At 39.1% G+C, this 72,089-nt stretch overlaps 2 protein-coding genes across 3 annotated transcripts in view; both read right to left on the minus strand.

The window, feature by feature from the left end:
- Positions 1-468, minus strand: part of LOC147614385 (uncharacterized) — a 3,403-nt gene extending 2,935 nt beyond the window's left edge. Inside the window, exons 1-2 of one of the 2 annotated variants that reach the window (XM_086780936.1) lie at positions 118-468; positions 1-40 (exon numbers count right to left, since the gene is read on the minus strand). The exon at positions 1-40 is cut by the window's left edge and continues 46 nt beyond it. In XM_086780936.1, the coding sequence (XP_086637062.1) occupies positions 1-40; positions 118-328 (251 nt within the window). In that variant the 5' untranslated portion in view covers positions 329-468. The remainder of the gene's footprint in view (positions 41-117) is intronic. The other variant, XM_086780937.1, reaches the window with a different exon arrangement.
- A 20,515-nt stretch (positions 469-20,983) lies between these two features.
- On the minus strand, positions 20,984-56,381 carry LOC147614386 (citrate-binding protein-like). Its single transcript, XM_086780517.1, has 4 exons — positions 56,252-56,381; positions 54,631-54,726; positions 21,963-22,099; positions 20,984-21,663 (listed from the first exon to the last, which is right to left on the minus strand). The coding sequence occupies exons 1-4, from the start codon at positions 56,379-56,381 to the stop codon at positions 21,235-21,237; spliced, it is 792 nt and encodes a 263-aa protein (XP_086636643.1). The 3' UTR covers positions 20,984-21,234.
- Between the last annotated feature and the right edge of the window lie 15,708 nt (positions 56,382-72,089).

A 72,089-nucleotide genomic window follows, 5' to 3' on the forward strand; every position in this document is an offset into this window, starting at 1 on the left:
GCTTCCTGTATGCGTCGCAGCTGCTCTTCTGTGTATCTGACTGTGAGGCAGAGGCAGGCATTTTAGGGGGGAAAGAGAGTGGAAGCAATTAGATCCAGAGGAGGGAGGCAAGCAAACCTTTGAAGGGGAAATACGAGTTGCGCTGAAAGAAGCCAAGGACAGGCGTCGAGGAGGAGGAAAAGAAGTTTACGGGGCTGAGAAGCAGCTGCAAGACATAGAGAGCGGCGGCGATGTTGCAGGTACACACCAGAGCGGTGGCCGTCCGGTATGAGCAGCGCGCCCGCCCAGAAGACCCCTCGGAAGAGGAAGAAGAGGGGGGCGCCATCATCAGCACCCACAGAGGAGCAAAACCCACCACTACCCTTACATGGTCACCTGTGCTTATGGAGTCTGGAGACCTTTGGAGAGGAAGACAAGGACAAAAAAAATTTAAAAACAAGTATTTAATAATGCCACCACCTCTATTCTTGAAAATCTCACATTTAATGGAAATGCAAAAAAACATTTTGCATTTCCATTAAATACTTGGAAGATAAGGACAAAAAAAAAGTATTAAAACAAGTATTTAATAATGCCACCACCTCTCTCTATTCATCAAAATCTCACAATTTAATGGAAATGCAAAAAACATTTTGGTGCCATATTCTTTATTTCCTTTGAAATAGATTATTTATTATGGAGTATAGACCTCCATTAATTTTCCTTATTTTTGCTTTAGCATGTGCTATGGTGCTCCTAATGGAAGTACTCGATTAGAATCCTTTGTAGTGGCATGTAATTTCAGTACCCACTCTCACAATTGAAAAGTTAAAAACTAATAATTTCGTTGTAGCCTCGTGGTGGTAGCACCCATGCCTCTGTTGTCGTGACATGTAATTCCAGTACCCACTCTCACAATTGAAAAGGTAAAAACCAATAATTTCGTTGTGCCTCGCGGTAGCGCCCACGCCTCCTAATGAGAGTACTCGATTCGAATCTATCGGGGTGGCATGTTATTTCAATAGCCACTCTCACAATTCAAAACAAACCAAAAAAGAAGGCTTCAATGCTTAAATTTTATTTTCTCAACTTTAATCTTTAGTTTTAATTTATGAATTTTATTTTCTCAAATTTAATAAATTAGTTAAACTTTGGCTCAAAAATGTGTAAAATCTTCCTAAAAAATCAAGGGGAAAAAGTTATGAAATATTAAAAAACACCTTCAAAATTGTGACTCTTTTGTAAGCTTTATGATTAGTAGGTGGGCAGGTTGTTGTAAGTACCTCTTTCACATTTTAATACCATTTGTGACTCTTTTGTAAGCTTTATGATTAGTAGGTGGGCAGGTTGTTGTAAGTACCTCTTTCACATTTTAATACCATTTGTTGTGGCCTCCCAAGTCCCAACCACCTTACACACATGCAAGGGACCATTTGCGCATGCATGCAAAATAACTTGGCCATGAGGCAATTAAATGTGCCTTTTCACTGCCCCATGGCACTCCCATAATCGTGCCAAAAATTGACACAAATAGAAGTCTTGAGGATAGACTTTGGTCGACTCAGCCCGTGACAACTAATAACTTTCAGAGCAATCGAGCAACAAAGAGAGCTATAGCGAATGGCTAGCTCAATTGTGCCACGTATGGGAAGAGCATCTCTTAATCGAAAAGACATAGTCAAAGATAATGATGGCAACTAGGTTTGATTCTGAATTCTTCTATGCAATGCGAGTGTGAAGAAGCTCTTAAATTGAGCATCTCTCTTAATAGCTCCTTTTATATTCTCCTAATTAATTAGTTGGGTGACCTATTAATTGTCAAGGGTGCATCTAACTTAACTTTTCAAGTTCCTCAATTTTATTTATTTTTGTGGCAAGCAATTTCTAGCGAGCGATTTTCAAAAGTGGTAAGGGCTCTCTCTCTCTCTCTCTCTCTCTCTCTCTCTCTCTCTCTCTCTCTCTCTCTCTCTCTCTCTCTCTCTCTCTCTCTCTCTCTCTCTCTCTCTCTCTCTCTCTCTCATTAATAGTGGACCACATGGTATTCATATAATGAATTTTTGTAAAATGATATTAAAAAATGAAACTTTAAAAAAGAAATGAATGATTTCGATATAACTTTAGAACTAGAAAAGCAACATCATTAGAAGCCTAAAGTGACATCTTATAAGGGTGATTGTGCAACCTACTGCCCCCCACCCCCCTACTTGAAAGAACAAAAGTGGCACTAGTAGGATTTGAACCCTTGCCCGTGAGGTAAGCTGTCTCGAGCTCTAGCATCATTACTTTGGTGCCTTCACCTCTCTGTCACAACCCATAATCAACTTTTACTAGTAGTTTTATTACACAATGGCCAACTTAATTGATTGATATCTTGTGTCTTTATCATCAAGCAACTTTATTGGGTTTAAAATAAAATCTCACTAAACCTAAGAGGATTAGATCGACTAAGGTTCTTACCTTTCTTTTCTTTGTCAAATGTTGATTGCATCATTCAAGCAGAGGACTAGGTGGCTTAATAGGCTTTCATGAAGAGCACACCTCCCACTTCATCGAACCTCTTACACTCATTGAGAACTATAAAAATCCTTTGAGATTCTTTGTGTTTGTCTTGAATTCACACCATCCAAGCTTGGCCATCCCCTCTCACTTCATATAATCTCTTACACACTCTTTATTCATTGAGAACTATAAAAACCCTTTGAATTTCTTTATATTTGTCTTGAACACATAAATTCTATTCAAACCATCTCATTATTGATGAGATAACGGATGGGAGCATCTACATTATTGTGCCCTCACTTGTTTTAAATATCCCATATCACCTATATGCTAAGGGTAATAAAATAGGTCTAAGGTATATATTTATTTGAAAATATGTGTATCATCTTACATATAGCTATATAAAATAGATCTAAGGTATATATTTGTTTGAAAATATGTGTATCATCTTACATATAGCTATATGAGTAATTCTTAACACTCCTAGTATAAGTCAAATACATTGAAAGCTAAGATAAAATGTCTCTGAACATGTTAAATAGAGCTAATAAATATACCATTTCTATTTTTGTTTCTTTCCTAGCCTTGAACAAGGTAAATAGAGCTAATATATATACCATTTCTTTCTTAGCCTTGAACCAGATAAGTAGAGCTAATAAATTTACCATTTCTTTCTTTCTTTCTAGCATGCCATGCATAGGCATTAGCATTAGTTTCTCTTATAATAGGCAAAAGGAAGTTTAGCCATTAAAAAAAATTATCCAATTATTTAAATAAACATGGTGCTTTATATAATGATTAAGGCCTCCTTGATAGAAATGCAACAATAGTGTTTGAGGCTTGAGGGAAGCATAGTCCATGCGTTTTGTTACATGTGTTACAAAGATTCTAAGGTTATTTGTGAGTTTGGTGAAATGTAAATGGGTAAGAAAAGGTGAAGAGGTGAATGCAAATGGGTAAGAAAAGGTGAAGAGGTGCAATGAATCCATAGGTCGTAGATGATATATCTGAAATGATGTCATCAGCTCACATGGAAAGTGGAGTCACGTGTTTTGTGTTAGGGACATGGAGGCGTGTGCAAGTAATGCTTTTTTTCAGCTTTAATTTAATATATGTGGGCTCTCATTTCAAGAGCGTTTTTTGAAATGTACTTGGCTCTCATTTGAAGAACAGTTGATGTGATTGATGATCGTTTCTTTAAGGCTTTTTTTTTAATAAAGTTCTTAAATATCTTAATTATTTTGATCTTCTCTAGATACTATGATTTCCAACATTGTATCAAAGCCTAGGTTGTAGAGATAGGGTGGTATCAAAGCCTAGGTTGTAGAGCTAGGATAAGGTAAGGAGATGGTTTAGCTTAGCTCTTTGATTCTCTTTTACTTTGCTTGTCTTTTTCATTGATTCTCATAGTAAAGCATGAGAGAGAGAGAGAGAGAGAGAGAGAGAGTGTGTGTGTGTGTGTGTGTGTGCATGCGCACATGTATGACATGTACATGTGTGTGTGAGAGAAAAAGTGTGTGCACTCGCATGTGTGCGACACGTGTGTGTGTGTGTGTGTGTGTGTGTGTGTGTGTGTGTGTGTGTGAGAGAGAGAGAGAGAGAGAGAGAGAGTGTGTGTGTGTGTGTGTGTGTGTGTGTGTGTGTGTGTGCATGCATGTGTGATGTGTGTGTGTGAGAGAGAGAGGGGATAAATTGAAGGGCTCTGCGTGTGTCTGAGAGAGAGAGAAATTGAAGGGCTCTACATGTGTCTGAGAGAGAGAGAGAAGGGGGAGAGAGAGAGAGAGAGAGAGAGAGAGAGAGAGAGAGAGAGAGATTTGTGTGTGTGGATGTGTGTGTGTGTGTGTGTGTGTGAGAGAGAGAGAGAGAGAGAGAGAGAGAGAGAGGGAGAAATTGAAGGGATCTGCATGTGTCTGAGAGAGGGAGAAATTGAAGGGCTTTGCGTGTGTCTGAGAGAGAGGGGGGAGATTTGTGTGTGTGGATGTGTGTGTGTGTGTGTGTGTGTGTGTGTGTGTGTGTGTGTGAGAGAGAGAGAGAGAGAGAGAGAGAAAGAGAGAGAGAGAGGGAGGGGGGGGAGAGAGAGAGAGGTTAGTGTAGGTGTGTGCTTGTTCCTTCAAAGTCTCATGTCCATAGCTATATGAATTAGCACAACAGGTAAGTTGCTGCTCATCCCACGACGAAAGGCGCTCTCCTTCGCCTCCTTTATCCCTACAACTTGTATAACAACAATGCCAAACCTCATAGTAGGTAGCTTCCTCGCATTCCTCGAGTCGGCATAAGGTCGGCGTGTAGCACAACAGGAAGCTCTTTCCAATAGCTCTGCCAGTAGTATATCGTTGTGCAAGAGCTCGACTTCTTTCACGAGTGTGTCCCCTTCACAACTTCTCAATGTGGCGCACATCCCTACCTCTTTTCATGCAATTGTGGGGAACCTGATGTGTGTTGCAATGCATTGTTGGGACCTTCTTGTTAACAACATAAATGCTCCAAAGGAAATGTCCTAGTTTCTTCTCCAATGCGCACATTAACAACATTGCATGGTACGTGAGGCCTACATCACATGTAAACACTACAACAACATTGCAACACATATAAACACTACAACAACATTGCATGGTACGTGAGGCCTACATCACATGTAAACACTACAACAACATTGCATGGTATGTGAGACTATGTGAGACCTACATCACATATGAACACTACAACATTGCATGGTATGTGGGGCCTACATCACATATAAACACTACAACATTGCATGGTATGTGGGGCCTACATCACACTACAACATTGCATGGTATGTGAGGTCGACATCACATATAAACACTGCACCACTACATGGTATGTGATGCCTACATCACACATAAACATTACAACATTGCATGGCACGTGAGGGCTACATCACATCTATGTTAATTTTCCACATTTCAAGGATAAACACTACAACAAAACGGGGTCCTTATCAACGTTCTTCTTGAAATTTTAGGAGCCTTGCTAATACTCTCACTAGAAGTGTCTACAAAATGTGATGCAAACAACGCTAGTAATGTCATAATTAATATGTGTTTCAAAATTTTGGCGCCTCAAGGAGCTTCCTTTTCAAATCACACGCTTACCTAGCATGCAAGGGATTTTTGACTAGATATCTCAAGTATGGTGTTGTACCTCTCCTATTAGCCTCAATCATTATATGTCATGGATCGCATGCATGTTATTCTTGCTTTTGCTTTCACACTTAATAACGAGTATGGTTTAATAATTTGCCTTCTTTTTTGTGTTTCTTATTTTCATACAAAGCAAATTTTCAAGAGAAAATCCAAGCATCAAGCACACAAGCAAAGCCTACGTGCATGCATAATGTCTTTGATTTGAATTTTAGTCTTCATATATATATATCAAGGTTTTCTTACCTCTTGTGTTTTGTGTTTCTTTTTTGAAAGTACATCAATGGAGAAAAAGTTCAAGAAATTAATCACATCACACAAGCAAGGTAACTATTCAAGTCTAACTATGCAAAAAAAAAACATAACTTATTTTTATTCTTTTTGCGTTACTTCTACTCTCTAATTTTGTTAGGGCTTGCAAATACGATTTTATTTCTTTTTCTTTATTTTTATTCTTGTTTCCTTACTTCTACTCTCTACTCTTGTTAGGGTTTATAAATACCCTTTTTTCTCTATTGTTGTCAACTACAATTAATTGTTTGTAGATACCCTTTTTTCTCTATTGTTGGTAGCTAAAATTGATTGTTGTACTTATGTTACTTTTTACTTTGTGGTAGTTTTCTCTCCTCCCTTGTTTTAGAAGGTGTGCACTCCCACATAACAAGTAAGCAAACAAAGAAAAATGTCTAATCTATTCTTTATGCCTAATGTTCTACCATGCATTGTTTCTGGGTTCTATATATGTACATTATGAGGAGAAGAAGACGACATATTCTTGCTTCTTCTCTTCTACTCATAAAGTAAGAAGAAGAATAAGTGTCATTATGAGGAGAATAAGTAGACATCTTCTTCTCTTCTACTCACATAAGTGTTATGGGCTACTGCACCTCCCAAGAGGGAACTCCACACAACTGCACATGGGAGAAGCAATAGACACAACAATCGTTGGGTACTTACCAATGCTTCGAGCTAAGTAAGTCGAAACATTGTGCGAGCCTAGAGTTCGAGTGATGCTTTTGAGAAACGTTGTGTAAAACTCTATTTGCATATTGTCTTCACATAAACAAAAACATAAGATGATCATTGGTCCTTTCCATTCACTCATGGAAGTTTTGAATATGTATTTGATAAAGATTAATCCTCAAAATGAACAAAAGCAAGTCATTATGGGATAAACCATGTACTCTCTCTCTAGCCAACCAACTTTAGTTACAATAAAGAAATGCATTAGAAGATTGAATTTAACACAAACAATATTTTCAATGCAAAACAAAGATACCAAATACAAAGCACACCCTCTATAAGGAATATTTGCTAAAGGCATGTAATATATATTCCTCATGATGGCACTAGCCTCCAACAAAAAGAGATACTGAATTTTTTTCTCCACCTTAAGGGGAGCAAGTGCAATGCACTTAATTTTCTCTAAAGTGATGACCTTATCTACAGTCTCAAAATTCAAGGAAAATAATTTTGATTTCCAAACATCTCCAAGCTGTGGGTCAAGGCAATTTAAGACCTATACAACATTAATATTAGTGTTAAACATAGAACTAAGATCATTAATTCTAGTTTAATTGTCTGTTTGTTGTTGAAATTGTTTGAATTAGAGTGTTAATAAGCATTAGGAGTAGCATAATCTTTCAAAAAAATTCTTAAAACCATCAAAAAACCCTTGAATTTGACTAATTTCTCTTAATGGACTGGTTTTTGTCATTAAAGGTGATTAATCTTGCTCAAGAGACAAAAAATTTTATAAAATGTGTTAATTGGGGTCTAAATGGATCATATGAGTAGTTGAAATTGGTGTTTTTGAGTGTTTTAGGTGTATCTAGATGCATCAAAACACCTAATCACATCAATGTTTTCATCAAAATTGGAGAAATTTGACTCTTTTTGCTTAATTTTACCTTAAAAGAGGAGACCATGATTAAGAGTCTAATTAATCTTCTATTTTAGATTAATTTATACAATTATTGATTCACAAAGATTAGCATTCCCTTGCTCTATCCAATGATGTGCTCAATTATATGAATTAATTAGAGATTAGTGGTTAATTAAAATCCTTGATTCGTGTAAAAGAGAAAAAGATTAGTGAAAGGATTAATTTTAGATTAATTCTTAATCACTTTTTTACATAACTCATTAAGGCTAATGAGCATTCAATGAGTAGATGCTTATGAGTTGTCAAAATTGTCCATTTTGGGGGTGTCATTATTAAAAGGTTGACTTTTTTGGAGGTGTCATTAAAAGGTTGACTTTTTTGATTTCTACTTACCTCTTTGGAAAAATGCCCATACCTCTTTTATTTTAAATTCAAAAAATATTCTCCCCCAAAAAGAAAAATTCGTATTTCCCACTAGACTTTAAAAAAAAAGGCCGTGAAAGATATTCCCGCGAAGAAAATTTCGGTCGTGAAACAAATTTCGGCGAAGAAAATTCCGGCTGTGAAACAAATTTCGGCTATGAAACAAATTCTAGTCGTGAAACAAATTCTGGCGAAAAAAGTCCGGCAGTGAAAGTTCAGGCGTGAAAAAGTTCGGTTGTAAAAGTTCAAGCCGTGAAAAAGTCCGCCTGTGAAAGTTCAGGCATGAAAGAGTCAGGCCATGAAAGTTCAGGCGTGAAAAGTCTTGCCATAAAAGTGTAGGCGTGAAAAAGTCCGTCCGTGAAAGTTCGTGTGAAAGTCCGGCCATGAAAAGTAAGACGTGAAAATTTTTTGTTTCACGGCGTGAAAAAAAAATATCAAATTTAATATTCCGTGAAGTCCAGTTCACGGCGTGAACCATTTTCTGTTATAATTTCACGGAACTAGAGTTCACGTGCAAAAAAAAATCAAATTTATAAAACTCGTGAAGTCCGTCAACGTGAAAAGAGGTCCATAGACCAAAAAAAAAGAGGACACTAGAAAACACTCCTGTTTGGAGGCTCGTATTTTCTAAACCGTATATTCGATGAAGGCGGTCTAGGGCTCATCGGAAAGCTGACATCGAGCTCTTTGACTTTGGACCTAGCCGTTCGAAGTCAAAATCGACCATTTTGGCCTCCAACTAGCAACCTCATAATTCAACCCAGAAATCGAGGCAAAAAAGCCCAAAAACTAAAAATCGTTAAAAAAATAGCGCAAAAACAATGACGAGCCATATTTGGTTTACTTTTTAAGGGTCTAAACGACAAAATCACGGACGACTCATGGAAACAAAGTTGTAGTACTCCAAAAATACTACAACTCCCTCATACAGAGTTCAAAATTCCTTTTGGAATACCCTCAAAAACGTGCTGCAAAACAAGGAAAATTTTATTAGAAATTTTTTTCGTCTTGAGACAGTGATGGAAAATAGGTTTTAGGAGCTCCTCTTTCATCTAGGAAGTTCCTAGCATATGCTTTTTCTGGAAAAATATATCAGGTCGTTCACGTGCATATAGCGCCTAAGCTAATTAGGGTGAATGGACACCAGTTTGACCCAATGAAGAGTACGCTAAGCCTCTTGAGGCTGTAATGGGCTATAGGAGAATATAAAAAGCAAAAACAAAAAAAAAACTGTGATTGCTCATTAAGGAGCATTTAGGCACTCTGACAAAGCCACAATAGAGGGATTGCCAGGGATCACACAAGGACTGATAGTGTCTCAAGCACCTCAATCAAAGACTCGAGGTACACATCCATGTTTGCCACCTTATAATCTCCTGGTACAAACAAGGTGAGCAAGCATGATATGACCTTTCTTGATTGCCACCCATGGAGGGAGGTTGTAATTCACTAATAAAATAGGCTAAGTAGACCATGATGTGGACTTGAAGCCAAATGGGTTAACACCATCCATGCCCAAGCCAAGATGTAACGGGGCTCATCTTTAAACTCTAGCAATTGATGCTCCACATGTTGCCATGTCAGTGAGTTAACTATGATTCTCATGATGACATTGGTTGAGCGATGATTGAGTAGCATGCCATGTCATGAGTTCTACAATCCCCTTACATTTAAACATGTGTTGGATGCAAGGAATGATAGGGAAGTGTCTCAACACCTTCCGGGGAACTTTGTCTCCTTGCAAATCATCCCTATAGCGGCTCTCCCCACATTGTAGAAATTGTGTTGCATGCGATGAGTAGCATGCCATGTCATGAGTTCTACAATCCCCTTACATTTAAACATGTGTTGCAAGGAATGATAGGGAAGTGTCTCAACACCTTCTAGGGAACTTTGTCTCCTTGCAAATCATCCTTATAGCGGCTCTCCCCACATTGTAGAAATTGTGTTGCATCTTTATTAACCCCTCTAAATACCATGCAATCATTGGGACATGCATGTATTTTTGTAAGATTCCTCCCCCAACCCCTTTTTGATGTCTAGCATATTCCCCTGTAATCAATTCCTTTTCTGAAATATAAGAGATCTTATTTGTGGCTGTTTTAACCTAGAGAGAGAAAATATTCTAGAGAGAGAATATTCAGATTTTGAATATTTTCGGATAGAAAAATAACTCATCTTATTAAAATAAGTTCCCCTGAAACAGAAATTCAAAAAGAATTTTCCAATGTGCAATTGGAATTAATTGGAAATAGGTAGAAAGAACCTTAGTCTAAGGGTCTAGATTTTCAGAAATTTTTGGATTATGGTCCAATTAAGGTTCCTATGGGCCAATAGCATCAATCCATGTGTAGGGAGGAGATAAATCCAAATTGTAAAAGAAGATACCCAAAAATGAGTAAATGCTCACATAAGATGAAGAGTTGAAAATGTACAAGGTTTATTAGTAAAAAACTATGAGCAATATTAAAAATATGAGATATTTTGGGTATCCAAAAATGAGTAAATGCTCACATAAGATGAAGAGTTGAAAATGTACAAGGTTTATTAGTAAATAAACACATATGTAAGGAAGGGGAGTTCTTTAAAGGAGGTGCATATTTCACATAAGATGAAGAGTTGAAAATGTACAAGGTTTATTAGTAAAAAAACTATGACACATATGTAAGGAAGAGGAGTTCTTTAAAGGAGGTGCATATTTCACATAAGATGAAGAGTTGAAAATGTACAAGGAAACTATGAGCAATAAAATTTTGACACATATGTAAGGAAGGGGAATTCTTAAAAGGAGGTGCATATTTCACATGCTTGAATGAGTTTTAAACTCAAAAATAATGTGATATTTTTATCTCTCATCTCTCTTGAACCAAACCAAATCAAAATGGAACCAAACCGAATCAAAAAGTAACCAAACTAGGTCCAAATCTAGTCCAAATTCAACCAAACTGACTTGGAAAATTCTAGAATCAGTTTGTTTGGTTAGGAGCTCAATTTTTCCTATAAATAGAAGCCTCCCCTTGTTGAAAAAAATATAGTGTCTTATGCATTGTTACTCTACTCCACCTAAGCCAAGAACTATGAATTTTTTAATAATTCATTAGTTTTTGACACTTCTCTCTTTCTTCAATCCCCATTGGTGGCTCCATCAACATACTTAACCAATTGATTGGTTGGGGGTCTCTACCGTGAACAAAGAATCAAGCAAATTATAAGATAAGTATAGTGAATTTTGATCTTTCTATAATTTCTCAATGATTCTCTCTTCTCAACCCCTCTCAAGCTTGAGAAGCTTAATTGGTATGGTTTTTGAAATGCTATTGAAGTTAATTAAGTAATGATAGTAAAGAATTACATAAAATTCTATTTATATTTAATTCTAATGGCTTTTCTCTCTCTCTCACTTAAGAAATGGTCATACACATGACCCTTTTCAATCCAAATGAAGCTTTTCATAAGGCTTTTCCTTAATCCAAGATTAAGCTATGCTTGAGGCCAAATTAATGGCTTTTTTTTCTATGCTCTGAGTTTATGTATATTGATGATTGATGATCCAATTAGAGACCATTCTAATTATTTTCTTAATGATCCAATTAGAGACCATTATGGATTGATGATCCAATTAGAGACCATTCTAATTATTTTCTTAATGATCCAATTACAGACCATTATGGATTGATGATCCAATTAGAGACCATTCTAATTATTTTCTTAATGATCCAATTAGAGACCATTATGGATTGATGATCCAATTAGAGACCATTCTAATTATTTCTTTAATAATGAGTCTTATCCCTTAGAAAAAATTGAGATTTATCAGTCATAGTAGCGGAGCTATGGCAAAATTTTTATAGAAATTACGCATAAAATAATTTCATTCAAAGCATAAAAAGAGGACTTCCTACCATATTCTAGGAACTATCATCCTAGATTAATTAAAAGAATATTATTATGCATGGAGATATGGATGTTTGCATGTAGATGTAGAGGTATGGATGTGAGTGTGAATGTGGAGGTGGATGTATACATGGAGATGTGGATGTATGCATGTAGAAATAGATGTGTAGATGAGGATGTAAATGGAGATGTGGATGGATGCATGTAGATGTAGATGTATAGATGTAGATGTGAATGGAGATGTGGATGTATACATGTAGATGTAGATGTATAGATGTAGATGTGGATGTGGAGGTGGATGGATGCATGTAGATGTAGATGGAAATGGAGATATGGATGTTTGCATGTAGATGTAGAGGTATGGATGTGAGTGTGAATGTGGAGGTGGATGTATGCATGGAGATGTGGATGTATGCATGGAGATGTGGATGTATGCATGTAGAAATAGATGTGTAGATGAGGATGTAAATGGAGATGTGGATGGATGCATGTAGATGTAGATGTATAGATGTAGATGTGAATGGAGATGTGGATGTATACATGTAGATGTAGATGTATAGATGTAGATGTGGATGTGGAGGTGGATGGATGCATGTAGATGTAGATGTATAGATGTAGATGGGAATGGAGATATGGATGTATGCATATAGATGTAGATGTATAGATATAGATGTGAATGGAGATGTGGATGTATACATGTAGATGTAGATGTATAGATGTAGATGTGGATGTGGAGGTGGATGGATGCATGTAGATGTAGATGTATAGATGTAGATGGGAATGGAGATATGGATGTATGCATGTAGATGTAGATGTGAATGGAGATGTGGATGTATACATGTAGATGTAGATGTGGATGTGGATGTGGAGGTGGATGGATGCATGTAGATGTAGATGTATAGATGTAGATGGGAATGGAGATATGGATGTATGCATGTAGATGTAGATGTATAGATGTAGATGTGGATGTGGAGGTGGATGGATGCATGTAGATGTAGATTTGAATGGAGATGTGGATGTATGCATGTAGATGTAGGTGTATAGATGTAGATGTGGATGTAGAGGTGGATGTATGCATGTAGATGTAGATGTATAGATGTGGATGTGAATGTGGAGGTGGATGTATGCATGTAGATGTAGATGTATGGAGGTGAATGTGAATGTGGATGTGGATGTATGCATAGAGATGTAGATGTATGCATGTAGATGTGAATGTACGCATATAGATGTGGATGTATGGATGTGAATATACGATATGTGATGTGAGGGAATCTGAAGTGATGAGATGGAAATGATGTGATGGGATGAGTATACATATAAATGGAATATGGAATAAGTAATGTAGATTGATGAGGGATAATGTGGAAAAATGAAAGTTAAAATAGAAATTGTATTGTAAACTGTTTGTAAATGCTGTTTGTAAATGCTGTCTGTAAATGATTGTTTTATGTCAAGAATGCTGGGGGGAGCATTTTGACCGTCTTGTGATTAAAGTCGTGATGATAAAGTTGCAACTGCTGACGGGGAGTCAATGAAGGACGTCTCGCGTAGCAAGGTCGGCCGAGGTCTTGACCAACCTCGGTGCGATTAAAATGGTGAGCTTCCGGTACGGTGGATGAGGGGCCAAGGAAGCGGCCTATGAGTGAAGCGCTAGGTCACCTGCGAAGGATCCTAGAGGGTGCTGACCATACGGTGCTCGGGCTCTGGGTCGCCTAGGATACCCACGCGTGCGTCAAGGAAGAATTGGAACAAGAGTAGGAGTTGTTTTCTGAAATCGGGCATGGATCTGGTTGATTGACCTTGCTGGTCTTCAATGGATGAGTCCATGGCTCCTTATATGGATCTGTTGGTTGATCTTGCTGATCTTCAACGAGAGTCCATCTTGATAAGTGATTATATTGCCGAGTATTAAGGGCTAGGAACTATCGAAACGGCCCCTGAGCGTTCTAGTTGCCAATGATGCCATATATACTCTGATGAAGGAATGATGGAAAATTAAGAATCAATTGGATAAATTGGAAGATTGTGATCAGTGATACTATGGTTTTATTAAAGGATTGTTTTAAACTGGTTGAATCTGTGAAAAGGAAATTTCATATTGGGTGTGTGAGTGGTGTGACTAGTTTTATTTTTGCATGAACATCCGGCTAGGGGGCCTTGGAACTCTTTTCCTTGGTACCCGGGACAAAACCTAACCAAATTCTTAATTGGATCCCATCACTACAGTGGTTGGGCGGTTGGCTAACCCATGGGATCGGATGGGGTTAGGCTGGACTGATGGATCCGTAAATCGAGACTCAAACTTTTGTTTTTACGATAAATAAAATAAATCCCGGACAGTAACTGTTCTATGGATAGGAATCAACGGCGGCTGTGCCTCTTGAATGGGGAAAAAAGCGTTGATCCCAATGATCCAAGTGCAAGTTTCTTCCTTGATCTGACCAAGTATCTTATAGATGCAATTGGATCAGCTCGATCAGAAATGATCTTGACTACGTTAGAGTAAAAAGTTATCCTGGTGGAATCGCCCGTGCTTTCCGGTAAAGGAAGTTTTTCCAGGTTCGGTTTTGGAACAATCGACGGATTAGTCTCTTATCCGGATATCCGTGGGTGAGGCCTCGAATGTGGGACCTCTGTCCCGCGCGAGAAGTGCTACTTCCGCTGCCAGTATCCTGAATCCGTTGCTCGGTGGGAACAGGGATCTTACAATTTTTGTGTAATCTATACATAGCATAGAGAGCACTTTACGACACCCATCTCATGAGTTCGGTAATAGATTTTGAGGGGAAAGAATCTTCTTGAGAAGCCTACAACATACATAAGAAATCATATGTCAAAATATTAGCAAGGAGAGTATATAAAACATGAGACATTTTCAATTTAAGAGAATAGAGTGAGGCGGTCTTACGTAAGAAGACTTGTGACACTTGCATCACTCCATCCATAAGTTGTTTGCAAGTTTAATAGCTCCAAGTTTGCTTGTGGTGTGGATTATGAACATCCCTCATAAAAAGGGGTGCTTGCCTCTCTATGCAAGGTTTCCTCCTATTGCAAAATTTGAGCTTTCTCACTATCATCTATGACCTCCTGTCCAAAGAAGTCATTCACCATGTCATCCATGATGAGATTCTCTTCCTCCTCATGTGGCAATGGTGGAGGCACCTCATTCAAGCCATGCTTTCCATATGAAGCCTTGCCACCTTTCGCACTCTACCCGATGTCACCAAATGGTGTGGCATGTTTCCTAGCACTCTCATATGGTTCTCCTCCATGTTGTCATCCGCACTTGGTCATGCCAATGCCTCATAAAGCCCATATGTCTATACATGCTAAATTATTATACAAGTTGTCGTATATATTGGCCCTTGCATCGATCACACACACAAAAAATGTTTTCTCTCGGAACCAGCTTCCGGCCCTTGATCATTGTCATACATCTGAAACCTGGTCAAAATTGATGTAGGGTTAGTACAAAAACACTTGAGCTATCCAAAAATTATGACAGAAAATTACCCAAGATTTTCCTTATACATAGGCTTAGGCATAAACCCTTATGCATAGGCTTAGGGTTTAGGGTTAGGCTTATGCATAAGCCTTATGCATAGGCTTATGCAATATGCTTAGGGTTTAGGGTTTAGGATTCAGGCTTATACATAAGCCCTTATGCATTGCCTTACAACATGTTTTTCCTTTATTGCACCCTTGGGTGCTGGGTTTAGGTTTACCTCTATGCATAGGCTTTTGCAAGTTGTAGGCATATGTTGTATGCATAGGCTTTATGCATAAGGCTCTATGTGTAGAGCTTTATGCATAAGGCTCTATGCGTAGAGCTTTATGTATAAGGCTATACGGGTAGCTCTATGCATCAGGTTGTGTGGAAAAGTTGATATTTTGTATCAACTCGATGCAAAACATTAACTTTTTCACACAACTCAATGTTTTGCATCAAAGTTGATGCAAAACGTCAACTCTAACATAAAACTTGATGTTTTGCATCAAGTTTGAGATGCTTCGAAGAGAAGAAAGTTGGAGGATCGAAGATCAATTTTAAAAAACGGCATGTTTTAGCGATTCTGTCCGCGAGTGCATACTCAAACGACCTATTCCATAAATTTTAAGTACCAACATGACTATGTTTCGATGCGATGTGTAGACTCTGCCATGCCTATGTGCAGTAGTATACTCTCCAGCATAGGGGACCTTGAATCTACCATCATTTTTGTGAAAGCTTCAAGCTCTTCTCTACCACCATTCCAAAAGCCCTAAGCTCCTCTCTTTTCTCTTTGTACACAAAGACAATGTCGTGATGAGCGAAGATTGCATCTCTCAGCATCCTTCGCATGTCCTCCAAATAATTATAACCAGAGTCCATTCTAGACTACACTTAGACATACCATCTCTCAACATCCTTCACATGTACTCTAAATTCCTACACTACTCTTAGATATACCATCACCTACATTCATGATAATGGCTATCTAGATCAAACATCAACATATGCATACTATGAATTTTTGCCACCACCACATATGTACATGATATAGGCTACAATTTCTTCCCACCACCCTTATCCATATTGCATAACAAAAATTTTCTTTATGAAAACAAATGCCTATGTGGGTCGAAATTTACACCCATAGGCTATATGATGTCTGCCGCTAAGATTGTCCTGTCGAAAAAATATTTTAATTTTCTACTCTTTTAACATGCTTAGGTTTACTCAGAGCCTCCGTAGTTACCATATTCTAAATATATATATGAATAGAAGTCTACCTTTGCACACCTATAAGTTGACCTCTTTAAACTCTTAGCATTGGTTGTATACCCACTATCTGCTTATAAATAATAGAGCAAATAATTATGTCATGCAAACTGTCAAGGTAAGTATATACTAAAGGCTTTGCTATTTGGGTCTAGAAATAGACTCAAGGATGTTTGTAGAACTTTTCATAAATTATGGAGCTTATATTGTTATATATTCTAATATTTTTTGAGTGCTTGTCAAATAATGTCTATATTTATACATAGTAGTAGAATTTGTCCCAAGAAAGTACATTAAAAAAATTATCTTACATTCATGAAATTTATAAAATAAGTTTTTAATTTAAAAAAGATTGATATTTCTTTAAGTTATGTAGACTCCTATGTCATTTTGTAAGTCAAGTTTATTTTTATGTCACAAACAATAGCAATTTATAAATCTACGAAGGTCACACGTGTACTTAATCTTGAAAAAATAGCAAAATTCATGTAATTTTTAAATTTATACATGGAATTCTAGATGTGTTTTCAAAAAACTATGTTTTTAAGCCATTTTTGAGATTTCACACATTTTGGGAGGGAATCTTTTTAGGTAACCCTCGTCAGTTACCCATTTTGCTCACAATAGTGTTACAATTATAAATAACATAATTTGACTTATAAAAAAATCTTACAATGCGCTTGCAATAATGCGCTTGCAATGCAAATGCTAGATGTGCAAGTCTCTTCTCGTGTGTACACATGCATTTCTGCCTTCTACCCATCTTTAGAATCATAAAGAAAATAAATTAATTTATTAAAAAATCTTACAATGAGCTTGCAATGCACATGATGGAGTAGAAGGATGCATGTGCATGTCTCTTCTCATGTACACATGATGTACCTTTGCCTTCCACCCATCTTTAGCTATCTTGAATTCCAAGATACATCCCTTCCAATGGTATTGTAGTAAGTCTCTTCTTATCCTCTAAGGACCTTTGCATGATGGTTGCATAGTCACCCAATGATTTAGCTTAAAGTTTATGCCTTTCCACACACCTTGATCATCGTTAACGTTGCGAAGAATGCATGATGAAATGGCACTAGGATTACACCTCAGGTTTTATTTTTTTGTTGACCTTATTCGATGATGAATAGAGGAGAGGATTATGCACAAAGATGATGAGAAAGAGGTGAAACGATGGTAGACTAGGGAATTTAAAATGCATTTACTCGAATGTACCACTCATTTTGGGGACAACCTAAATTTTTATTTTTTTATTTTTTGAAGTACTATTGTTTGGTACGTGGGGCAAGCCTTAAAGTTGGAACCTCTAGAAATAGCCGTGTCGTATTACATTAAAGTAGTGATAACCCACTAAAATAGCCAAATCTAGTGAAGTTTATGAAAACTGGATATGACACCCAATGTCATATTTATGGTTGCATGTCACGTTTCTATTGGTCCAAAGCTTAATCCAAATCCGGTATAAGTGATTAAAATGCGGCCCTTTTCTAATGTTTTTGACCTTGATATTTCTAGGGCATTGTGTAAGTGACGCCCCTATTTTACTAACGTCATTTAAGCGATGCTTTATAGTTTGCAAGCGTCACTTTAGGCATCATTTATACAATGCATAATAACACGTCGCTCATGCGACCGGGTTTGCACACAACTTTCTTGCCTTTAAAATGCATCGCTTATGTGACATTTGTCATCGTTTAAATGATGTGTTTTGGAAAACGCGTCATTTTGGGCCTGTCGCTAAGGAGGGGTTTTGTTGTAGTGGTATTATGGCTAAAGGATGACTTGTACAAGAAGCTCTTGTTTACAATAATAGAATTTATAAGTACACCTGACCCAGAGATGCCTCGGCTATGGAGCCACGAAGATGAATATGATAGAGTAGTTTGGGAAAGTGCCACAAGGACAATGGGGATAACACTTTACAAGAGAAGATTAATAAATTTTTCATCTTAATTTAAATGCTATTTTTAAATGGATTCAAAGTTATGAGGAGGTCAAGGCACAACATATCATTGCTCGATAAAATTTTAGAAGAAGTTGAACAACAAGAAACCTACCATACCCTTTGGAGCTTGCACAAGTACCTTCCTTCCCTTCAAGTAGATGGCTTGATGCAATAATAACACAAGCAAAACATGATGGTGAGGCTATCTCACTGAGGAGTAGGAGGAGCTTGCAAAAGGTTTTGATTAGCATGTAAGTGATCGATCTCCTTGACTACTAACTCGTTAATAAATAAAAAAGTCTATTTATCATGCATCACCTTGCAAGCTAACTCTTGTTGTGCTTGCAGTATCGTAAATATGGTGCACTTTGGTCACATGGCCATCATTTCTGAGAGGAATGAATGGATCATAAAGGAAAAACTTTTAATAGTAGTGTCAAGGCTAACTTCATGCAAGAAATGAGATCAAGTGCAATTGACTTGAATGCAGAAATTGGCATGCTTGATTACGGTGGACCATTCAAAACATCATCAAGGTTGCTTTTAGAAGGTTCGACATATTTGTCTTTGATGTGAAGTGGTTCAAGGTAGTAACAAATAGACCAAATGCAACCAACCATACGGAAGGACATGAGTGGGTTTTTTCAAGTTGAATCCATGAAGTTTTGGTCTGACCAGAGGGACACCTTTGCTCTGCTAGAGCACTATGAGTAAGCCATCTTTAAAGCAAATTCGAAGGATCCAAGGTAGGTGTTTGTAGTCCAAGTCGCACCTCATAGTAGCAAACAAATTCTTGAAGGTGAGTAACTAGAAGAAGAACTATCTAGAGTCATAATGATGGTGTTGAAACTCTAGAGCCAAATGATAGAGTTGATGTTGAAATCCAAGAGCCAATTACAACAAATCTAGGCATGAGATAAAGGTCATCAAGTTTTGATGGAGCACCAACAAGGACATCCGACGAAGGGCAGTACATAGATGACCTTGATCCTATAGACGAGCAAGCCATTTACCAATTGGTTTAAAACTCCTTAGGTGACATTCAAGAGGATGCACATGCGTTCCTTGAAATTGATCTTTCTGGAGCCATAGATTTGCCCGAGCATGATAGAATAGATGATGATCTATGAGTTTGTAAGTATTGAATTTTAATAATTTTCTTGATTAATAGCTCTAAGAATTAATACATTTTACATAGAAAGAAGTATTAAATGGTTGTAGGTGCGAAATGATTACTCTTAAAATTTTGTAATTTCATCTAGAGTGATAATTAAGTGGCCATATATTATAAACACATCCATGATTATGCTAAAAACTTTGTAAAAGTGAAAAAAATACTATTTAGCATACGTATGTAAGGTTTCACCACTATCCTATCATTGATAGTTTTGCATAACATCATTTTTTGACAATAATTAGATCCTCCAAAGTACAAGAAAATTTAGAATCTAGTGATATTTTTTTTTCTACATTGAAAATTACACATTTTTAATATCATACTTGAGCTCAAAAAGATCAAATATGGTAATTTTGATTATAAATATGACCATACTTCAATATTTTTTAAGGTCTATAAAAAAGAAAGAATTTTGTTTTTTGTCCAATTACCGATGTGTTTACCGGTGCTTAAAGATGACCATACTTTAATATTTTTTAGGTCTATAAAAAAGCAAGAATTTTTATTTTTTTCCAATTACAAGTGCGTATATACTGGCACATATACCGATGCTATATGATATGCCTTTTCTCATGGTATATCATTGCTTATACCGGTGCTCGTAACTATCACCCCGATAATTGACCACCAGTAACCCATCATTCCCTTGTAGTGAGATTACAAGGGAATGAGTATTGCTTAATATCAATTAGTGACCATGCTTGTAAATAACCATAAACCAACATGATTATATGTATGATTTTCAAGACTTGCCACACCATACCATGTATGGTATAATGCCATGATAATTATGCATGGGAAATAATACGTGTCATATTAAAAACTATTCTAATTGAACTAAGTTGTAAATAGGTTGCTAACGTTGTATTGATTCGTATTTGGGAATCCATACAAATGGTTGGGATGAAATTGGCTATAATCTCTAATAGCCCACATCAGCACTTCACCACTTGCCAAGAAAGTTTTTCACCAAATTGGTGAGAAATATTTATCTCTAGAATTAAAAGGTAGCTCTTATTATAATATTCGAGAAATTTGAAGGCTAACCTTAAAAATAAGTGAACTTTGATTTAACTTAAGTGAACACTTTGTAACGATAATTGAAATTTTAGCATTGTAAATACGTCAAACCTCCATGAAATTTTAAGCACAAGCTTAAAATGTCATCATCAATTTTAGCATTGTAAATACGTCAAACCTCCATGAAATTTTAGCACAAGCTTAAAATGTCATCATCAATTTACACTTAACAAAGATCTAAAAGTTGTCATATTATTTTCAACATTTTTAGGACATATAAAACATTTCATGCAGTTAAGAGAAAGGTTTGTGTGGCTTTTGAACCACAAATTATTCTTGTAGAAACTCTTGGTTGATAATTATTGGCTCTTGGTGGCCTATTATAGCAACTTGTAGATCATCCACTTTGGCACACATGATCCACACATCTTCCCACCTTTCACTTGATGGCTCTTGGTGGGCTATTAGCAACCTGTAGATCCACTATGCCACACATGATCCAGACTCTGTCCCACCTTTTACTTGACTATTGGTTGTATAGAGGGCAAGGTTTCTCCACTTGGACTCCATGCAAGAGCTAGAATTGTTTTGTGTGTAGACACCACATTTGAAGTAATGAATTATGTTATCACCATAGTGGCCTTGGGAGGTGTACTTAGGAATGTTGTCAATGTAGATCTTGATGGTACCTGCATCTGCATCATGGATGGTATTGAGGGAGACCCATCGATTATAAATCCCTGTGGCAACTGTGACATCTCCACCATAATACACTAGGTTTCCTTTTATGACACGCAATTGCATCACAGCCCCATTCGCGCTAAGAATTTGCATAATAGCAACGCCTGTGGTAGAAGAATCAACATAAAATTGTCCTGCAAATTGCCAAACCCCAGTCGAATAGTCGTGGCCCTAATCATCATCATAAACAAAATTAACGAACCGGATTTAGGCCTTCTTACTTTATATAATTATAAGGAAGGCATTAATTAACTCTCACTAATCGACTCGGATCACTCTGAAGAACAAATAAGGATGATAAAGCTTAGAAAGCTGTCTTCATACTTACACGACTACCCTCATGCGATTAAGTAACTGTGGAATAATTAGGACTTTGATCTTGAGAATTATTGCATACGAGATTGGAGGAAGGGATTGGATGACTAGTAATTAGAGGGCAGATTAAGAAGAGGATCAGTCGTAATACTTACTTCAATTCGGAGCTCAGTGCGGGGCTTGGTGGGGCTGTTTTGGGCGAAGGAGTGATCGGAGCTGTAGACCCAGAAATCATAGACACCGTTGTCATAGCGGAAGCGTTGGGAGACGTCGAGATTGTAAGGCTTCTGGACTTCACAGGTGAAAGAAGCCGGCAGTTGGGTTATCGGCCGAAGCAAAGGAAAGGAAAGAGAAGGCGAATGCGATGAAAAACAACAGGAAATATGGGCGCTGCAGCTGAATATCGCGTGAATTCTCCATAGTGTATGTAGAAGAAGATGCAGGTGCTAATAGAAAAATCTCTCTGTGATCTGATCGATCTCTCTCTCTCTCTCTCCCTCTTCAATAGGCAGCATTAATGCCAGAATTACACGACTCTTTTCAGGAAGACAATCATGGCCGCGCGAGACTTCCGCGAAACTTTACGCGTTATTAAGAAATTAGTCATAATTACCCAGTAATCCGTAGGTCAGTTGGTTAAAGTGGATGAAGGTAATGCACTAAACCAGTAGCTGTGTGTGTTTGTAAGCAGGGTATGCGTGTAATATAAATCGTCCAACTTAAAAAATAAAAAATAAACAATTTAAAGAAATTAATCATAATTACGAGACTTATCTCATATATTTTAATTTATTCGAGGGAAGGTACGTCCTACACGATCACGTGGAAAAATAGCTGTATAACAATGTTTAGAAATAAACTTTTTTCCTAACCAATTTAAAAAAAAGGATGTCCTTCAAAGTCAATCTGTTTTTTATTGAAAAAATGCATACATTAGTTGCTTTTACAACTAAAATTTCAAAAATTTGACTTTTTAAATTCAAGGCTAGACAAAACTACAATCGGTGTGCAAAAAAGACTCTTCACCACAATGGGTGAAAAAACCTTAATTGGACATATTTCTTACTGATTTTAATACTTTGCCTAAGCACTAACGTCAACTACAAGGTACTTCAACTTAATTAATGTGAGCCTTCGTTCTTAATCAACTTCATTAAAATAAATAACCCACGATCATTTGTTTTTTTATCTTTTCACATTGTTATTTTTCCAACTTCAAAACAAATAATGTTATGTATAACTATCTTTCATTCTACTATTTGAGCAATAATCCTTCCACACACTTAACAAATAATATTAAAACTCCATGTTCGTCATTTTATATTGAGAACCATTAATGGAAAGAGTCCTATAGGATCAAAACTCTGGTTGCCCTTAAGTTGCAAGAACAAGGTGAACAAACCAATCCATGATACCCATATAGTCGGAGTTATAGATTCTATGTAGGGATAAGTCTAGGATCAAAGAGGAGATAGGGCCGCGCGGGGGGGGGGGGGGGGGGGGGGTGTTTGTGAAGGAGTAGGATCAAAGAGGAGATGGGTTTAGAAATATGATCTTGTTGTCCTAGGTGCAAAAAAGGAGAGGCATTGCTCCTTCCTATAAAATCATTCCTAAGTGGTGAAAGTCACTTGTAGCTACATGGAGGTCAACACATGGGTGTGTGAAAGTCACTTGTAGCTACATGGAGGTCAACACATGGGTGTGTGAAAGAGCCTTTTGGTGCCATAGTAAAAGAAAAAGTCCATAGAACCACTTTATATGAAAAAAAGTCCTTGTGTGGTGAAAGTCACTTGTATAGCTACATGAAGGTGAACACATGGTTGTGTAGGTGGCAATAAAAGAGCCTTTTAGTGGTGCAATAAAAGAAAAAGTCCATAGAACCAATCCATAAAACCACTTTGTATGAAAAAAAGTCCTTGAGTTCAAATAAGACTTGTGGTGGTTATGTGGTTATTAGTGATGAATGTAGATAAGACTTGGGGTGGGTATGTGGTTAGTGCTTAATGTAGATAAGACTTGGGGTGGGTATGTGGTTAGTGCTTAATGCAGATATCCCACACATAGGCTTGTTCAAATATTTATATGTGTGTACCTCAAGACATGAAACTCATAATTTTTAGTTGTGTGGGATGCACTAAGTGCATAGTAGTATATAAGGAGGAGAGGGAAAATAGCAACCCTTGTTTCTTGCATCCTAAAGGACTATTTTGCTTATGGTGCTAATTAACATTATGATTGTGGCGTTAACCTCCTGTGTGTGTGTGTGTGTGTGTGTGTGTGTGTGTGTGAGAGAGAGAGAGAGAGAGAGAGAGAGGAGACTCTCTGTCATAACAGGTGAATGTATTTTCCGCTTCCATGTGATCACGCGCACACGTAGTTTTTAGCAACTTTTTGCTATTTCAAGTTGTGGCAGCTTTTTCAAAAGCCTGAGAGCAATTCCAGTAGGTTGTACTAGGGTTTTACCCCTCTTTCGGAGCTGTTGGTGCTCTCATATTTGCAATCATAGCAGCATATCAAAAGCTGGTTGGAGCGGTGATCATCGACATGGATTATTTAGGCGAAATTATGTGCATAACGTTGTTATCTTGTTTTTTTCCTGGTAAAATGCCTTCTACAAAGGATGTTAGGCGATGGTTCAGATCTTTATTACAAGGACCTTTTGTTGAAGGAGTCTCCTTTGTAGCTCGAGGGTTTTATGAAGTCCTCTTTACATATCGCATGTACAAGGATTTTTTACTTGAGTATTCTCCTTTGGAATATGGCACACAAATGGTGCATGTGTTGCCATTGTCCCCAACGAAGGACTATCAAGGTTTGATTAGGCACAAATGCCTCGTCTGGGTTGAAGTTGTGGATTTCCCTAGGGCATGGCATCGTCAGTTACGTGGTATTGCCCCAACTTTGGGAAAGGTGGTTTGTCCCACCAAAGCCTTAAAGATATTGCAATTGAAACAGATAATGAGAAAGTAGGTATTCGACCTTTCAAGTTAAAATGGGGGATTTTTGCAGGTGCATGTTTTCACTGTCACAAATTCGGTCATATGCGGTCTGGATGTCCCGCTTTGTTGCATCAGCCACCTCCTACAACTATTGTACCCTAGGAAACATATGGACAATGGGATGATGTATCTCAATGACCAAAAGTAAAAGGAAGGGCAAGGATAAAAGGAGGTTGGCCCTTCTACTTTGGACAAAGGTAAGAACAAGGTGAATGTGACTAATGTTCATACACCCTTACAGATCAAATTTGATAAAGCTCGAGATGTTTCAGAGGGTTGGCAAGCCCCAAAAAAGACCGTTAAACAACCAAGGTCTCTAATCTCCTGGAATTGTAAAGAGAATGTTTCTTCTTTGTCCATCCAAATTGATCATACGGGTGTGGGTGAGATATGGGCTCATCATACTAAAGGAGGATTGCACTTTATGGATGGAGATGATAATAATGGTTATGAAATTGTAGGGAAAGTTGATGAAAATATTTCACAGCATGTAGAGGGCAATGAACCTGCACCCATGTAGGGTACTTAAACTTTGTTCTCTTATGTATCTACCTTTGAAATGTATGACCGACAATGTGCGAGTCAGTAAATGGCGTTTATTATGGGATTATATCCATCAGATGCAGCCTCATGTATTGTGGTTACAAGAACATAATTGGATGGCAAAAGTGGTCATTTTGCAGGTTATGACATATTTTATGCAGGTTCAAGTACTTTCTCTGGGGTAGTTGCATTGGTCAAGCATGACCTACAGCCATGTGTGGCACATAATGATCCCTAAGGGAGGTGGATGGTTGTTCAATGTTTGGTGCATGGGGAAATTTATGAGTTTGGTTCTATGTATGCAACACAAACCTCAATTGTAAGAGTTGATATGTGGAAAAGATTAAGTCGATACCCATGGTTAAAGAATGCTTTTTTGTGTGGGGATTTTAACAATGCTCCTCAGCATGATGATAATACAACACATAACTCGCATATGCTTGAATATAGAAAAGCATTAATGGTCGGCAATGTTACAAACCCTTCATGCCTATGATATATGGTCTAATATGATGCATGACAAAGGATATATGCTCCATCACAATGCAGTCACATAATATTACAAACCCTTCATGCTTATGGTCTAATATGATGCATGACAAAGGATATATGCTCCATCACAATGCAGTCACATAATATTGGGCCCAGTCTCGGCTCAATTGGATAGATGGTACATGCTAAATGCTACACAATATGATGACTTCACATGAAAAATGTGGCTAGATCATGGAATCTTACTCTCTGATCATGCGCCTGTATGGCTTGGTTTATATTTTGGTATGCAAATGCATTAGGAAACCTTTGGACATCTTTTGGGCCCTTCGTTAAAATGACCTTCATTAGCAATGGACCAATAGGAAGAGAGGAGTGTGCACATTTGGTCTCCTACAAAAGTAGGGGGCAACTAGGCTTGTCTCCCTCATTACTACATTTGTGGGGTTCAAAAAGTAGGGAGTGGCCTTCATAAATTAGGGAGGTGGAGTGCAAAAAGTAGGAGGGTGCCATAAAGCAAGGGGGTAGCTTCTAAAAAGTAGAGGGCTCCACCAATTTCAGCCCCATCAATCTCGTGGGTCAAAAAACCCCTAAAATAGGATTTTTTTTAAAAAAAATTCAAAAGTGCATTTTTCCCTCTCAAAACCCAACCCAAACCATATTATATCAAAAAACTTCTTTTTTCACTTCATTTCTCTCCCTACACATTATTCTTATGTCCAACATCATCCTCTTCACCCCAAACCTCAAATCTCCATAGCTCATTCTCTCTCTATTGTGCAACCCTCTCTCTCTCTCTCTCTCTCTCTCTCTCTCTCTCTCTCTCTCTCTCTCTCTCTCTCTCTATTGTGCTCAGATTTGCAGCCTTCTCTATCTCTATCATGCGTAGCGCACACATTCAAATCTCCTCACACCCACATCTACCTCCCTCTCCCTAACAACCTCTAGTCTGTAGTGTGCAACCTTCTTTCTTTCTCTCGGCCCCCTAAAACCTTTCTAGCAGAACACATTATGGAGGGTAGTGCATCTTTGTCGAGGAGAAGACCAAGGGACGAGGTTGGGGCTCTGCTCATGCATAATACCAGGGATGGACACGGTGCTTGGGTTGAAAAATAATTTCAAAAGGGAGATTGGGTGTATTTGCAGCCCAGTGCCATTGGACCGTATCAAATTCGGCATCGAGATGTGGTTGAGCACCATTGGAAGGGCATCTACTAGGATTCAAGGAAACAAGGCATGATGTATTTATTGGTGGCCCTAGTGTAACATGTGTACTCGGCATCAAAAATTTCTTTGAGCCCACATCATCATTTTGGGACAACACTTACACACGAATGCCAACAATGTAGATGTGCAAGATGGTAGGCTATGAAAAGATTATCAATTTGCTTGGCCAAGGGCGGTACACTGTGGAGGGGGATCACAAAGGAGAAAATTTTAGGTGCAATGTAGTGCATTCGAGTGTCTCCTTTCGATTCTTGTGCGAGCTCATACCACTTTGTGTACTCGTTTCTGTTAACAAGCGGTGGATGAGGAAGAAGGGTGCATAAATAACCTTACAAGCTCAAGAGAAGGTTGTAGAGCCTATATATCTCTCTATAGGTCTACCTAATGTGGGGATAGAGATTGTCCAAGCAAGTAAGCATTGGAGAATTTTGAACGTCTGTGATCACCTACACATTTTGGCATTTGAGGGAATCAATAATGCTTGCTTCAATGTGCAGGGTAGGAAGGTAACGATTATTTGACATTTAAACCTCTGTATTTGCTCACCCCTTTTTGTAGTCACTTATTGTGTTGGGTGTTTGGATAGGTTAGAGATTGATTAGATCTCCACACTCTGCCTCCATGAAGAATTATTTGTGGACACGTTGTTAGGCAAAATTTTGTAAAGGTGTTTTGGGCTTGTGTACATATGGGACGCATGGCATGCAAAAAAGCTTTGCCCTGAATGCCCTGGTAGGTGTGCAGAGTGGATGGTTTTGTAGTAGGCTAGTACATGCATGTTTTTTTAGGAGCAGGTGCTTGAGGTTTGAAGTTTCTTTTTATTGTAGCTGTGCGTATGGCCTTGAGGAAGGTTGGTCTCCAATGTGTGGAAAGCTTGCGGAAGGCCTTTGATGTCAGCCTTTGGGCTTTGATGTATGTATGTTGGAACAACAGGGTGGTTTTATGCTTTTTTTACGAGCTTTTGGTAATGCCTCCGCGTGGAAATATATGGGAACCCCAAATGTGATGATGGCTAGTCGATCGTGGGCTGATTTTGGATGTTATTATTTGGCGCCTATAGTGTGTAGATGTTGGCCATATTTAGTAAACACATGAAGATGGATCGCAACGCATGGGCAATAGCCATGTTTGGTAATTTACGGTGTAGCTAATGCAGAGTGTGTGGCGGCTCTGCAAGAAAGGATGATCGTGGCCATCGCAGCTCATGTACGAGGTTGCCACAGTAGGGGGATCGTGCTGATGTTGATGGACAGACGCCAGTTGGAGGTGTGCAAAAGAGGCTGTTATATGCACACAACAGATGGGTGGCACTAGAGCCAGCACAGGTAATAGCAGCAGTCGGGCTACTGTGAGAGGCAGCCAGTGATTAGTGGTTGGCGCAGCGGCATTCAGCAGAGCAATAGGTGTCTGAACAGAGGTGCGCCAGAATGTGGGCTGCACAGATGGCGGGGGTACAAGGCGATTGATGTGCTCAAGCTATTAAGAGGGTATAGGTGGTTGCGTAGCCATGTGGTGGTGATGTGCAGCCAGCAGGTGATACAGAGGGCAACACACATGGATAGAGTGTAGATGATGCGAGCTGAGGCATGGGCTTCTTCTCATGGTAGGGTCGACTACAGGATGGTGACAAGCAGGTGATGCTTGATGATGCCGACCACAGAGATGCAGCAGAGAGCGATGTTCCTTGTTGAGGGTGCCGCCTCTGAGCGCAGAGCTCATGTGTGTTTTGTTGGTTTGATGTCGCTGGTGTCCGAGGCCAGCTCATGGGGGCTGAGGAGATGATGTTCTAAGAAGAGGTGAGAGAGGGATCAATCATCATGTTTGGGTACAGCTCGTAGTAGCGAGCAGAGATGTGTTTTTGGAAGGTGTTATATATGTGAGATGGTGTGAAGCAAAAGCTCTTGTGTGTCGAAAGAAGCTTATATGGAAGTGTTGACTGGGAATTCTAAGATGAATGATACTGGTGATGTATCTGGCTATGGTTGTGTGTTGGTATCTTGCGTGTGTTGATTTGAAGGAGAAGGTGTGATTGACGTGTTTGGTGGTGTAGTCCACGAGTTTGCACTCTCACGGCGCACTTTGTGCCAGCCTTCGATTACCTCGTCATGCACATGGTGAGAGCATATGTGTTTGTTGGGTGATTACTTTGACTATGGTGCCCCTGTTTTGTGCTAGTGATTCCAAGGTTGGGGGAGTGGGAAGCTATAGAGGCCTGTTTCCTTGTACTTTTTTCCACTCCACAGCTTTTTGGTGCCCCCACTGAGGAGAGCCAAGCCAAGTGTTTTTCTTCGCCTACAAGGGTGTATGCCCCAAGAGTTGAAGGTTTCAGGGAAGGTGTGTTTCTTGTTTTTCTTGGGATTTGAGGTGAAGCTTGGGAATCAAAATGATGTCGTATCCAGAGTTTTTTGGTGGTCCTAATGAAGATGTAGCGAATTTTCTTGAAAGGATGGAGGTTGCGTGCATAAGAAACCACATCAACGAGCCGGTGTACAGGTATTGCGGTTGCTGAGTATATGTTTGAAGGGAGATGCGAGGACATGGTTCAGAACTTTTGAAGAGTCATTAAGAGATGCTGAGCCACGCATTCCAATGACCGAGGATGGATTCAAGATTGCACTTTTGAACAGGTTCAAGAAGGTTGAGGATCGAGACAGAGTCTGGCATGAAGTGCAGGGGTTGACACAGGGCGAATTGGAGCCAATTGATGATTATGTAAAGAAATTCTCCTTGCTGTGGGAGACTGTGCAGGGCTTTAGGGGAGGATCAAGTGCCTCCAGACATGATGAAGAAGGATCGTTTTGTTGCGGGATTGAAGGAGGGCATTCGCTGCTGGAAGGTTGAACTAAAGAAGCCCAAATCTTATGAGGATGCTGTGGAGATTGCCAAATCAAAGGATTGGAAGTTGCAGTGGATGAACCAGCTGGCAGTGGTAGTGAGGCTTGAAATTAGAAGGGTAGAAGCGGTACCGATGAGAACCGTGCTGGAAAGAGTGCAACCGACAGAAGCTCAAATGAATAATGCCACACCACAGGGGACAAAGGTGGCACCCACAGCTGTTACAGCTTCTAATGAAGGGCTTCAACTGGACATGAGGCAAATAGTGGATTGTATAAAGAATCTGAGTTTGAAAATGATAGGGAACACAAGTGGTGGATGTGGCCAAGGCAGAGGTTATAATCAGGAAGGGGTTGAAGGTCAGATAAGCTATGGAAGTGGCCGTGGTTTTGGCAGGGGTAGATGGTCAATTCCTACATGTTGGAATTGTGGTGAATTAGGGCATATAAGTCCTGACTATGATAAGCCGCCGCGAATGGGGGGTGATATGTATCCCTTACCCTCTCAGATTCCCAATAGGGCAAATGATTATGGAATTGAAATTAAAGGTGAAGCAGGGACCAGTGGGTTGACAAATGAGGAGAAGGGTAAAACTAAGGTGGTGAATGTGGTCACCCTTGAGAAGATAAAGGAAATGGAAGCTGATGTAATGCCTTTGGGGAAACGGACGCCACAGGAAAGGGAAGGCAGGGATGCTGCAGGGCCTAGCAAGAAGAAAGGTAAAGTGAAGGAAGGAGGGGATGTAAAGGTCAAGCGGAAGCGAAAGCCTCGTAGGAAGTTTAAAGTGACTGATTTTCCACTAGGAGTTGGGTAGGATAGCTACAATTTGCAGGAGGACATGGCTAGAAGGAAAGCTAATATTACTTTTGGGCAATTGATGGAGTTAGCTCCCAAATTGAAACGTCAGTGGAAAAGACTTGTGAACCCGAGAGAGAAAGAACCTACCAGAGGGACAGTGACTATTTTATCCGTTGAGGAGTTACCTGATATATGTCCTGTGGTAGATGTATGGCACAAAGGAAAGAATTTGGGAGAGGCATATATAGATGGTGGCGCACAAATTTGCGTAATCACACTAGCAACTGTGGAGAGGCTTGGTCTTTATATTACTGAAGTGTCTGGTTTCTGTATTTGGTTGGCCAATCACCAAAAGGTCAAATGCTTAGGTGTGGTCAAGGGATTAGAACTGCAGGCTTTTAATGTAAAGGTGCTTGTGGATTGTCATGTTATGCCAGCAGGAATGGGTGCGTTCCACATCATTTTGGGAAGACCATGGTTGAGAGCGGTGAAAGCTGTTCAAGATTGGAGGAAAGGGGTCATTACTCTATATGACAGGCGAGGGGATAAAAAGCACTTTAATATGGATAATCAGAAGCCTGTTTGATGATGAAGGGGAGAATGAAGCTGATTCGAGTGTTGATGACACAACTAGTAGCATTACTACTAGTGAGGGAACAGAGGACACTTCATCCAGTGAGGAGGATTCAGAGATGGCTACCCTGGTTATTGATGAGGAAGTTCTTAGTGATGAGGATGCCCAACAAGAAGAGGCCATACAGGAAGAATGCGAGGAAGTAGTGACTGATTTTATGACAGAGGATGCTGTTGCATGACAAATGAAGATCAATACAAGGATGCAACAAAAAAAGACACTTAGGGCTCTTGAAAAGAGTTCAAAGTTGTAGATGAATGTGGGAGGGGGCTTGACAATAATCCCACATGGGAACTTTTGGGAGTTCTAGAATTTTTGTATAAAAGGTGGCCCATTTGAGAGAGGGAGCACACTCTTTGGTCATTTGGTTGAGAGGCTCATAGAGAGAGCTTGCTCCATAGCTCCTTCTCAAGTGCTCTCCCAAGGCTCTCCATCTCCATTCATGCTTCAATCTTGTACTCTCTATTCTTTACATTTTCAATGATATGAGGTTTTGGTCTACACTCTTGCTAATCTAGATTTCTTAATGATGTTTTGATTTGTGAGTTGTAGAGTGCTTGTGATGAAGCTTGTGCTTGAAATAATGTGTAGTTGAGGCTTGTGTGATAGCTCTTTGCATATTAGGTTCCTTGCATAAGTTGCATTTGTGTGCTTAAGTGTAGCCTAATCTTGATGCTTTGATTATGTAAGATTGATTGCTTGAGTGTTGAGAAGGATTGAGTAGGACTAGAGGTCATTAGTGTGTGGTTAACTCTTCTTCTCCCATTCGGGATAGCCTCTATGCGCTAACCGGGTTGCATTCACGGATTGACAAGTGTGTGGGTTGGAGTGTAGCCTCCGCTATGCTATGATGTCCCTAACAATGGCGCCGCTGCCGGGGAACGCACACCTAAGTTAGTGAAGGGTGTTAACCATTACTTCTTACTAAGTGCTCCATTGATTCCAAAATCGTGGATTAGGGTAGATTAGAGTAGAGTTTGCAAGGGCATTGAGTGTGTGATCTCAAGGGCGCCTTGTGTGTTTTCATTTTTTTGATGAGAAGCAAGAAAAAAATTTAAACCCCATTGCGGTTGAGTAATCCCGCCATTAATCAGAATTTAAGTACTTTCTATTTTTGTATTTTTGCAAGTTGGCAAGAGGTAGGTTGAAAGCATAGGAGGCGGCCTTTCTTTTATTGTTTTGATTTGTTATTGTGAGGAGAGGCGTCTCCATAAGCGCAGCAAAGAAAAAAATAAATAGACATATATATATATATATATATATATATATATATGTCTATTTATTTTTATATATATATACGTGCATCTGTTGGGCGGCCAGCTGTAAGCTGTAGCAAGGCGGCTTTATATATATATATATATATATATATATATATATATATATTATACATTAATGTGAAAGAGCTCTGCATTGAGCACTGCAGGCAGCGTGGAGTCGAGGTGGCCGCAAGAAGAAAAAGGAGAGGCTGTGACCGGCCGGCTGGGAGTGCTGCGAAGAGAGGCAGACGAAGCCGTGTGGAGTGGAGGTGGCGGTCGCAAGGCCAACAAACGAAGGCGTGGGAAGGAAGCGTTGGTTGAAGCGGCTGAAGCGCCGGTAGCTGCAGTTGTGAGGGGCCAGAGATAAAAAGGCGGTGGTGGCGGGGAGTTGACTGGCCGGCTGCTGCTGCTGCTGTTGCAGGGCCGTTGAAGGGCAGTATAGGCGGGCTGCAGCAGGAGGCGACTGACTCGCGAAGAAGGCGTGGAGGTTGAAGCGCAGGCGCTGCAGTGTGAGGGGCCAGAGATAAGAAGGCGACCTGCAGAGAGCGAAGGCTGGCTGCTGGAAGCGAATGAAGCAGTAGGCGGCGGGCTGTGCGAGCTGGAGGGGGTCGTCTGCAGTGGGCGCAGCCTGCAGAGCGTTGGCCAGTGTGGAGCTGCAGCTAAGGGAGGCTGCGTAGAGGTTGGCTGCACAGCTGACGTGGCTGTAGGCGGTGGCGCAGCAGCAAAAGCGAGCAACAAAAAAAAAGAAGGCGGCTGTTGACTGGCCGACGACGCGCGAGAGAGGTGTGGAAAGCTGGCCGACGAAGGTTGGTGGCCGTTGAAGGCTGCTTTAAAAGAAGCCAAGGCGCCTACAGGCAGCAGCTGGCGAAGGCGAAGGTACAGAGGAAGACGAAAACGGTGTGCCGGCGGGAAATCCGGGAGGGAGCGGGCGAGCGGCGGATAAGGTTAGTGGATTTTCCAATTTTTTTATTTTTTATTTTTATTAATTTTTCATGTTTTTTTGTATTTTTAAATTAAAAAAACAAAAAAATAATATTCTTTTTATTATTAAAAAAAAGAAAAAAGAAAAAAAGAGATTTTAAAAAAAGAGAACAATTAAATATTAAAAAAATAGAGAAAAAAATTAATTAAAAAAATTAAATTATTTATTTTTTTAAGGAGTCCATATTATTTGCATAATTTTTATTTTTTTATTTCTGTAATTTTTAGCATAATTAGAGTAATTTGCATTGTTTTAAATTTTTGTAATTTAAAAAAAATAAAAATAAAAAAACAAAACAAAAGGAAAAAAGAAAAAGAAAAAGAAGAAAAAAATAATTTTTATTTTTTCCATTGTTCATTATTTAAATTTTTGCATAGTTAGCTTGCATTTTTTATTTTTTTAAAAAAATTTTGTAAATGATGCATAACTAGTAAATTCATATTTTTATATTTGGCACGAAATTTATTCATTTTATCAAAAAAAACACACAAAAACAAAAACAAAAACCAACAAGAGAAAAAAAAACAAAACAAAAAATAAAAAGAGAAAAAAAAATTGAGTATTTTTTAGGAGTCTACTTTTTTGCATAATTTGTAATTCTTCATTCTTTAATTTTTTGCATAATTAGTTTAACCTGCATTTTTTTAGTTTTTGTAACTTTGTGCATAATTAGTATTTTTTAGTGTGATTCAGAATTTTGTGTATATTATTTAAAAAAAAGTAAAAATCATAAAATCATAAAATCATTAAAAAAACATTTAAAAAACAAATAATAAAAAAATAGGGTAGATAGTACACTACACATATTCTTTTTAGTTGCCTTTAGTGGTTAGGTAGGGTGAAATATATATATATATATTTATCTATTAAAAAAAACACACAAAAACAAAAACAAAACAAAAACACATAAAACCAAAAAAAATTTTGACCTTATGCAATTACGGTCGGGACGTCTTGTAGAGTCTAGGGCACCTTCTAGAGTACCTACGCAGGAAAGTGGGACCCAATCGGTAGGAAATTTGGCAGATATTACTGAAACCCTGTCTGAATCCCAATCCGATACCCTTTCCTCTAGAACAACTAGTTCATTGTCCATGGACAATCTAGGGCCGACAAATAGTCATCCCGTAGCCCCAAATAGGACACCCTCAAGATCCTTTAATCCATTTGAAGCCGACACCATGGGGTTAACACTCAATGTGAGACTCCAATATGTCTACACAAATGCTCAAGGAGCTGAGATCTTTAGGGATCCACAACAACGGTATCTTGTTAAGATCGCCGACATATTCTCAGAACTTGATAGAGCACCTCTCGTCAATGACCAGGGTAACATGTACATGGGTGGAGATGGTGTTCGCTACGAAGTCACCTACCATCCAGAAAAGGTAGACAAATTAGGGGAGCTCTCTAAAACCGAGTTCTTAGACTTATCAGAACTTTCCAGAGCAAGGGAGTCTAGAGATGACTGGCTCATTGAGCCGGACATGCCTGGACCATCTAATGCCCAATCCTCAAAGCCATCCATAGATGATTTACTCCTTGTAGATCTAAATTTGGAAAGGGATAGGAAAGGCAAGTGTAAACTGGATCAGGGGGCTGAATACCAATGGAAGTTTGTACGACAAATTCCTGTGACAAAGGTCTTACAGGATGACCCACTTCAAGAGGTCTATAAGGACTCGTTAGAGGGATATTATGCCACGACTAAATTGCCACAGCTAGATCTTCCTCTAGCTCATGTGGTGGTAGTTGAGAAGCGTGCAGGACACATGAACAGAATAATTGATAAATGGGCCAATGAATACCGAACCTTAGATTGGAAATAGATTCGGGAACTCACGTGGAAAGGACAACCATTATTTATGGAAGTGTTCTCATCAAATACAGCCAAACCAAGAGAGACAGCCTTTCTTGGAGAAACTGTTGCTCCTCCCCTACGAGAGTTCACTAGAGAGGGACCTTCAACATCTAAGTGGACCAATGCTAGTAGCCCAACTATAGCACCAAGATATCGTCCTACACCAAATGTGCGACCACAGGTCACATCACACCAACATCTTTCTCACTATGACAATAGGAGGAGAGAGGAGCCAACTCGGCTTCCTATAAATGCGCCTCCTGAAATGAGGGTGACAAGATCTTTGGAGGGGTTTGGTGAGGCTGGTAATAGGGTACCCACACCAATTTTGGAAACATATGGACCATCTTTCCAAAGAGAGGAACAATTCCCACTGAGAGTAAGAGGCCGTAGGCCCTACGATGAGTATTCACGACAAGTAAGGCCATCAACTCTTCAGAAATTGGTTAAGAAGTATGAAGGGTCGGGAGATCCATATGACCATGTAGCAGCTTTTAGGCAAGCAGTTCGAGCTGAGCAAGTGGCTGATAAGCATACTCAAATTGAAGGCTTTGGACTCACTCTTGAGGGAAAAGCACTGGCTTGGTTTCAGGCATTAGAGGCTTCAGACAAAACTTCTTTACGAGTTTTGGAAAATAGATTCATTGCTGCTTTTTCCTTGATGGGAATTCAACATGACACGGTAGCACACATCTACTCTTTCAAGCAAGGCGAGAACGAGAGTGTTAGAGACTGTGTAAATAGAATGAAGCAGTACATTAATCGTTGCCCAGAGGATGAGAAGCCCGCCCAAAGTCGATTAATTTCTCTCTTCTTAAAAGGACTCAAAAATTCGACACTGCATACACATCTCTATGCAAAGAAGCATACAAGTTTCAATGAGTGTTGCCATGATGCTATGGATTTCACCGATAACTTCAAGTTCCAAGATGGTTCTGGCCCGGAGGTGAAACCTAGAGATCAGTGGGGTGATGACCAAAGATCAGGGTCTAGCGCGCTAGTAAATCCAGACCAGATAGCTAATCTAGTGCTAAGGAGATTAGGACAAACCTATCGTCCACCCATGCAGCCACAACAACAGCAGCAGAGAATGAGGAGTGTGCTTCCTACAGGTCCTCATCTTTGTGGAGCATGTGGCGGTGACCATAAAACAGAGGACTCTAATACCTTTTCTCCTCTAGTCACAAACCAACCCACAAAGAAGTGGTGCCAAGCCTGTGCTTGGAACTTTACTCATACCACACAGGAATGTACTCGCATTGCGAGAATGAGACAGGCACGTGAGCAGCCGAGGGGTGGAGTGGCTCCACAAATGTATCAACAGTATACTAGTTTTATGATGAAGTTATTGATACTAATGAGGACATGGCAAATGAGATGTGGGCTGCAGTTCATGAGAAAGTTAATGAGAACATGTCTTCTATTAGTTCGCCTCCATTCTCTGAGGTGGATTTTACCAGGGGCACGGAAAACAAATTTAGACACCTGAGCATCCAGGAGGAAGTTCAAACAATTGTTTCTCCTAGAAGTAAGCATACAATGAAAACCTTACCATCATATCTGGGAGAATATGAGAACTGTTCTCAAACCTTGAGGATACCCTCCATGCATAAAAAGTTGACAACGGAGAAAGATATGAGTATGGTGCAGGCTATTTTGTCAGCACCAGTGGCTTGTACCTTACCTTTGCTCGATTTGATAAAAATTCGACCTGAGTTGTGGAATGATATTGCCACATGTTTGTCAGAGCAGGTATTGCTACAAAAGGGTCACCATGAGTGTACTATACACCCTGAGACAAAGCATGTAATGCCAGTTCCTATCAACAAAGTAGGAAAATTTTGTGAGGATGATCACGGAAATGCTACCCTCCCATTAGAAGTGCGAAAAGTATCTTCAACTGCAATACTTGATAGTGGTGCAGGAGTGGGCATTGTAACACGGTCCATTTGGGAAAAGTGGGGCAAACCAGCTATTAGGAGTACCAGGATGCGCTTGCAGCTAGCAGATGGAAGCTTAGAACATCCCCTTGGGTTGCTTGAGAACATATTGGTCACCACATGTGGGATTGAATATGAGCACACCTTTGCAGTAGTAGATTTTGGACAACATCCAAACTATGAAGTGATATTGGGTAGACCATTCATGCGACAATTTCAAATGATTCAAGATTGGGGATACAATTATTTGTACCTCCGACATGATTCTGTTATCACAAGGGTCAACCTAAGGAATCACTCATATCGTGATATAACAAGGTCTCCAATAGATGAGTTTGATTCTGCTTCATCTGAGGGCTCAAGAGTTACATTATCAGAGGGGCGAGAAGATCTATGGATGTGCGGAGCCTCATGTAGGGATTTCAACACTGAGAGACTTAAGGGTAATCGAAGTGTATCAGACGAGGCATACATTCCACAACCCTTCCCTGAGCATTTAATTGATCCACTAGAATGGAGTCATGTCCTTGCAACATTATCGACATGTGCTTTACAGAAGCCAATTCAATTTTGTGACTCAGATGGATATGATATTATTCCTATACGAATGGTACAACCACGTGCCCTTCTAGATGATTTGTACTATAGGGATACATCCACAACAGCACTGCAAGTAGAGAAAGTCTCTGCTAATCCACGAGCTTTATCGTGTCAAAGGGGTAATGTTTCTACCTTACCCAACCCACAATCAAAATCTACTCTTGAAGCTCCAAAACAAATGATGTGGATAATTGATGAGTACTCAAGTGAGGGCCATGGTTGGCATGTTCCAACTACTCTAGTTGCTGCTCAAAGAAGGCCAGGTAAGAAGGAACTATCAATGTGGCTACCCAAAGCTGCGTACAAACTTGTACCATCTAGTCCAGTTGCTAAGCCTCTTAAGAAGCACATCATTTCCAAGCCTAAACCTCGAATTGTTACTCGATGGGTCCCGAAACATGTTCTCAAAGCACAAGGCTATTATGAGGGTGCAACAGCAATTTGGCTTCCAAAATGCCATGCTTTGACAGGGGTAAAAGAGTGTTTAAGAAAGATTCCAAAAGCCACCCTTGATTGTCCATATCAGTGGGTGCAAAAGAAATCAACGCAAACTCTTCAAGAAAGAAAAGGTGGTTGTGATAGCACCTATAAATCTACTTGTGTTGATCTTCCTAAAACAAGTATTGAAACACCTGTTGTCCCGATTTCTCCTTGTTACACAATTCAACCATCAACTTGTGTACCTACGACAAGTCCAAATGAGTCTCAATTGAGCATAGATTCTAGCATTTCAATGCCTAAATCCTCTTATCTTGCTCAAATTCCAAGACAATTGCTAAAGTTTCCACCGCTTCAAAAGGATATACCAAAAACTAAAGATAAGGCATTAACACTACAATTAAAGCTCTTTGGTAAATCAATGTTTGAATAATGTAGTTCCTTATGCCTTTAGAAGATGTGTTTTCTTTGAGATAATCTTGTTTTTGATTGGAATTGTCATGATGGATATGAGTGTTCTAAATTTCATTGTTCTACGTCCAGATAACTCCTGATGGATATTTGGCAAGATACATGTCCACCATGCATTGACCCTGATAGTACTCGACCAGATCATCGCGGGGGTTATAGTGCTCCTCCATTTCAAACACATTCTAGGTACTTCTATGCTCCCTTAGGTGAAAATTGCTGTGGGCATCACTTTGTCACATTATTCTATCAACAGCATCACCCATTTCCACATTGTCAAGAGTGTGCACGGCTTGTATTAGAAGAAGCTTCACATATTTGTTGGATATGCCGCTCTTACTTTAGACGATATGGCACGGGCTTAATGAAGCAAATTGTGGGAGTTACACCCCAACGCCATAATCTTCTTAATGTGAGAATACCAGAGAGAGGACCAAATCAACGTAGATTACCTGAGGAGGTACAAGCACAACAATGGAGGGATACAAGCCTAAATGACTTGCAACCACCGATCCTGCAAGCCCTCCTTCCCCAAGCCTCCACATGTCAATATTGGATCAATATGAGTACCTACATTGCGCAGTTCCAAAATCGAAACTGTCTGATTAACCTTCCCATAGAACTAATGCCATACTTTAGTGAGGAAGCACTCCTTCCTCTACCACCTTTTCCAGTGGCAGGTTTTTGTGAGGGGTTGTCTCTGCATCCTGAGGAAATTGATACCATCTTTCCAGCAGACGAGGACACGGATCCACCACCAGCGCAAGGGTAAGTTCAATGACTCCACAATAAGATCGACAAGCCAGGGCACTTTTCTCCCACTGGGTTTTTCCCCTCGGCTATATTCAGTGTTTGGCACCAATGGCAAATTTTATTATTTTCTTTTCTTTTCTTTTCTTGTGTGTTAATAAAAATTTTGCAGAGATCTTCGCTAAAACAAGAGCATCAAACACGCCCCAATAGTCCACCTACCTTGCAAACAAATTAGGAAGGGGGGAGACATGCTACTCTTACAAAGATCAAGGAGGAGCAATCTGCACAAAATCAGCAATGCATCAATGCAAACGAACAACATCAACAGGGCACTACAACAGGTGTATTCAAATCTTAATCTTTATTTCTTTAAGTGCCTTTATCTTTTGAATATATAGTTTGCATGTTCACACAATGTTGGCTGGTTTAAGTTTTTGATTAGTTGTTTAAATATGGTGAGTGAATTCTAGAGTCTTAGAAGACTTAGGAAAAGGATATTTCTATCTAAAGACAGTGTAGGATATATACCAAGGGAATATGCCAAGTTCTTATGCTTTCAAGGTATATTAGTTATCCCTAGTGGTAGCTACCTCTTAGATATGAGCTAGGTGCTAGGAGTAATAATAATTTATAAAAAAAAATTATACCCTAAAAAAAAAATATATGTACAAAGTAAATTGAGACATGAAGTGTCTACCGCCATGTGAAATGCTTGGTAGGACCTGAGGTTGTCTTAGCACCTTGGGGCCGATACCTTGGTTTCCATGGGGTGAACACTGATGTCTAAAAACTTCAGAAGAAGAACTTTGAGGAATCTATCGCCTTGATAGATGTTGGTAGGACTCTGGGGTACACTATGGCTCGAGACCGATGCCCTCATCTTCATGGGATACTCCTTAGGTCATAAAAGAAAGAAAAAGGGTCTGTCGCCCTTGAGATACTTAGCGGTCTTTAGATTCTCTTGGCGGAGGTCTCTTGGCCATTGCTTGGGTCTCTTTGGGATAGAACCTTAATCTTTATCACCTTCTACAAACATATATTTTTTAAAAAAAAAAGAGAGTTCCAATCACCTTTGCTCAAATTTAGGAGTAGGTTTGCCACTTAGGAATAACTTAAATACTTGTAGGACATTGAGACTGCGGTCATAACCGGCGGTGTACAAAGCACACTTGCCTTTGCATAGCATTATCTACCACTTAAGTCTCATTTGGACTAGTCTTTACTCACCTATTTTAGTACTCATTAAAACTTTAATCAGCCTTGCACTTGTATGCTCACGTGTGAAATTATTATTGCTGGTTTTTCTTTCCTTTTCTTTTTTTCAATAAAGGACTTTACTTGTATCCATTGTTTTTTTTTGTTGCAGCTCTTGCTACTACCGCGCTCGAGGACGTGCGCAAAATAGGAAGGGGGGAGTGTTGCATGACAAATGAAGATCAATACAAGGATGCAACAAAAAAAGACACTTAGGGCTCTTGAAAAGAGTTCAAAGTTGTAGATGAATGTGGGAGGGGGCTTGACAATAATCCCACATGGGAACTTTTGGGAGTTCTAGAATTTTTGTATAAAAGGTGGCCCATTTGAGAGAGGGAGCACACTCTTTGGCCATTTGGTTGAGAGGCTCATAGAGAGAGCTTGCTCCATAGCTCCTTCTCAAGTGCTCTCCCAAGGCTCTCCATCTCCATTCATGCTTCAATCTTGTACTCTCTATTCTTTACATTTTCAATGATATGAGGTTTTGGTCTACACTCTTGCTAATCTAGATTTCTTAATGATGTTTTGATTTGTGAGTTGTAGAGTGCTTGTGATGAAGCTTGTGCTTGAAATAATGTTTAGTTGAGGCTTGTGTGATAGCTCTTTGCATATTAGGTTCCTTGCATAAGTTGCATTTGTGTGCTTAAGTGTAGCCTAATCTTGATGCTTTGATTATGTAAGATTGATTGCTTGAGTGTTGAGAAGGATTGAGTAGGACTAGAGGTCATTAGTGTGTGGTTAACTCTTCTTCTCCCATTCGGGATAGCCTCTATGCGCTAACCGGGTTGCATTCACGGATTGACAAGTGTGTGGGTTGGAGTGTAGCCTCCGCTATGCTATGATGTCCCTAACAATGGCGCCGCTGCCGGGGAACGCACACCTAAGTTAGTGAAGGGTGTTAACCATTACTTCTTACTAAGTGCTCCATTGATTCCAAAATCGTGGATTAGGGTAGATTAGAGTAGAGTTTGCAAGGGCATTGAGTGTGTGATCTCAAGGGCGCCTTGTGTGTTTTCATTTTTTTGATGAGAAGCAAGAAAAAAATTTAAACCCCATTGCGGTTGAGTAATCCCGCCATTAATCAGAATTTAAGTACTTTCTATTTTTGTATTTTTGCAAGTTGGCAAGAGGTAGGTTGAAAGCATAGGAGGCGGCCTTTCTTTTATTGTTTTGATTTGTTATTGTGAGGAGAGGCGTCTCCATAAGCGCAGCAAAGAAAAAAATAAAGACATATATATATATATATATATATATATATATGTCTATTTATTTTTATATATATACGTGCATCTGTTGGGCGGCCAGCTGTAAGCTGTAGCAAGGTGGCTTTATATATATATATATATATATATATATATTATACATTAATGTGAAAGAGCTCTGCATTGAGCGCTGCAGGCAGCGTGGAGTCGAGGTGGCCGCAAGAAGAAAAAGGAGAGGCTGTGTGACCGGCCGGCTGGGAGTGCTGCGAAGAGAGGCAGACGAAGCCGTGTGGAGTGGAGGTGGCGGTCGCAAGGCCAACAAGCGAAGGCGTGGGAAGGAAGCGTTGGTTGAAGCGGCTGAAGCGCCGGTAGCTGCAGTTGTGAGGGGCCAGAGATAAAAAGGCGGTGGTGGCGGGGAGTTGACTGGCCGGCTGCTGCTGCTGTTGCAGGGCCGTTGAAGGGCAGTATAGGCGGGCTGCAGCAGCAGGAGGCGACTGACTCGCGAAGAAGGCGTGGAGGTTGAAGCGCAGGCGCTGCAGTGTGAGGGGCCAGAGATAAGAAGGCGACCTGCAGAGAGCGAAGGCTGGCTGCTGGAAGCGAATGAAGCAGTAGGCGGCGGGCTGTGCGAGCTGGAGGGGGTCGTCTGCAGTGGGCGCAGCCTGCAGAGCGTTGGCCAGTGTGGAGCTGCAGCTAAGGGAGGCTGCGTAGAGGTTGGCTGCACAGCTGACGTGGCTGTAGGCGGTGGCGCAGCAGCAAAAGCGAGCAACAAAAAAAAAGAAGGCGGCTGTTGACTGGCCGACGACGCGCGAGAGAGGTGTGGAAAGCTGGCCGACGAAGGTTGGTGGCCGTTGAAGGCTGCTTTAAAAGAAGCCAAGGCGCCTACAGGCAGCAGCCAGCTGGCGAAGGCGAAGGTGCAGAGGAAGACGAAAACGGTGCGCCGGCGGGAAATCCGGGAGGGAGCGGGCGAGCGGCGGATAAGGTTAGTGGATTTTCCAATTTTTTTTATTTTTTATTTTTATTAATTTTTCATGTTTTTTTGTATTTTTAAATTTAAAAAACAAAAAAATAATATTCTTTTTATTATTAAAAAAAAAGAAAAAAGAAAAAAAGAGATTTAAAAAAAAAGAGAACAATTAAATATTAAAAAAATAGAGAAAAAAAATAATTAAAAAAATTAAATTATTTATTTTTTTAAGGAGTCCATATTATTAAGGAATAACTTAAATACTTGTAGGACATTGAGACTGCGGTCATAACCGACGGTGTACAAAGCACACTTGCCTTTGCATAGCATTATCTACCACTTAAGTCTCATTTGGACTAGTCTTTACTCACCTATTTTAGTACTCATTAAAACTTTAATCAGCCTTGCACTTGTATGCTCACGTGTGAAATTATCATTGCTGGTTTTTCTTTTCTTTTCTTTTTTTCAATAAAGGACTTTACTTGTATCCATTGTTTTTTTTTGTTGCAGCTCTTGCTACTACCGCGCTCGAGGACGTGCGCAAAATAGGAAGGGGGGAGTGTTGCATGACAAATGAAGATCAATACAAGGATGCAACAAAAAAAGACACTTAGGGCTCTTGAAAAGAGTTCAAAGTTGTAGATGAATGTGGGAGGGGGCTTGACAATAATCCCACATGGGAACTTTTGGGAGTTCTAGAATTTTTGTATAAAAGGTGGCCCATTTGAGAGAGAGAGCACACTCTTTGGTCATTTGGTTGAGAGGCTCATAGAGAGAGCTTGCTCCATAGCTCCTTCTCAAGTGCTCTCCCAAGGCTCTCCATCTCCATTCATGCTTCAATCTTGTACTCTCTATTCTTTACATTTTCAATGATATGAGGTTTTGGTCTACACTCTTGCTAATCTAGATTTCTTAATGATGTTTTGATTTGTGAGTTGTAGAGTGCTTGTGATGAAGCTTATGCTTGAAATAATGTGTAGTTGAGGCTTGTGTGATAGCTCTTTGCATATTAGGTTCCTTGCATAAGTTGCATTTGTGTGCTTAAGTGTAGCCTAATCTTGATGCTTTGATTATGTAAGATTGATTGCTTGAGTGTTGAGAAGGATTGAATAGGACTAGAGGTCATTAGTGTGTGGTTAACTCTTCTTCTCCCATTCGGGATAGCCTCTATGCGCTAACCGGGTTGCATTCACGGATTGACAAGTGTGTGGGTTGAAGTGTAGCCTCCGCTATGCTATGATGTCCCCCCTTGAAGAGTATATGTTTTTTGAGGCAGATTTCCTTCAAGATCCTGATGTACTTCCTTTGGATGCTATGGTTGAGGTACAAGTGAATCATAAGCAGATGTATGCATGTGATGTGGAAGAGTATGCTTTTGAGTCTTTGGATGATGTACCTTTGTGGGATGAGTGGGATATAGAAAGTCTGCAGGACGATGAACCCGAGTTGGAGTTGGATGATCATATGTGCATTAATGTTAAGAAAGCCACGAGCAGAATTGACGCTATGAGGGAGGAGTGACACCAGAAGACTATGAGTGATGATGATGCTATGGATGAGATTATGGATGTTGTGATAGATGAATTTCTTATTGGCCTTGATAGGTGAACACACAAAAACTGAGGTGGATGCTTTGGCAATGGTGCCTTTTGAAGGGGAGTTTGTTTTGCCTGTAGTGGATGGCTTTGATGGTGATGTTTCTTATATTGATGGACAAGAAAGTGCTATGGCACAACAGGCCTTTCTTGATGAAGCTTTTATCAGTTATTACCCTTAGCAGGAGTTGCTTCACTGGTTTTCCAATAATAGCGGCGACCATATCAGTGATTATGGAATTGAAATGAGGCAGGATGCTATGTATGTCAAGAGCTTTGTTTCCAAAAGTTCTTATGTTATGTTGCGGGATGCGGGATGGCAAACTACGTCTTGGGAAGATGACAATGCTTCTTTGAACACATGGAATAGAGATGTTTTGGTTACCTTGTATGATGCTCAAAGGATTGACAAAGGGAAACGTGGTCGTATACTTTTTGCTGCTGATCATAAATGATTCAGCAGGCTAGGGGTTGGGCAAAGTATGTTAGGCAAAATATTGTAAAGGTGTTTTGGGCTTGTGTACATATGGGACGCATGGCATGCAAAAAAGCTTTGCCCTGAATGCCCTGGCACGTGTGCAGAGTGGATGGTTTTGTAGTGGGCTAGTACATGCATGTTTTTTTGGGAGCAGGTGCTTGAGGTTTGAAGTTTCTTTTTATTGTAGCTATGCATATGGCCTTGAGGAAGGTTGGTCTCCAATGTGTGGAAAGCTTGCGGAAGGCCTTTGATGTTGGCAGCCTTTGGGATTTGATGTATGTATGTTGGAACAACAGGGTGGTTTTATGCTTTTTTACGAGCTTTTGGTAATGCCTCTGCATGGAAATATATGGAAACCCCAAATGTGATGATGGTGGCTGGTCGATCGTGGGATGATTTTGGATGTTATTCTTTGGCGCCTATAGTGTGTAGATGTTGGCCATATTTAGTAAACACGTGAAGATGGATCGCAGCGCATGGGCAATAGCCATGTTTGGTAATTTACGGTGTAGCTAATGAAGAGTGTGTGGCGGCTCTGCAAGAAAGGATAATCGTGGCCATCGCAGCTCATGTACGAGGTCACCACAGTAGGGGGATCGTGCTGATGTTGATTAAGGAATAGCCAAATGGGGGGTTGCCATGTGGACTGAAATGTTGGGTTTGTAAGAGAGGTGTAAGAGTGGTCAAAGGATGCACTTTTTCTCCCAAAAAGGGGGGGAGGCAATTTTACAAATTTTGGACCTCCATAACTTCTACATACAAGCTCCGATTTGAGCGGAGATTATAGATCCGTGATCTACGCATCAAGAGCTTTCCATAGATATGTTACATGATATGGTTTTGTCCGCTAGATTTTAAATTCCATTTTTCCCCCAAAATTCAAATTCGAATAAAGTAGCCGTTTTGAAGCTTCTAATTAGAAAACGTTTCTTCTTAAGAGAAAAGGTTTGACTCCTTAAACTGCCAAATAAAAGGGCCCAAGAAGCCTTCCATTGAGGTCCTAATGGCACACTCCATCTGACCACCCATGTTGCCATTTTTGTGTTTGACCTTCAGGTTGACCTACATTGCAAAAGCTGCTAGTTGGATCTGCGTTCACTGCATCCACGTAAATCATCTGAACCAAGGTCCAATCACATGGCCATGAATCTACTAGGGTTTGCTAGAGTTTTCTCATACAAGTAGACCATGACTCCAATTATCATACTAACTATATGGGCACCTAGAAAAAGTACCTAGATATGTGCACATAACTTTAGATCTTGAATTGGACACACTAGTCGCCTGTTGTAGCAGTGTTTTGGAGGCTTCAACTCAAGTTTGACAAGATCTTGACGTGACCATATCCTGAAATCAGGGCCAGGTTAGACGTAGCCATAGGCCTCTCCCGAGCATCTAGTGATACATACATCTCAAGTTCCTTCATAGCTATGTGCACCATACTTGAACCAAGGGATGGCTATTGAGATCCTCCATAGTAATCTTAAACTTATCATCTCTTGCAGGGTTCCACTCCCTCAACTTCCTGTGGGTTTTCTCGCATTGAGATTCCTACTGCTAGGTGTGACCATGGAGCTCAAAGCATAAACAACAAAGACGGATATAGACTACGCTCTCCAAAACGGATCAAGGTAAGATGTTAACACTAGCTTTTCCTCATTCTATATCTTGTTTAGGTATGTGATGGCTGCTCTCTTGTCATGCAGAAAATTGAGTGGATGAACATGCAATGCCATAAACATAGGAGAAATTCATACGAGGAAGCCCAGGTTAGGACAAATGTAGTGTTAAATCTTAATTCTACAGAGGGGGGGAATGTATAAGCTTGAAATTTTAAAAATACAGGAGGTTTATAATAATATACCACAAAAGTAAGAGGAGGTATGCATAAAGTAGGGGAAAAGACAAAGGGGTTTTAAAATAAGCCTTTGAATGCACGTGATACACATGATTTTTGAAGGTGTACCACCCGAGTCTACATTTATCACTAACCACAAAAGCACCCCAAGTCTTATTTGAACTCAAGGACTTGTTTTTATATAAAGTGATTCTATGGACTTTGTAGATTTGTAGATTCTGGGGTGGATCTAGTTATGAAAACATTCGAAGTATTAAAATCAGTAAGAAATACGTCCAATGACGGTTTTTTTCACCATTGTGGTGAAGAGTCTTTTTCACACCGATTGTAATTCTTCCTAGCCTTGAATTTAAAGAGTCAAATTTTTGAAAATTTAGTTCTGAAACCAACTAACCTATGCATTTTTTTCAGTAAAAACAAAGTGACTTTGAAGGACATCCGTTTTTTGCATTGGTTAGGAAAAAAGTTTATTTCTGACATTGGTATGGAGCTAATTTTTCACTTTTAAAGGGCATATGTACTACATTAGTACTCGCATAAATTAAAATATATCAGATAAGTCTCGTAATTATGACTAATTTCTTAATAACGTGAAATTTTTATTTTAAGAGAATTCATCGGTTAGTAAAAAACCACATGCATAAAGTCTCGTGGCCTCATGGCCATGAATGTCTATGGAGAATTCACGCGATCAGCTACACCATCCATATTTTCCTATTGTTTTTCATTGCATGAGCTTAGTCGTGTAAGTATGAAGATAGCTTTCTAAGCTTCTAGCTGATGGTTAGAGTGATCATAGTTGATTAGTGAGAGTTAATTAACTTGCATTATGCATTAAGCTTAATACATAATGCAATAATACATTAAGCATAAGCTTAATGCATAATGCAATAACCTTAATACATAACCTTAATACATTATACATTAAGCTTATGAATGCATTATGCATTAAGCTTATGCTTAATGCATTATTACATAAAGCTTATGTAATAATGCATTATACATTATGCATTAAGCTTAATGCATAATGCAATAATACACTCGGGGGGTTCACTATATGTAAACCCTCTCTATCATGTGGGTTCAAGGCCTATTTTGAAAACCCCTTATCTGTCAATTTTTTCATGAATAAATCACACCCTTTTTCTATTCAATCTACTTCCATTAAATGGTACCCTTCTGTATGTAAAAAATGTGTAAACTAAGGATTTGAAAAACACCTTATGTTGAAACCACGTGCTACGCTTACATATTTATAAGTGACCCCCCCCCCCCCCCCCGAGATAATACATAAGCTTAATGCATGAATGCATAATGCATGCATAAGTACTAGAGGTTAAAAAAATAAACTCAAGAAATAATCCCAGAAACTTGAAGGTGCAAAAATAACAAAGAGTTTGGTCAAGGGGCTTACCTCTTATGCTTTTCTCTAGCTTATATGTGGTTAATCTTCTTTGGAGAAGATTGCCTTAACCTGGCCAAGACCTAGCCACAAACATAACAAGATGAGTTACGTAAATAGCTATTAATACAACTGGATAAGCATACAAGAGAGCATACAAGCATACAAGAGAGCAAGCAAGCATACAAGAGAACAAGCAATACATTTGAGGTAAGTCTCAAACCCTAGAAATTAGTTCATTTTTAAAAAACAAAAGATTAAAGAAAATAAAGAAGATAAGGATGTTGTACATAACTTGATATGGCTTGCTTATAATGCTTGTGGAGGGAAGCCTTTCTTCCTTATGAATGGAGAAGAGGATTTGTTGTGAAGGAAGAAGGCTTGTGAAGGTGAGAAGGGCTTGTGAAGAGTAGAAGCGGGTTTCCTTGTGAAGGTGAGGGAGGGCTTATGAAGGTGAGGGAGGGCTTATGAAGGTGAGGGAGGGCTTAAAGGGGAAAGAGGAGAAGGGATTATGAAGGTGAGGGAGGGCTTGTTATTAAGGGAGAAGAAGAGAAGGGCTTGTGAAGAGCAAAGGATCTTAGGGATATAGCCATAGCTTACCGCAAATGCATGTAAAGGAGGAGATGACTCAAGAAAACAAAAGCATGCGGCATGGTGAAGTGCGCGGGAGGGAGGTATCCGATTTTTTTCCCAATGCATGGCTATGGGCATGGTTATAGCCGCACCCATACCCACGTACTAGGGAAAATTTTATTATCGCATGTTCTTATACACATGATTTAGGTATTCATAAGAGGTAGTCCATGTTTTTTAGGATAAGAAAGAGGAGGCAACACATCATAGAATGAGGGAGTCTATGCCTCATTACTCCATGTTTAGTGGACGACTATGTAAAGTCTTTAGAGACCTCCATGATTCAATTAGGGTGAGCCTACATGATCGACATGAGGAATAAATGCCTCCATCAATGGCACATGAAGTTAATGAAGATTTGGGCATGGACAAGATGATGGATGACTTCTTTGAGAAAGAAGGAGAGGAGGAGCCCAAAAACACACTTGACAAAGATCAACTGCGACAAGCTGCTTGCACTCCACTATACAAGGGGTGTGCATACAATGTTGGAGTTACTAAACTTGAAAACCATGTGTGGTTGGAGAAATTCTAGTGTTACAAGCCTCTTTCACAGTGAGTCCTTAGCGCTTGTGGTTAGAAATTTACAATTTTGACATACCATACCCTTTAAAAATAATATTTGAAACTCTCTAAAACCCTTTAAAGGCTCATAAAGAAGATGCTTCCTTTTTCGACAAGAAGATGTCAAGCACAGGGACGCATGCTAGGAGAGTATTGATAGCACTTGGCATGGATTACAAATGTATACATGTATGTGTGAATTATTGTGTGCTATTTTGGGGTACTCGTAAAGATGTAACTCAATGTTTGAAATGTGGAGAGCCTCATTATTACCAAAGTGATGATTCCTCAAAAGGTGTTGAGACATTTTCCTATCATACCATGCATTCAATACATGTTTCGGTGCAAGTCTATTTTCATGACATGGCATGCACACAATCATTCCACCCATGGCATGATGAGGGTCCCTACGGATTCACCGGCATGGCAACACATAGAAGAGGAGTGGTTAGAATTAAAAAACAAGCCACGTCACTTACGATTTGGATTGGGTATTGATGGATTCAATTCATTTGGTCTCAAATCTACATCATGGACCACATGGCTAGTAAAAATAGTGAACTATAATCTCCCTCATTGGAAGTCAATAAATAAGGGTCATATGATTCTAGCTCTTCTGGTGCCTAGCAAGAACAAGGTTAAGAACATGAATGTGTACCTTGAACCTTTAATCAAGGAGCTTGAGACACTATGGCACAACATCCAAGTGCATGATGTGTCTCGATCGCTTACACAATGTAGCATGGAGGTGAAGGCAATTTTAATGTGGAGAACGCATGACTTTCTGATATATGGAGACTAATCTGGTATGTTTTCTATTCTCAATCACCTTCCTATGATTTGAATTATCAAATATATGAGTTAGCTCTAAATATATTATATTTATACAGTGTGCATAATTAGGACTCACAATATCTAGTCACAATGCTTGTCCGATTTGTGGATGGTTGCTTGTTACATCGTGGCCTACACATCTTAAGAAGGTCGCGTATGAAGACCATCACTAGCTTTTTCCATTTGATCATGAGAAGTTTGTTCCATCTACAAACTGAGTCCCCCACATCCTCTAAGAGTAGGAGATTGGGAAGTATTGTAGAGAGGATCGTCCCATATGCCACCACCGAGAATGACAAGGTACTCAATCTTCTTTTGTCTCCTATATTGGATAAAGCTAAGAATCAATCATCTTCTAGATCCAATGCACATCATAAAAAATATAGCATCAAATATTTGGGACCACATAATTTGCAAGAGATATTCTTTAGTGGTTCGGGAGGACTTGAGATTGATTGAACGCCTCCCTACAACTTGGCCAATAGTTTAAGAGAATGGGAAGGTAATCTTACTTAAAGCACGTTGGATCTTGACAAAAAACGTGGAGAAGATAGTGAAGGATCAATTTTCTTCCTTTTCGTACTCCTATGGGTGTCATAAATTCTTTAAAGGGGGGCATTCACAACAAAAATATAGAAGAAAGGAGAAACTCAATTGTATGGTCTAAAAGCGCATGATTGGCACAAGATGTTTCAAGTATGTTCAATTTACTTATATAAGCTTCATAATGGTCTTCTATTGTAATTACATAACATTGATTGCAATGTTTTGTGTTACATGGTTCATTCTTCCCATATGCATTAGTGGGTGTGGAAATCAAAAAGTGCACAAGGCCATCTACATTAAAATGGGGCTAGTGGTGAGGCATGAAAAACTAAAATTCTAATATGGCTTTATTTTATTGTTTCTCTAGTTTGTAAGACGTCATTCTAAATAAATGGACTCAACTCCATCTTAAGTACATAATTTCCAAGGAGATCCATCCATCCACTATTGATGTATCCTGAGTGATGGCAGTGATGCAGTGCGCATAATAGAGGAAAACCTCCCAAGAACTATCATCACTAGTAGTCAATTACATCTTGTGGTACACTTGATAGATGAAGTGTCGAGGTGTGTGGTGTTGTGCATGCTCTCAATGAATGTTCTTCCTTGAGCGTTTCATGAAGACCTTGAAGGATTTTATTAGGCAAAGATCTAGGCCAGAAGGAAGCAAGGTAGAGGGTTGGTTAGTGCAAGAAGCATGTGTCCATATTTCAGAGTATCTCTCTCGAGTGAATCCCATGATGCCATGATTCTAGAGTAATAAGGATGATGAGCGCATGGTGTCCCACATACCACAAGCCAATAGAAGAGCAAGGAGAATGGACACATCAATGTTGAAGAAGTTGAATAGATTTTGTATTCCCAATAGTGAAGTTGGGAAGAGATGGGTGGCAAGTTATGAAAGAGGTGAGGAGAAGCCGATATGAGGAGAGAAGAGCAGGTAGGATGTGTTCGAGAGGCTTCTCATTTCCTCCAAAGCTTGAATCACTTCCAAAACATTGTAATATTGATTAAATTTATGAAGAAATGGAAAAGTTAGAAGAACATGGAGAGATGGTGATAGAAGAAGAGTGGGAGTACGCAAGAGGATGCAAGCCTCATGTAAGTATGGCTCTACTTTCTCTTTTTTTATTCAAGTAGAATCTTATGATATGGTTATTCAATATCATAAATATATTTCATTTGGTGTTGGTGGTAGTATAAGAAATACAATGCCATGTGGTCCAAACATATACATTTCCATAGTCAGCATATAGATACAAAGAGAAATACCCAAGGTTGTGGGGTTATGGCAAACTTTGAGCAAGAAATTGGTGCAATTCTTGATTATTATGGCATGATTCAAAACATCCTAAAGTTTGGTGGATTCAAGAAATTCTAGTTTTTTATATTGGATGTGAAGTGGTTAGAGGATGTGGTGTGTAGAGGCACTCAAGAAACCAGAAAAAGCATCCAAATGGATTTGTGGTCAATGGATTCCACACAAAATTTTAGCAAACTTGGTGCATCTCATTACATGTAGTGGTCAGGATGGGAGAGATGTGCATACACGTTCTTACTTGGAATACCTATAAGAGTCTTTTGGTGAATCGGAGAGTTGCATCCATTCAGCATCTTAGGGACTCTCGCATATGTATTAATTAGATTGATGTAGCTATACCGCATGAGTGGTTCTCTAGGACCTTTCATGGAGATTATCACAAAGATAGGCATGCCTTTGCAGGTCATTGGTCTCCTGGGCTAGGAGGCCACAAATTGCATCATCTATTCTATCATGCATGGAGGGAGATTGAGCAGATGTAGCATGGAGGGGATCATCCCAGATACCAGGCTTAGTTCAACGAGGATTGTTGGTCATTCGAGGAAGGAGTGGTCATTCAGGGAAGCAGTGGTTCATTGATCCTTCTCCTCAGATAATGACTCATAGCTCTTGGTGTTTGTGGTTGTATGGTGGCAATCCTATCACATATCTTCAGTGGGATCTAGGTGGGTGGGAGTGGATTGATACCTCTGATCCATTGAAAAGACTTTCCTTTTTCAGTTTCACATTCCAAAATTCGAGGCTTCTCATCACTCAACAATTGCATAAGATCCCTACTCCTAGGCCTCATTGGGAGAGTTATGACATCTCTCTAGTGATACAGCACAGATATTGACATAGGCTTTGGCATTTATATAGAAGGATCCAGATCTCTCATTTCTTTTGGTTATTTTTACTGGTGACTGGTCTCCCCACTAATCAGTGGAGATCAGTTTTTTTTGTAGCACCTACATGCCTAAGATGTGTGGAAAATTTTGAGACTGTATAGCATTGTTTATGGGAGTGCAGCACTGCATAGCATATTTGGAGTTCTATAGCCTAACTTGTGGGAAAATTGAGTAGCCATGCCATGCACGTTACTTGGGGGAAGTTGCTTGGCTTTCCTAGTCTAGTCTCTACAACTTTTCTATGAGGGCAATGATATAGACAGTGCCATTTTCATTTGTAGAGGTATTGCCCAGCATGGTTTGTTGCAAGATGTCACTCACTCACATTATACAGTCCCCCCATAAAGAGGATTGACACTAGTTTGGGAGATTGTTTTGCTAATATTACAACATGCCAGATTTGGAGAGCTAGATGTATGGAGGCTATTGAGGGTGTTCATATTTTTTAGTTTAACGGAATTAGCACTATATGGGGTGATATCATCCATACTCTCATGGCTACTTGGGCTTGTATTTGTGGGTCCTCTCGTTCCACACAAGCAAAGAACGTTGTATTTATGTGGGAGTGGGACCACGGCGTTTTCTTTTCCTTTAGTCCTATAGGTCTTTCATGGCAACATGACGCTCCTCAATAGTGGTTAAGATCACCTTACATATTAGGGTGATTCTATTCCATTCCAGCTTATAGCTATGATTGTTGTATGCTTTTACCATACTTAATAGAAGTCTCTTTCTTGGAAAAAAATAATTTGGCAAATAGAGAGGGATGCATTTGTGCTACCTCAGCATTGTGAACAAGTAAACTCTAATCATAAGCTTTTATTATATCATCCTTATGCATGTACACTCGATGTGTTTCTTCTTACAAGGTTGTGTTTCACGTGGATATAAATGACAGGAAATGGTGGTATGTCATACAAGTTGCTCCTCATTCAAATAATATTTTTCAAGATAGGGATGTTGAAGATCTTATGGATATAAAGTGGCAGTCAAAAATGAACATGTGGAGGATTAAGTACAAGATGAAGAACACGAGATACCACCAACTAATCAAGATGAAGGTTTCCCTATCCAAGATAATAATGAAGGAATTGAATCTAAGCATGATGATGATGATGATCATGATCATGATGAGTCCACTGATAGTAGGATAGATCTTTTTGTTGATCTTATGGGACATATAGATCTTGAGATAGACCAATTAGCATCTATGGATTTGAGAATAGATGTTGGGCCAAGATCATCCTAATTCATTAAACAATTTCTCAATTTGATAGCCATGATTTAGTGATTGTATTACAATACATTTTGTGATTGTACTACATGATTTAGTGAGAGTGAATCGGCATGCAAATCACAATGAGTCGACAAAACAAACTCTTTAGAAGGAGGTTAGTTGCTCGCAAGGTATTCATCATGCATAACGCAAACAAGTTCATTGCCTTGGTGCTCGCCTTACCTCCCAACAAGCTATCCTCATCACTCTCCTCAATGTAGTCGTCGTCACTCTCCTCATCCTTCACATCAATGCCCTCAACAGCCTCGTTGGCATCCACTGCAAAGAAAACATTTCTGTGAATTCCACATAATATGCAACACCCTTAATTTAGATAAACTATATGTTTATACCATACCATGTCTCATCTGAGCATCTTTCCCTATGCATCATGGTGCAAGGATCAATGATATAATCAGGTAAGAAAGGTTGTGCATAGTTTATTCCAACTATGCTCGTGAAGGTAGTAGCAATGAGGGTATATGTATGCACAAGAGCGTGAGATGAGTTATTGTAACAAATTTGGTTTTTCTTTCATTAAGTGTTTGAGGTTGCAAACATGACTATCAACTACACTAGGAAACTTAAGTAGTCTTTTGCCTATAGAAGGGTCAAAAAATGGTTCTAAAGATAGACGATTATGTATAATACTAGCAAAAAAGCTCATCTAGAATGCTTCTTCTTCTCGTGCTTTTTTTTCCTTTCTTCTTCTTTGGATTGGTATTTCAGGATACCCTCCCCTAGAACTTTTTTTAAAAAATGGATTCCATAATATCAATGAAGGAAGCGCTACATGCAAAGTTGAATATAAAGTTTCTAAATCTTGATCACAAGCGTAACACAAAATGTATTCTAGAATCCAATTGCACATAGAGTTGGATCCTAGGATACAAAAGCAAAAATGTGTGCAATCCAAAAGGTATTTTGGAATATAGTTGCACGCAAAGTTGGATTCTACCTTACAAAAACATGTGCAACCCAACAGGTATTTTGGAATACAGTTGCACACAAAGTTGGATTCCAAAATACAAAAACAAAAACGTGTGCAACCCAAAAGGTATTTTGGACTCCATTTGCACACTCAGTTGGATTCCAAAATACAAAAACAAAAACTTGTACAACCCAAAAGTTATTCTAGAAACTAGTTACACACATGAATAGATTCTAGAATAATACAAAAACAAAAACACATGCAATCTAAAAGGCATTCTTTAAAACCCTTACACGTTAAGCTAGATTTTCCAAATTACAAAGAGAAGGTTTAGTAGCCAAAGAGACACACTGAAAACCCCTTTAAAAAATATAACAAGTTTGAAAAATAACTTAAAATACCTTACTTTGTGGGTTGTGTTGTCATATTAGCATCATCGAGTATAGCCTCACCACCACTCAACCCCTTTATAGCCTTCTCTTGCCATAACCTTGTGCCACCACCATAGCCTTGTGCCACCACAACCATAGCCATGCTGCCTTTGCCATCGCCATGCTATAGCTAAGCATCATAGCCATGCCATAGTCGAAGCCATAGCCATGCTACATTTGCAATTGGTCTACACCCACCATAGCCTTGTGCTGCCTGTGCTGGCTAGCCTATGGCCACTATACACTTTTGCACTACCATAGTAGCCTCTGCCTTACCATAGCCAACTAGCATATGGGTATAGCTATGGTGGGCTATGGTATGGTGGTGCATAAGCCAGTGGGCTTATGCACCACCATACCATAGCCAAACCCATATCCATGCACCACCCCCACCACTAGCCTACCCCCACCATAGCCAAACAAACCACCATAACAACCCTACCTTGTGCACCAGCATACCCTTGTTGCCGGCCATAGCACCACATAGTACTGCCTTGTGCACCACCATAGCCTTGTGCTCCATAACATAGCCCCACCTTGTTCTCCATATATGCCTTCACCTTGCACTCCATAGCCACCCCACCTTGTGCCTTTGCTCTATAGCCACCTTGCATCAACTACCATAGTTATAGCCATAGCACAATCCCCCCCCCTACATAGCCAGCCAGCTACCTAGCTTCGATCCCTCCACTACTTCCACCTTCTTAGCATGCATCCTCAAGCATTGACTCCATAGCCCCACCACTACCCTTAGGTGTTGAGTTCCATAGAAAAGCTGGACGAGAGAGAAGAAGGAAAAGCAAATCGAGAGATGCTTTGATGCAAAACACACACACATGCAAATTGAGAGAGAATAAACTTGACACAAAAGTCACACTTAGTTAGATTCTAGAATCCAACTTTAAAGGGAGTTGGATTCCAGAATCCACCAAGCAAGCTCTTATGAAAAAAACTCAGGTTAAGTTGGATTCTCGAATCCACCTACCCAACTCACATAAAAAAACATTACCACCGAGTAGTTAGATTCCAGAATCTATTTTCGCCCGTCAAGAGGCTTCCAGACCAAACTCACAGTCAGGCTAGATTCTAGTATACAAATCTTCCCTCAGGACTAAATTTTTTTATTATTTTAAATTAAAAAAATTACATAGATATGTAATTTCTATAAATTATGTGGAAGACAAGTTGTAGACAATATTTAAAAATGCTAGAATTTAAAAAAACACATAACTCTAATCCAAATTTAAAAATATTTGATGCCTTTTTATTTTAAAAATTTATTTTGATGGGTATTTGATCGTGCAATAAGGGGGGATTCTATCTTTTTTGAGGGCATTTTAAAAAATAATGATTTCAACAAAAGGTTTTGCATGTTATTGTTTTATTTTTAAGTTCTTAAAATTACATTTTATGGAAAAAATAAAAAAATGAGCTTAATTTAAAATGTGATTATTGACTCAAAAAATACGGATTAAAAATTTCTATGTTCACTCTTTCTGAAAACTAGGTCATTCTAGAATAAAAAGGAGCCCTTCAAAAAGTTTTTGCTATTCCTTCTCATTTGAGTAAATGAACAAAAAATTTACAAACCCAAAAAAAACATAAAATAAAGAAACAAATGTACACTACTTTTTTAAAATGAAGGAAAGTGTGTGTATACATTGTTTGCAAAAAAACTCAAAAAAGCTCAAGATTTTGGAAAGGGATCTTGTTCACTCTAGTGCTTCTTACTTCACTTAAGAGTGAGGAAAAAAGACTCTCTCCATCTCCCTTTAAAAAAAAGCATATTTATTTTTTTATTTTTATTTTTTTGAAAAATAAATATTTTAAAAATTTTTAAAAATAATCTTTTTAATAGGTATTCTTTCTTCACCTTACTCAAAGACAACAAATGCCTTATCGATTTTATCCATTTTTAATCTTTCTTCACCTAGTAAAGCTTTGTAGAGAGATGGAGTTCTACAGTTTTAGCCTACTCACTCTTTTTGTCCTTCTTGTTCTTTTACTTCATCTCAATAATGGAACACTCTAAAAGTGTGGATGACCTCTAATGTTATTTCTTTGAAAATAGTGAAATAACTCAAGGATAAACTTTTAAAGAAGCTAGCTTTGTGTGTTCACAATGAAAAAATTATGCAACCCTAGTGGAAAAAGCACCACTCAAACCACGCAAGGAACAGATTATGTCCAAGAAAGAAGTACAATGAGCATGCCATGCTTATTTTTGTCCCAAAAATTATTTGAGAAAGTTAGGTTTTCCCAAAATAAGGTAAAAACAACAAAGCTTCTTTAGTTTGAAAAGAGTACATTAGATTTTATTTTTGAGATCGAGTATGAGGAGTCATAATTTCAAAACCAATATATATATATCTTGTATATTTTAGTGTGTCAAAGATGTTTTTTGATAGTTTATGGTATAAGTAATCAAAGAATGAAAAAATTCTATGGTATAAGTAATTAAAGATGATTTTTGACAATATATGGTATAAGTAATCAAAGAATGGAAAAAAGTACTCTCATCTAGAAGCTTTGAGGATTCACGCTTTCTCTTTAGTACCCATGAAACCCACAAGTTTTCTTCTTACGGTAGTGGCTTAATAATTTTGTTTGTTTCAATGGTACGGTGATCCTCAACTCAACATTCACTCACTTGCCTATAGTTACACAAAGAGAGAAGTCTACACTTTGTATGTAGATTCAATGAAGGAAACTAACATGTCTCCACTTTCACTACCTTCCTTTTTGAGGATTTGGAGACAACATTTTCCTCTTGCCAAAATTCCAAACAAGACTAGAATGGGTGTTTATTAGATTTCTACTAAGCTAAAAGCAAATCGCCACAATACAATCATTGAACAAGAGAAAGGTAGAGTGTGAAATACTTTGTTTAAACCCTTGTGTTTTGCTTCTAAAACCATAATCTTGTTTTTCAAGTGGATCATCCTTAACCTTATTATCTTTGTTTATTTCTACAATCCCTGTTCAACATGATTTAAAGATTCATAGAGGGACAATAAAGCACACAAGAGAAACTAGCAAAACACCGGAAGAAATGTTTGGAGGAGAAAGAGAAATACTTGGGAGTGGTCTCATCAATGGAATGGATCAAAAGAAAACCATGTTACAACATTTCATAGGTTCTCCAAAGAATCTAAAAGAAGAGAATTTCATACAGGTGCATGTGGTTGGTGCATTAATTTTCAATGATGTGATGTCATTCAAGAGTGTTCATCAATTTTCCTAATGTTCAATGATCCAAATCTAAGATCCACTATCATTAAAAAGAGTATATCTGAGTGGGATGGAGTTCTACCAAGCGTGCTCTACTACAATTAGATAACAGTGCCAAGAGAGAACAAAAACTAGGTGTTACTTACATACTTGAATATGTTGGTGCAAAAGAAAGTATTCAAAAAGATAAAAGTTGGTTTTTTGCTAGTGGGTCACACAAATGATCAACCAAATGTTTAGTAGGTTCTTTATCAAACTCACAAAGAAGAGTGCTTTTGATCTTCCAAATATTTTCTCTCTACTAAAGGAAGCATATTTTGCTCGGCAAATAGTGGAAATCATCAAAGAAACTTATGATTTTAGATATTTTCCAACTAGAGAAGGTACAGGCATGTCTTCATTTATGAAACTTAATGATCATAGATTCCATATTATTTAAATTTGAGGAGAAGAAAAATGAAACCTAATTGTAGTGAAAACATTATTCTAATTTCAAGGCATGGTGGCTAAGTTTTAAAGTTTTTGTTGTTTATTCCTAAATGTCAAATTCCACGGGCAAGGTACATGCTTTTATCTTCTACAAATGAGACACTGAAAGCTCAGAAAGAGAATTACATAGTTGGTTTTTGTCAGTGCTGCTTGGCTGAGATTAAGGAGATAGTGGATGCTGCACGTGTATTTTCTAGCAAGCTCGAAGTGGTGGCATGGTTCTTTTGTAGTGAAAGAGAAACTTATCATAGATCTTGAAAATGACTCATTTGAATTGACAGTTTCATTTGTGTGGCATGAAATTCATAGCATTAAGAATCTTGCAAATGGTGATACCGGTGATGTAGCAATTCTCGAGGAATTACTATCACTAATTCATGGAGAAACAAGAGAGGCATATGTTTGGATCAAAACACGAGTAGCATTAAGGGATTGATGTCATAGAAGAATCCGCTTATTGAAATAAGGAAATGTCATCAAGCAAAAATGGAAGTGTGAGCTCAGTATGGGCAACAAGGCTTTTTTGCTTACTACGGATGATGAGAATGGCCATCCATTCAGGCTAGCAAAAATCACTAAATTTTATCAAGAGGACACCTAGGTGAATGCAGTAGAAGCTCATTGGTATAAGACAACAGGAAGTGATGTAGCACTAACAAGAAACTATAATCCCAAGATGCTTAAAAGGAGAAAATAGAGGAAGAAATCATGCGGAAGTCAAATAAACTTAATTTGCAAGATGTACAAATCCTTGTTTACAGATTCACTTTGAAGAAATCTAGCCATCTATGGAAGGAAACTATGAATGGATATCTTGAAGAAAAAAGTAAAAGATTTGTCTTAAGGTGCAAAGAGGTCTATCAATGCCCACCTTTTTTTGTAACACAATTCCTTAGTGGAATGCAAGGGTTTTTTTGTTCAAAACATGCCATTTTAAACATCACTCTATTAATTTGGTGATGTGAATCGCTCAAAAAATGTATATCTAGAGGTTTTTTGGAATAATATTTCAAGTTGTTTTGGTGTTTTTTGTGCAAAATATGTGTTTTTTAAGGTTTTTTGGTTAAAACAAAAGTGAGTTGTAGTTTAGCGATTTACTTATACTTTTAAATGACTTGCTGCTCTCTTAGACATTTCCAAGATTCTATGATAAGCGGCACTATAAGAAAATTCTACCATATGCAAAAATTTAAACCATTTCTTAGATTCTTGACTGCAAAAAGCCCTTAAAATATCTTCAAACTTGATTAACTCTCTCGGTCTATCCACCTATCTCGAGATGATAAGGTGTACTCATATCTAAGTAAGCATCCAATAGCCTCAAATAAAGTAGTCCAAAACCAAGAAGTGAATTTACTATCTCTTTCATTGACAATGCAGTGAGGTAACCCATGAAGCTTTACTATTTTTTTTACAAAAATATGGGCAATGTCACCATAAAAGGTCTTCTTAACTGGTAGTAATGGGCTACCTTAGTCAATCTGTCCACCACCATAACCATGATGGAATCATATCCACCCTACACAGTTGGTAGCCCAGTGATGAAATTCATACTAATACATTTCCACTTCATCTGCATAATCTCTAAGGGCTGAAGCTTCCCTGGAAGCTTAACTCTTTCTTCTTTAACCTTTTAATAAGAAAGACATTGTTTTACATAACTCAATACATCCCTCTTTAAACTTGGCTAATAGAAACTCCTTTTAATTGAGGAATAAGTCTTCGCATAAAATGGGTGACTGCTAAAGAGAATCATGAGATTTAGACCATGGGATGTCACATTCGGGCACAATGAGATTGAGAAAACTGATATTTAGGTCCTCTTAAAGAAAATGGTGTAGAAAACGTAAGATGGAGCACCATATCTCACCCAAAAGATGTCCTACCTGTTGGAATTAGGGTTGCAGGAATGCACACACAACTTCAAGAAGATGAGGAAGCTTGAGCACAACACAGTAGTGTATTATGAGTGCCAAAAATGAAAGATAACAAGCCCTAGAAGATAATGGGCGTATATACAATGCACGGGGGAAAAAACCTCCTAGTGAGGGAAAAAGTGCCCCGGCGGTCCTAAGTGTGTTCACACACATCACTACTATAATATGGTAACAAATCCCCCCTGGAGTGATGCGGTGAACAAGAGCTAGCACTCATGTATAGGGAAGTGTCTAGCTATGTGGACGAATCCACAAAAGGGAGTAAGCCCAAAGCTTTGCGAAAAGCTTCGAACTTCTCACGAGGCAGAGCCTTTGTGAAAAGGTCTGCAAGGTTATCCTGTGTTGGCACATAAGCCAAACTGATCTCTCCTGCAGAGAGTCTCTCCCTGACATAATGGTAGTGCACCTCAATGTGCTTCGTACGAGCATGGAACACTGGGTTCCGCACAACTGCCAATGCGCTCTGACTGTCAGTGAAGATGGTGGTGGCAGATGGCTGCCCAACACCCAAATCAGCCATAAGGCGTCTGAGCCACACACACTCAACCGTAGCTGTGAAAGCTGCCCTGTACTCAGCTTCACAACTAGAAGTGGCCACAGTAGGCTGCTTCTTGCTCAACCATGATATGCATGAGCTTCCAAGCATGAAGCAAAAACCACTCGTGGACACGCGTGTGTCATAACAACCAGCCCAGTCAGAATCTGAAAAAGCATGTAAATCTGGCGGCAATGATCCCCCCTTGGGATAAAACAACCCAAGATGCCGAGTACCACTCAAATAGCGAAAGATACGCTTCACTGCCTGCCAATGCTTAATGCCTGGGCTATGCATAAATCTGCTCACCTGTGAGACTGCAAACTGAATGTCTGGCCTCGTAATGCATACATAAATGAGGCAACCAACAGCTGTCTGATAGAGTGTGACATCAAAGTGATCTCCAGCATCATGAAGACTCAACTTCAAACCTGTCTCCATTGGAGTAGCAATAGGCTTGCAGTCTTCAAGGCCAAATCTCCGCAACAATGTTTCAATATACTTTGTCTGACACAAAGCAATACCTCCATCACACTGCTTAAATTGTATCCCCAAATAATGATGCAAATGCCCCAAATCTGACATCTCAAAAGAGGCATTCAAATCAGCCTTAAAATCAGCAATATGACTCTCATTTGGTCCTGTGAGCAGCATGTCATCGACATAGAGAGCAATGATTAGATGTACACCATCCACACGTTTAGCATACAAAGTGCTTTCTGTTGGACTATTCTGAAACCCATGTGCAGTCAAATATGCATGTATTTTTTCATACCAAGCTCGTGGAGCTTGCTTTAAACCATATAAAGCCTTTTTTAACCTGCACACTTTGTTTTCCTGCCCTCTTTGAACAAAACCACGAGGCTGCGATACATACACCTCCTCATGCAAATCTCCATTTAAGAACGCAGTCTTTATGTCCAGCTGATGTACATTCCAACCATTATGAGCTGCTAATGCACAGATGCTACGAACAGTGGTCATACGACATGTGGGAGCAAAAGTCTCATCAAAATCAATGCCCTTCTCTTGAGCATAACCTTTTGCAACAAGCCTAGCCTTATGGCGATCCACTGTGCCATCAGGCTTACGCTTCAATTTGTATACCCACTTAGTGCCAATGGCCTTCTTGCCAGGGGGCAAGTCACATAAAGACCATGTACCATTCTTCATAATAGCATCGTATTCTGCTTGCATAGCAGCCATCCAATTTTCTGAACTTTGTGCCTCATCAAATGAAACAGGCTCACTTTCATCGCACATACTAGAAACAGCCAATGCATAACAATCTGACGTATAAGAGGCACCATGAGAGCCAGAACGAGTGCGACTAGACAAAGGGGCATCCAACTTGCTGTCACGCAAAGTCTGCACCAGCCATCTAGGCATATTCCTAGAGCCCTCAATCTCTTGTCTCTCATCCTCAAGTGCATCATGCACATCTGCATCAGATATAGGCTGATCTGTGCCATCATTTAAAACCTGCATAGGCTGAAAAACTGCCTCATGAGGTATTGCACTTGACTGTGCACCACTGAAAAGAGGCAACAATGTATCATAGACATCACGTGAGCTGATATCTGTCTCCTTAGTACATGAAACCAAGGGCTGAACTGCATCTTCCACAAATACAACATCACGGCTAACCAAAATGCGCTTTGTCTGTGGATGATACAAACGATAGCCTTTGCTCTCAGCACTATATCCAACAAAAATACATTTGACAGCTTTGTCATCCAATTTTCTGCGATGTTGCACAGGCACTAATGCATATGCCAGGCAACCAAAAACACGTAAATGGCCAACAGATGGCTTGCGGCCATGCCAAGCCTCATATGGAGTGACAACCTGTAATGCTTTGGTGGGACACCTGTTTAGTACATAAGTGGCACACATGACAGCCTCAAGCCAAAAACCATGTGGTAGACTTTGACTCTTAACCATACATCTTGCCATTTCCATGAGAGACCTGTTTTTTCTCTCAGCCACACCATTTTGCTGTGGTGTATACGGCACTGTACATTGGTGTTTTATCCCACGCTCAGCCAGAAATGCATTAAATTCTGAAGACATATACTCCCCCCCTCGATCTGAACGGAGGGTGCCCATCTTACTTTCTGACACATTTTCAGCCATAACCAAAAACTGTTTGAAGCACAAAAACACTTCGGACTTTGCCTTCAAAGGATATACCCATGCATGCCTGGTAAAATCATCAATGAAAGTCACGAAGTAAAGGTAGTTTCCAAATGATGGAGTTTGCATGGGACCACAAACATCACTGTGAACAAGCTGCAATCTGCGTTCAGCTCTCACTGATCCATCTTTGGGAAAGGAAGCACGCTGCATTTTACCCAATATGCAGCCCTCACAAACATGCTTGACAGGTGCCTCAAGCTTAGGCAAAGAAGACACCATTTCAGATTTCTGCAGGCGCAGCAAACTTGCAAAATTCAGATGACCAAAACGTGCATGCCACAGTTTTGCATTTGAAATAGCCTGCGTATCCATAATAGCACATGCTGAATCCTCTACACATTTGCCATCCATATTGAGCTTATACAGCCCTCGACATAGTGAACCAGATGCTACAATGATGTCACCACAAGAGAGATCATGAACAGTACATCTGTCATCCACAAATTTTACAACCAAACCTGTTTTGGCAAATGCGGAGACTGACAGCAGATTCTTTTTGATCCCTGGCACATACAATGCATCAAAAAGTGTAAAGGTGTTGCCATTTGCAACATTCAGCACAATCTGTCCAACTCCTTCAACGGGATAAGAGGAGTTATTGGCACAAGTGACAGTATTCCCTGTGGGAGCAGACTCAAGGAAAGTGAATAAACTGCGCTGCGAGGTGATATGCTTAGTGGCACCACTGTCAAAGTACCATACATCTGAATCTACTGCAGACATACATGTGTCATGCAAAGATGGGTCATAACTGCACTGCGCATTGAATGCCCATTCTGTATCTAGCACAACATTAGCAGATTCATTGTTAGAAGGAGAGGCATCTGCAACAGCCATACCAGCCTCTTTCTTCTTAGCCTCTTTCGCAGCCAGCTTAGGACACGCTTTGATGACATGATCATTTCCCTTACAGTACTTGCAAAATGTCTTCTGTTTGTCACCCTTCTTCTCATCTTTGTCTTCCTTCTTTGGTTGCGCAGCATTTGCAGATTTCTGCTTACTAGAAGAAAAGCCAGCTTTACCTTTCCCGCTTCTCTGACTAGCAACGAAAGCTTGATCTGCGACACGCATATTATTCCTGTTTTGCCTTGACTGGTCTTCTTGCAGCAAAACAGAAACTAACTCCTCAAATGATAAGGCATTGGGATTGCCTTTCATCATCAAGCGAAGAGTGGAAGCAAAACCCTGATAAGAATCTGGTAGACCATTCAAAACAGTCTGCACAAGTGAACTGTCTGACAGGATTTCATCTGCAGAAATGAGCTGCTCTTTGAAATCCTTGATCTTTGTCAAAAAGCTATCCATAGAATCACCTTCGTTCATATGCTCATTCTCCAACTGTTTTCGGAGATAAGCAACACGAGCCTCATTTCTTGCCTGATACAATGTGGCAAGTACATCCCAAGCATCCTTAGAAGTCCTGCAGGAGCGAATATGTGGGATAATGGTACGTTTGACAGACAGCGCAATCAAGGCATGAGCCTGCGCATCTCTACCATCCCAACGAATCTGCTCTGCTGAAAGTGGTGGTTCTCGAACAGCTGCTACAGCACTTGTGCCTGCACCATCATCAACAGTACCTGTTTCTGATGTGTTTGCAGCATTCCCAGCCACAATAGGACGTGCATCAATACCCTGCACAATGTTCCATAACCCCTTTGCTACCAATACATGTCGCATCATATATGCCCACAATGGATAGTTGGTGCCATCCAACTTATCCTCAGCAGCCAACATGCGGAATACATCATTGTTGTCAGCCATGGCCAATGACTGTACTACCAGATGTAAATGCTGTCTGCAAGAGGTAAACCTGTATAAAATCGACCTGTGCTATATAGCACAGCCCAAAACAGACGAATGGGCACCTGTCCTGCAGATTTTAATCTTGACAGAAAATCTGCACAGTAGGACGATTTTGCCTGCGCAGTACTTGGAATGCAAAAACGGAGGGCGAAATGACTTCAGATCAAAATTCTGAAACGACCGAGCCCTACGGGCTCACCCACGGCATATACTAACCTGCAGACGCTCGTGAAACCTCGTTGCAATCGGAGGAGATGAAGCGGCAGGTGCCGGTGATGCTGCCCGGGAGGAGGAAGCCTGCTCTGATACCAATTGTTGGAATTAGGGTTGCAGGAATGCACACACAACTTCAAGAAGATGAGGAAGCTTGAGCACAACACAGTAGTGTATTATGAGTGCCAAAAATGAAAGATAACAAGCCCTAGAAGATAATGGGCGTATATACAATGCACGGGGGAAAAAACCTCCTAGTGAGGGAAAAAGTGCCCCGGCGGTCCTAAGTGTGTTCACACACATCACTACTATAATATGGTAACACTACCATGATGATGACCAAAAGTTGCGAGTGTGTGTAAGGTACCCCTCTCCAAACACTTACAAAGTTTTATCATGATTAGATGTCATTTGGTTGAGATAGAGTGCCCCATTTCACGTTTCTATGCGGGTTTCTCTAAGAGCACCCAAAAATGGGTTTTCTCAGTCCCATCAATCCACACAAAATATCATTTTTCTCCAAACTTTTCAAGTGTGCAGATGTGTACTCCACACACATAAAAAGGTTGATCACCATTTGATGTCGTTCAAGCATGACCAAATCAAGCAAACCCATATTTTGTGCATGTGGTCCCTCATAGAGGTGACCCGCATAGAAAACATAAAATGGAGCACTATATCTCACCCTAAAAGTGACCAAATTTTGTGAATGTGTGGAAAGAGGTATCCACATGCTTGCAAAGTTTGGTCCACCATCAGACATCGTTCAAGCCTGACAAGATCGAGAAACCCATATTCTATGAGTTTGGGCCCTCTTGGAGAAATTGGCGTAGAAAATGTGAGATGGAGCATCCTATCTCACCCGAACGGTGATAGAACTTTTTGCAAGTGTGTGTACCCCACACAAACTTACAAAGTTTGGTCACCATGGGACATTATTCAAGCATGATGAGTTAAAGAAATTTGATATTTTGTGGTTTTGGGCCCTCTTAAAGAATTTGGCATAGGAAATGTGAGATGGAGCACTCGCCAAAATGATGTCCAATAACACCCCCTCTTGCAACACTTCTTGCTTGGGACCATGATAATGATAATGGTTGGAAAAGATTCCTTTATGTTGCAAAGAAGAAAGGGAGAGGTAATGGAACCATGGAAAAGGGGATTAATTCTTGTTAAGTTTAAAAACTGTAAAGGTATTAAAAATTTTATAATATTCATTTTTTAACTTTTTTTACAATAGAAAGGATAAGATTTATCATCATGAATTTGAAGATTATGTTACAAAGAATGGGAGAGCTAATTGAGTTATAAAAATAGGGATAGTTCTCGAATAGTTGTTGATGAGTCCAAAAACTATAAAGGTCTTCAAAAATATTATCCTTATTTTTAACTTACTTCTAGAATGGAAAAATGGAGAATAATGCGGGGGAGAGGAAGAGTTTAAGCTCCTTGCCAACAAACACACACACACACACACACACACACACACACACACAAGAGTAAAACACATGAGAGATGGATAGCTAAATTTTCTTTTGCTCTCTTCTCTTTTCTATAACCATAATATAAAGAGATAAAAGTACATATTATAAGGAAAAGTACTCTCCTACTATAACATATAAAGGTCAGTCCATAGTGTAAACCTGACTACATGAGATGGCACTATAGCCTATATACCATTGGCATCATATCACCTATAATCTCACCAATCCAACTAGTGGATTAAGTGCGGAATCTATCACCCACAAGAGTGTCATTAATGTCACCCCTTCAGCATTAGTTAAGCTCGATATCTCAACACTCCTCTATTCAAGAAAGTGGTACAGGCTAGGGAACACTACACACTACTTTTTGAGTATTTTTAGAGTGTTGGATGATACTCAGATGCTATAGAAACTAACTAGCATTATATAAGTACTAAAAAAATACCTAAAAAGTACTAACCAAAAATATTGTTATAAAACATTGTTAATTGTTTGAAAGCCCTGATGAAAACCACTTGAAAGCACTGTAAACTACTTGAAAGCACTGACAAAAACAAATATTGACTTGATTGAATACCAAGATCAAATACACATAAATAGAGATAATTTACAATAGAATAGAACAATTAGATTTGACTCAAGAATGCTTATATTATGAAAGGTTAATGCTTGTGCACTACAATGTAGAATGAACTAGATAAACTCGACACATGGAAGAATTAACTCAATATCTAATTAGCTTGTTGATCATCCCTTAATACACCTTTCTATCCTTGACTCACTCTAATTATATGAATTCCATTGGGTATATATAGATCCTTGAGCTTGATTGGTGGTAGGTGAGATCCTAAAATTACTGCATAATTATGACTACTTCTAGCTATAATATCTCCACACCTATGAATGATGGGACTCATGAGGCTTTGTAGGATGATATTCCATATGATTGGCTACAACTTTCTAGTTTTTACCATCTTCAAATTCGACACCATTTGAGAGAAATTAGCTATTAAAAAGTGGTGGTTGACAGCTTGCTAGAATGTAGGAGTTTCCTTCCTATGATTTTGGTGAGCAATCAATTAGCCATAGATTTAGGTGTAGATGATTTTACCATGTTATCAAGTGTGTAAAGATGAATTAGAAAAGATGTAAGTTTTGAACCTTAATCTAAGGTCCAATCGTGTGCTAAAGACTATGGAAATTGATAGGAAAGTGCCTAGTGTAAGTGCCTAACTTAAACAACCCCCCTCAAGTACAGTAGTGTACTTGCTCAACCCCAAGATTATTTTTTTTAGCATACTCAATTTGTTATGGCTTAGGGGTTTTGTGAAAATGTATGTAACTTATTGAGGAGTGAAGCAATGGTTTAGGTCCACGTCTCCATCCATGACCTTCTCCCTTGTGAAATGATAGTAAATCTCAATATATTTTACCCTGGCATGTAAAATTGGATTGTTGGTAAGATAAATGCTAGGTAAATTATCACAAAAGACTTTAGTGGGACCTAAAATTTCAATGTCAATGTTTTAAAAAATCCTTCTCACTTATTTGATTTCACGTCATATTAGTTGCCCCTCTATATTCAATTTCAGATGTTGAAAGTGCAACTATGTGTTGTTTCACTTCCAAGTGAGATTTAATACCCTCATATAAACCTTCTATCTTTCGAGCCAAATCATCATCTATGTATGCAAACAACTTCATGGGAGAGCTAGCTTTATAAATTAGTCCGTGAGTGACCAAATGTACCCTTGATATACTTGAGAATCCTTTTGGCAACAACTAGTGAGATTGCCTAGGTTTTTGCATGAATTGACTCGCAACACTCATTGTGGTCTTGTGATTGTGAGGTGAATCAAACTTCCAACTAGCTATCTACACATATTTGTATCAGCCATCTTTGAGCCATCATCTTTCTCAAGCTTCAAGTTTTCTTCCATAAGAGTGTTGGTAGGTTTGCATGAATCCAAGTTCAATATCTTCAAGTTTTCTTCCATAGGAGTGGTGGCAAGTTTGCATGAATCCATATTAAATATCTTCAAGATGTCCTGAGCATACTTTTACTATGAGAGGACAATCTTGTCTACATCCCTAAAGACTTCAATTCCAAGGAAGTAGTGGAGTTCTCCAAGAGCTTTCATCTCATACTCCTTTGCCAAAAGTGCTTGACTACTTTCAAAAGTTTCATAACTCTACAAGATCATCAACATATAGGATGATGAGAGTAATATCATTACCTTCATGTTTTATGTAGAGAACATGATCTACAACACGAATCTTGAACCCTTGAGCTTAAGAAACTGATTGATCTTATTGTACCATGCCCTTGGGGCTTGCTTTAGCCCATAGTGGCATTAATATAACGGAAGGATTACTACATGTAAACCTCTTCCTACAAATCTCAATTGAGCAATGCATTCTTAACATCTATTTGATGAAGTAGCCATCCATAGTGGGCTGCTAATGCCATGACTAGTCTGATAGTTATTATCCTTGCAATGGGAAAATGTTTCACCATGGTCTTCTCTATACTTTGAGCAAACCCTTTGGCACATAACTTGTCTTACCTATTAATAGAACCATCTAAATTTAGCTTTACCCTGTAGACCCACTTGTATCCTTTTGCTTTCTTACCTTCTGGTAAGTCTATAAGCTCCTAAGTATCATTTCTCATGAAAACATTATGTTCTTCATCCATTATCCTATTGCTTTCTTACCTTCTGGTAAGTCTATAAGCTCCTAAGTATCATTTCTCATGAAAACATTATGTTCTTCATCCATTATTCAAATATACTCTTGTTTTATACGTGCTTCTTCATATGTTTGGGGTTTAATAATAGGATTTAACTTTGCCATGAAGCTTGTGTATATGGCTACAAATTTTGGTGTGGAATTCAACCTTTGAGGTGTGAACTTTACCCTTATAGATCTCCTTAGTGTTGTGGAGTTGAGGTTTCTTCATCTTCACATATCTGGGCTGATTGTTCATCCATATCTTGACCTTGTTTGGGTGTAGAGGAGGTGGAACTTTGGTGGAACTTTGAGAAGCGATTGTGATGACTTCATGGGAGAATCTTCTTGGCTTGAAATTTCTAAACCATTACTTTGACCTTCACCTATGTCTTCATGGTATGTGCTTGGGGATGTCACACCTATCATACTCATACAAGCACAACATCTCTTGACACACATAGATGATTGGAATCAAGATTATGTGTAACCTTTGGAATGTGAGTCATATCCAATGAATATATATCTTTTAGACTTTGCAGACTTTGCATCTAATTGCCTTCTCTCTTCATCTGGGATAGGTATGTACGTAATGCAACCAAATACTTTTAAAATGAGATATGTTTAGTTTTCTATCTGAGTATGCTTTTTCAAGAGTGAGATTGGTAAGTTCTTCTGTAGGACTTTTGTTCATGAGGTAAACTGACGTGTTGATGGCTTTAAGAGTTTGGAAGATTTGCATGATTTAACATGGCTCTAGCATGCTCAAACACCCTATTCTTCCTCTCAGCTTCTCCATTTTGTTGAGATATATAGAAGCATGTGTACTACCTCCTTACGCGTTGTTTCTTGCAAAAGTCTTCAAATTCTTTTGACCTGTATTCCTCCCCTTCAAAACTTTGATGTAAAGGTGATCATATTCTTGCTTTAGGTCCTCATTTTTCTCTTGTCGTATAGAGTTCTCATCTCCAATTATTTCATGTTGCTCAATGACTCTAATATAATCTCTCATTTGTGATGGAGTCATATTGTCAATAAATTTGGTAACATGATTTCATTGGATGTAAATATCGTGAAATAAAAGTTACAATGTGTGTATATGGTATGGTCATGATTATAGACATTTACATTTGGCCTAATTGTATCAATTATGTCAATATTCATCAAATATACAGGCCCAAAGCATTGTTACAAATTTGTCAAAGTTCAAAGTAAATGGAATGCACAAAGTATGTGAAGCAGGCCAATAGGAAAAACACTCATCAATCAAAGGATGCCATTATTATAAAATGATGACACTAGAAAGGTGTGGGTTTACTTCATGAAAGAGAAAATTAAAGTGTTTTTGCACTTTCAAGGCTTCAAGGCAATGGTGAAAAGCACAAAGTATGTGAAACATGCCAATAGGAAAAACAATCTAAGCATGCATTTTCACATGATAGGAATGTGAGTCAAAGACCATTAGATATGGTGCATTCTATTTTTTAGGGGTCAATAAAAATGGAATCAATCAAAGGATGCCACTATTATGAAATGACCACACTAGGAAGGTGTGGGTTTACATCACAAAAGAGAAAATTAAAGTGTTTATGCACTTTCAAAACTTCAAGGCAATGGTTGAGAAATATATATTCATGTACATAAAATGCCTAAGAT

The sequence above is a fragment of the Cibotium barometz genome, chromosome 42 (genome assembly GCF_041138505.1).
Source record: "Cibotium barometz isolate CiBa-2024 chromosome 42, ASM4113850v1, whole genome shotgun sequence".
Taxonomy (NCBI): domain Eukaryota; kingdom Viridiplantae; phylum Streptophyta; class Polypodiopsida; order Cyatheales; family Cibotiaceae; genus Cibotium; species Cibotium barometz.

Excerpts from the sequence above, each read along its gene's own strand:
- LOC147614386 (XM_086780517.1), bottom strand. The coding sequence starts at position 56,381 with ATGGAGTGCAAGGTGAAGGCATATATGGAGAACAAGGTGGGGCTATGT. Across the intron at positions 22,100-54,630 it reads TGAGGATAGCTTGTTGGGAG|TCCAGAAGCCTTACAATCTC; the intron begins GTAAGGCGAGCA and ends TCACCTGTGAAG. Across the intron at positions 21,664-21,962 it reads GCACTGAGCTCCGAATTGAA|GGCCACGACTATTCGACTGG; the intron begins GTAAGTATTACG and ends GATGATGATTAG.